Here is a 72,089-nt window from a genome sequence, read left to right on the forward strand (position 1 = left end):
AACCAATACGCCACCAGGGTTTCCAATTTTACATATGAGAGTTGTTTAATTGGTGCATATTTTGCTGTCCATATTCAAATGAATGAATGAATTAATCAATTAATTTCAGTCCACCATGGCTGACCCTGCTTGTATTTGAAATGCTGGTGGCATAGCTTCCAGCCTCGCAGCAACATTCAAGCCTCCGCAGTAAGACAAACTGACACATAGGTGACACATTATTAAAACAAACAAACAAACCTGTTGCCTTAGAGTCAATTCCAACTCATAGTGACCCTATAGGACACAGTAGAACTAACCCATAGGATTTCCAAGGAGTGGCTGGTAGATTTGAACTGCCAGGCTTTGGTTAGCAGCTGAGCTCTTAACCACTGTGCCACTATGGTTAAGCTAATATCTTTTGAAACAGTAGGGTATTTGTATGTGTGAAGTGTTTCATGTGGTACAGCTCAAACACAAAGCATGGGAACTAGAAATGGCATGAAGAAGAAAGTGGGGGTAAAGAAGGCTAAGGCATATATATGCTGGTTGATAAAATTATATGGTGAGAAGTCAGAAACAGAGACTTTATCCTAAGAGCTAATGAAGTAGAAGGAAGTGGAGAAATGAATGGTGGTATAAATAAGGAAGCATTTAAAAATTTAGTTTAGGAAATAGTGTGATACATTATATTGTTTTCAGCCATTTGTACTTCACCTCAGATGGGCTAATACAGAAATTATGCCTTACTTTGAAACATGGAGAGCATTATCTTGTAGGGATAGGCCAATGGGCATGTAATTTTGACAGGGAGATGAGAAGTAAAGAAGAATTTCCTAAAATTTGAAATGGTAATCTTGTAATTTGCTGTTGGATACCTAGAGGCATGTGGGAGCCCTGGTGGCATAGTGGTTAAAAGCTCGGTTTCTAACCAAAAGATCGGCAGTTCAAATCTAACAGCTGCTCCTTGGAAACCCTATGGGGCAGTTTTACTCTGTCCTACTGGGGGTTTTTATAGGGTCATCAAGCGTCAGAACCAACTCAACGGCACCTAACAATAACAGTGGAAGGAGAGAGTCAAGGGAAGGTTCATAGCATAGCTGAATGACCAACAATATGGACAGTGGAGTAGGAGAATTTTAGCCCCACCACTTACCAGCTGGTTGGCTTCGAGCAAGCCGTTTACCTTCCTATCCATCAGAGCACCAGTTACCTCTTCTATAAAGTGGATATATACATAAATACACACACATGCTTCCAAGTTTATTTATAATATATATATTTAAATAAATTATATATATATATATATACATATATCTCAGAAACCCTGGTGGCATAGTTGTTAAGAGCTACAGCTGCTAACCAAAAGGTCAGCAGTTTGAATCCACCAGGCGCTCCTTGGAAACCCTCTACAGGGTTGCTATGAGTCGGAATTGACTCAACGGCAATGGGTTTGGTTTTGGTATATATATATATATGTTTATATATATGTGTGTATATATCTTTCTATCTATCATCTATCTATCTATCTATCTATCTATCTATCTATCTATCTATCTATCTATCTATCTATCTATCTATCTATCTATCATCTATCTATCTATCTATCATCTGTCTATCTATCATCTATCCATCTATCTACATAAACTTAAGCATGTTAACGGTCACATATTATGGTAGGAAAAATTACCTACTAGTTTTAAGTTTTTGCTCTGCAAACATGGGCAGTAGTCATGGTAATTTCTCCAGCAATACTGTAACTTCCAAAGGGACTAAGTTTGTCCCAGATCTTGAACTTTTTTGGCTACATCCTCTACTGGGAAAGCAACAGAAAGAAAAACTGGGCTTTGTTGTTAAGTGACATCTTGTCCACTTGTAGGATGACTAGCATTCTGGGAATTTAGGGTGTGTTTCTGGAGTTTCTCACCTGCAAGAACAACAATGGGTATTATACTGCAGCATATCCCTTCAAGATATCTGACTGTGAAACAACAGCATGTCCAGGAAGAGGTTTCCGATTCTGTGCTTCCTGAACATTTGAGCCTACTAAAATAAAAGGTTGGGCACCGGTCTTCTTGGTGTCATTCATCATCACATAAGTTGGAGAAGTAACTTATGCTGCAGAAGTTGGATGCTGCAGAAACTGTGGATTCCTAGAATTAGATAAATACAAGTTTGCTTGAGGAAAAGGACCAGCTGCAGGTGGTGGTGACGGGTTACTTTGTTGATTCATATCAGCTAGACAATAAAAGGTCTGCATGTTAGAATACGGTGGTGGTTGTCCTGCTTCACTTGCTGCTATTGCTAACATCTGGGCAGCAAACAGAGCTGGGTCAGCTGGGACATAGGCAAACTCTGGTGGGACAGCTGCTGGAGATGTTAATGAGGGTGAGGTGGTAACCTTAGGAATGGATGATTTGGAAGAACCACAAACTGTTTTAGGTATGTTCACGTGCTCTGGGAGTTCAGCAAGAACTGATGGAAACTAGCTGGTTTTGTTGCAAAATAGTGGTCAAGATATATTGTCCTCCTCTGAGTCTGTAGATTTTTCCTTCCATGTAAGTTCTGGAGAAATTACAGATGCTCTTTCTCATTCTTTTACACATTCTGGTTTCTTCTCTTGTGTTGTTCTTTCTGACCACTTCTCAACTTTAATCTGATGAAATTGTTTAACCAGTTCTTTTATATCCATGGAAGTGTTTCCTTCTTGAAACAAAATAAGTTCTTTAAAATAAATAACAGTGAACTGGGTGACCTTTTTTTTTTTTTTTTTAAGTAGGAATGTTGTTTTTAGTTACCATCGAGTCACCTCTGGTTCATAGTGACTTTGTGAATAACAGAAAAACATTGTCCTGTCCTGTGCCTTCTTCATGATCATTGGTATTTTTGAATTCATTGTTGCAGCCACTGTGTCTATCCATCTCACTGAGGGTTTCCCGTGTTTTTATTGATCCTCTACTTTACAGACATTTAGCAGGGATATTCTGAGATAATACACAGACCCAGAGGCTTGACAGACAAATTCTCCAATGATTCACTTATTGTGTTCCTCCCTTGTCAATACTTTGCATTAGAGAGTAAAAAAGAGGTAAGAATGACTAAGTATTGTATTTTCAGTGTCTATGTACTCAGTCAAAGGTTACCATTTTTTTATGTACTCAGCCAAAGGTTACCATTAAAAGCAGATACAGCTTCAGCTTTGTTTCAGTGATTAAACATAATTCTTACATACAACAAATTTGCCAGATTGCATTCATCACCTTGGCTTTCCACTCCCAGACAAAGTGATTTGTTTTGATTCTTCAGTTAGTCTGGTAAACATTCTATTTTTTAAGACAGACAGAGCCTATTTTTGAAGTATGCCTCTAAAAATGTATTTTTCATTGTATTTCTGAAATGATTTTTTAAATAGGCATTGGAATAGCATACAAAACTGTGCCCAATGAGAACATGGACCACATACTTTTTAAGAAAATATTTCTGTGGCACAGTCAGAACGGCTCATGTGGAGGCAGCGCCAAGACAGCAGAATAGGCAGATGCTTCCAGTAAGCCCTCTTACAACAAAGACCCAAAAAAAAAAAAACAAGTGAAATGAGTATATTTATGACAAGCTAGGAGCCCTAAACATCAAAGGCAAGGTTAGAAAATGAACTGAGGGGGAGGGGGAGGAAGAGGCGGTTCTAAAGCAGAAAGGAGTTACCAGATCTGAATCACCAGAAGCCCTCAGGCATCGTTCCCAGGAGCAGCTGTGGTGGGCTGGTAGTAGCGTTAGGCCGTAGTTTCCACAGGGAGAGGCAGCCAGGCACACAGCCTACTCACACTTCCAGAACCAGAGAAGAACAGCGCTCGTGGCAAAAGCTAACTACTTGCGTATATTTTACCATGGCCCCCACCCCCAAGCTGGCTTCAGAGGCTGTTGATTTCCCTGGGCCTGAGACAGGCCCTGTTGAGCACCTACAGCCATCCTCCAGGCTCTGGAGAAGGAATAAATTTGCAATTGGGGGAAAAGATAATTTGCCAGGTCCACTAACCAGGGAAGCTCAGGACAGAAGTGGCTCCCATCCAGGCATAAACAGTCTGTGGACTTTGAGTACCTTTCCCCTCTGCATGAACCTATGTGGGTCTATTTCAGGAGAATAGACCCTTGTTTGCAGACTACAACTGTTTGTGCAGTGGTGAAGTGGGAGTTTGATGTTTGACACCACTTTGCCTATTAAACAGGGTCCTTAGCTACCCACATCAGGGGCCTAAGGACTGATGGCTCCACTCAGATCACCCAGTCATCCACGACAGGGGTCCAAGGATAACTGGTACCTCCCAGTCCTTATAACCAAAAACATTAGATGACCATGGTCCATCTGCAGAACACACCCGCCTGTACGCTGTAGAGAACAGGAACACGCTTTCCTCAGAGACATGTAGGGGACAAATCTCAGCCCCCTGCCTTGTTCAGAGCTTGACTCTCTGCTGCAACCAGATACTGGTACCTACACCAATCACCCCTGCCCACCTAAGACTGTAGGACTGTAGGTCATACAAAGAACAAGCCAAGGAACACACAGATAAAGGAGGAGAAGAAATTGAAAACGTTATTCAGGGGCATAATGAAAAATTTTATAAGCTGGAAAAATCCATAGACAGAGAGAAATCAGAAATTCAGAAGATAAACAATAAAAATACAGAATTAGACAACTCAATAGAAAGTCAGAGGAGCAGAATTGAGCAAGTGGAAGGCAGAATCTGTGAACTTGAAGACAAAACACTTGGCACCAACAACAAATAAGAGGGAAAGACAATATATAAAGATAAACTAAGCACAAAAAATTAAGTCGGAAAAAGAAACTGTGAACAACATACAAAAAAAGACATCAAAATGATAGCACTAATTCATACCTATCCATAATTATGGTGAATGTTAATGGACTCAATGCACCAATAAAGAGACAGAGAGTGCCAGAATGGATTAAAAACACACTCCGTCTATATGCTGCCTACAAGAGACACACCTTAGACTTAGAGGCACAGACAAACTAAAAATCAAAGGATAGAAAAAAACATATCAAGCAAACAACAATCAAAAAAGAGCAGGAGTGGCAATATAAATTTCTGACAAAATAGACTTTAGAGTTAAATCCATCATAAAGGATAAGGAAGGACACGATATAATGATTGATGGGACAATATTCCAAGAGGATATAACCCTATTGAATATTTATGCACCTAATGACAGGACTGCAGGATACATAAGACAAACTTTATCAGCAATGAAAAGTGAGATAGGCAGCTCCACAATAACAGTACAGGACTTCAACAGAACACTTTTGGTGAAGGATAGGACATCCAGAAAGAAGCTCAATAAAGACACAGAAGATCTAAATGCCACAATCAACCAACTTGACCTCATAGACATATACAGAACACACCACCCAACAGCAGTCAAGTACGCTTTCTTTTTCTAGTGCACATGGAACAGTCCCTAGAATAAACCACATATTAGGTCATAAAGCAACGCTTAGCAGAATCCAAAACATTGAAATATTACAAAGCATCTTCTCTGACCATAAGACCATAAAAGTGGAAATCAATAACAGAAAAAGCAGGGAAAAGAAATCAAACACTTGGAAACTGAACAACACCCTGCTCAAAAAAGACTGAATTATAGAAGACATTAAGGATGGAATAAAAAAATTCATAGAATCTAATGAGAATGAAAACACTTCCTATCAGAACCTTTGGGATACAGTCAAAGCAGTGCTCAGAGGTCAATTTATATCAATAAATGCACACATACAAAAAGGAGAAAGGGCCAAAATCAAAGAACTATTCCTACAACTTGAATAAATAGAAATGGAGCATCAAAAGAAACCATTAGGCACCAGAAGAAAACAATAAAAATTAGAGCTGAACTAAATGAAATAGAAAACAGAAAAATAATTGAAAGAATTAACAAGACCAAAAGCTTATTCTTTGAAAAAATGAACAAAATTGATAAACCATTGGCCAAACCGACAAAAGAAAAACAGGAGAGGAAGCAAATAACCCAAATAAGAAATGAGATGGGCAATATTACAACAGACCCAACTGAAATTAAAAGAATCATATCAGATTACCCAAAAACCCAATGCCACCGAGTCCATTCCGACTCATAGTGACCCTATAGGACAGAGTAGAACTGGCCCATAGAGTTGCTAAGGAGCACCTGGCGGATTTGAACTGCCAATCCTTTGGTTAGCAGCTGTAGCACTTAACCACTACTCTACCAGTATGAAAAATTGTACTCTAACAAATTTGAAAACCTAGAAGAAATGGATGAATTCCTAGAAACACACTACCTACCTAAACTAACACAGAGGTAGAACAACTAAATAGACCCATAACAAAAGAGAAGATTGAAAAGACAATCAAAAAACTCACAACCACAACAACAACAACAACAAAACACTGCCCAGAGGGCTTCGCTGCAGAATTCTACCAAACTTTCAGAGAGGAGTTAACACCACTTCTACTAAAGGTATTTCAAAGCATAGAAAAGGACAGAATACTCCCAAACTCATTCTATGAAGCCAGCATACCCCTGATACCAAAACCAGGTAAAGACACCACACAAAAAAGAAAATTACAGGCATATATCCTTCATGAACTTAGATGCAAAAATGCTCGACAAAATTCTAGCCAATAGAATTCAACAACATATCAAAAAAAATAATTCACCATGACTAAGTGGGATTCATACAAGGTATGCAGGGATGGTTCAGCATTAGAAAAACAGTTAATGTAATCCACCACATAAATAAGACAGAAGACAAGAATCACATGATTTTATCAGTTGATGCAGAAAAGGCATTTGACAAAGTCCAACACCCATTCATGATAAAAACTCTCAGCAAAATAGGAATAGAAGGAAAATTCCTCAACATAATAAAGGGCATTTATTCAAAGCCAATAGCCAACATCATCCTAAATGGAGAGAGCCTGAAAGCATTCCCCTTGAGATCGGGAACCAGACAAGGATGCCCTTTATCACCACTATTATTCAACATTGTGCTGGAGGTCCTAGCCAGAGCAATTAGTTTAGATAAAGAAATAAAAGTGCATCCAGATTGGCAAGGAAGAAGCAAAGTATCTCTATTTGCAGGTGACATGATCTTATACACAGAAAACCCTAAGGAATCCTCAAGAAGCTACTTAAACTAATAGAAGAGTTCAGCAGAGCAACGGGACACAAGATAAACATACAAAAATCCGTTGGATTCCTCTACACCAACAAAAAGAACATCAAAGAGGAAATCTCCAGACCAATACAATTTACAGTAGCCCCCAAGAAGATAAAATACTTAGGAATAAATCTTACCAGAGATGTAAAAGACTTCTACAAAGAAAACTACAATACACTTCTGCAAGAAACAAAAAGAGAACTACATAAGTGGAAAAACATACTGTGTTCATGGATAGGAAGACAACAGCATAAAAAGGTCTGTTCTACCAAAAGCAATCTATACCTTTAATGCAATTCCAATCCAAATCCCAATGGCATTCTTCAGTGAGATGGAGAAACAAATCACCAACTTCATATGGAAGGGAAAGAGGCCCCGGATAAATAAGGCATTACTGAAAAAGAAGAACAAAGTGGCAGGCCTTACTTTACCTGATTTTAGAACCTGTTATACTGCCACAGTAGTCAAAACAGCCTGGTACTGGTACAACAGATACATAGACCAATGGAACAGAATTGAATCCAGACATAAATCCATCCACACATGAGCAGTTGATATTTGACAAAGTCCCCAAAACAGTTAAATGGAGAAAAGAGTCTATTAACAAATGGTGCTGGCATAACTGGATATCCATCTGCAAAAAAATCAAATAAGACCCATACCTCACTCCACACACAAAAACGAGCTCAAAATGGATCAAAGACCTAAATATAAAATCTAAAATGATAAAGATCATGGAAGAAAAAATAGGGACAACATTAGAAGCCCCAATTTCTTGGCATAAACTGTGTACAAAACATTATTAAGAATGCAGAAGAGAAACTAGATACCTGGGAGCTCCCAAAAATCAAACACCTATGCTCATCCAAAGACTTCACCAAAAGAGTAAAAAGACTACCTACTGACTGGGAAAAAGTTTTTAGCTATGACATTTCTGATCAGTGCTTGATCTCTAAAATCTGCATGATACTGGAAAAACTCAACTGTGAAAAAACAAATAACCCAATTAAAAAATGGGCAAAAGATTTGAATAGACACTTCACTAAAGAAGGCATTCAGGTAGCTAACAGATACATGAGGAAGTGTTCACGATCATTAGCTATTAGAGAAATGCAGATCAAAACTAAAATGAGATTTCATCTCACTCCAACAAGGCTGCCATTAATCCAAAAAACACAAAATGATAAATTTTGGAGAGGCTGTGGAGAGATTGGAACACTTATACACTGCCGGTGGGAACGTCGAATGGTACAACCACTTTGGAAATCGATTTGGCGCTTCCTTAAAAAGCTAGAAATAGAACTACCATATGATCCAGCAATCCCACTCCTTGGAAATAAGAGCCTTTGCACGAACAGATATATGCACACCCATGTTCATTGCAGCACTGTTTACAATAGCAAAAAGATGGAAGCAACCAAGGTGCCCATCAACGGATGAATGGATAAATAAATTATAGTATATTTACACAATGGAATACTGCGCATCAATAAAGAGCAGTGAAGAATCTGTGAAACATTTCATAACATGGAGGAACCTGGAAGGCATTATGATGAGTGAAATTAGTTGCGAAAGGACAAATATTGTATAAGACCACTATTATAAGAACTTGGGAAATAGTTTAAGCTGTGAAGAAAACATTCTTTTGTTATGAGAGGGAGGGAGGATAGGAGCGGGTATTCACTAATTAGATAGTGGATAAGAACTACTTTAGGTGAAGGGAAAGACAACACACAATACAGGGGAGTTCAGCACAACTGGACTAACCCAAAAGCAGTTTCCTGAATAAACTGCATTATTCGAAGGCCAGTGTAGCAGTGGCAGGGGTTTGGGGACCATGGTTTCAGGGGACATCTAAGTCAATTGGTATAATAAAATCTGTTAAGAAAACATTCTGCATCCCACTTTGAAGAGTGGCACCTGGAGTCTTAAATGTTAGCAAGCAGCCAACTAAGATGCGTCAATTGGTCTCAACCCACTGGGTCAAAGGAGAATGAAGAACACCAAGACACAAGGTAATTACGAGCCCAAGAGACAGAAAGGGCCGCATGAACCAGAGACTACATCATCCTGAGACCAGAAGAGCTAGATGGTGCCTGGCTGCAATTGATGACTGCCCTGACAAGGAACACAACGGAGAACCCCTGAGGGAGCAGGACAGCAGTGGGATGCAAACCCCAAATTCTCATAAAAAGACCAGACTTAATGGTCTGACTGAGACTGGAAGGACCCCAGTGGTCATGGCCCCTAGACCTTCTGTTAGCCCAGGACAGGAACAATTCCCAAAGCCAACTCTTCAGACATGGATTGGACTGGACAATTGGCTGGAGAGGGATCCTAGTGAAGAGTGAGCTTCTAGGATCAGGTGGACACTTGAGACTATGTCGGCATCTTCTCCCTGGAGGAGAGATGAGAGGGTAGAGGGGGTTAGAAGCTGAGAAAATGGACACAAAAAGAGAGAGTAGAGGGAGAGAGTGGGCTGTCTCATTAGGGGAAGAGTAATTGGTAGTATGTAGCAAAGTGTGTATAAGTTTTTGTGTGAGAGACTGACTTGATTTATAAACTTTCTCCTAAAGTACAATAAAAAGTATTAACAAAATAAATATGACCAAAGGAAAAAATATATATATATAATGTTCCTTCCAACTTAGTTAAGGAAATTGAAGCGCAGGCAGCTTGGTAGATATATGTGAGTTAAGGCATCAAGTTCGCATTCTGAAAAGTCAAACCTCCTCTCAAAGGCATGCCTATTTTTTACTTTTTCCATCATTCATTTTTCCCCTATTCCGTAGTGGAAACCATTGTTAGACTTCCTTTTGAAATCAGCTGGTAGGCTGCTGCTCTTTTTGTTCATGGCTAATTTTTATCATTATCCTTGGGCTTCTGTTGGTAGCTTTTTAATTTAGGTCTTATACTACACCTGGCTGATCACTCCATGTGGTTTCTCAGGGGTTGATTTGTCAATAACATATCTAGAACATAAAGTTGGCAAATCTACTCCTGTTCTGTAACCAGGAATAAAGAAATCATAACAAGTCTACCCCATACAATATTTACAACTTTCTTAATTATCTCAGCCTTCCAACTTCTTCTGAAAAATTTCTGTACATCTCAAATATTCAGGACTCTGAGAACACAGAGTTTAGATCATGCACAAACCTTTTAAGTTTTAAAAAATGTATTTAAAAGAAACACAAGAGGAAGCCAAATTTTCCACGCTTTAGCTCGTGGAGTTTGTTTATAGGAAAGTTCTTTAGGCCTTCACTCATAAAACTCATTTATTTTTTCTTACTCTTCCAATGTACTTGATGTGACCTCCTAGCTCATAGCTCATACTCATTTCAAAATAGCAAGTTAGAAGAAATAGTAATCTTAGGATATTGTCCTCTAACAGCAAGAAAAGACAGCTGATAGAAAGGTAGAAGATAAAATAACCGTAATACAAGAGTGCAGAACCCATAGCTGCGACACCATGTGTATTCAGAAGCTTTTATAAGAGATGCTCTTTCCTCTTCAAACTCACTGCAGTTCTCTCCAATCTTCATTTTCTTGCTACGCCTTCATTGTCAGCTAAACTCTACTGACTATGCTGCTCGACTCTTCCTCCACTCTAGCAGATTCTCTCCAGTGTAATTAAGAGTACATCTTACTGTGAAAGAAATCATGAGCTATGCTCCTGTTTTAATGGCTATATGGCACCACCTCTGCCTTCAGGTCTGAGGCCATTCATGCTCTGCCTCCATATGTGTTTCTCATCACTAGCCACTCAAGAGCACACACACCCCAGGTTCCAGACACACAGCTCTTCTCCTCCTGCTGCAAGTCACTCACTCCTGTGGCTTCTCACCGACTGTTCTGTATGTCAAGAATTCTTTTCCTCACATTCTTTACTAGCAGACCTATCTGGGCCTTCAAAAAACCTTCTTAAATCTTCTAAGCCCCTTTGGCGCACATGTTTTTTCCTCTGACCTCCCATTCAACTTGGTTTATATTTCTATTCTGTTGTTAGCTATTGTTGAGTTGACTCCAACTCATGATGATCTTATGTACAGCAAAATAAAACATTGCCTGTTCCTGTGCCATCTTTGCAATCACTAGCAAATTTGAGTCCATCACTGTAGCTACTGCACCTATCCAGCTCACCAAGAGTGTCCCATACCCTCACTGGCCCTCTATTTCACCACACATGGTGTCCATTTCCAGTGATTGATTCTTCCTGGTGATGTTTCAAAGCAAGTGAGTCAGAAAATGTTCTGTTGTGATTCATGAGGTTTTCATTGGTTAATATTTGGAAGTAGATCGCCAGGCCTTTCTTTCTAGTCTATTTTAGTCTGGAACCTCCACTGAAACCTGTCCAACATGGGTGACCTTGCTGGTATTTGAAATACAGATGGCATGAGTACTGCCATCACAGCAATGTGCAAGTTGCTACAGTGCAACAAAGTGATTGATGGGTGGTAGATTTTTATTCTAGTTGGTACTAATAAGTTGCACGCGATATATCAGTTAATGTGTATCTCTACCACCAAAATGAGAGCCCCTATAAGTAGAGACTATCCTATCTGTCTTTGATTCCTTATCGAATAGCACACGTATTTGACATCACGGGCACACACCTAATATCGGTTCAGTGCAAGGCAGCCTTAAACTATTTCACACAGAGGTACGCAGCCATAGGAACTTAAATAGCTTCCAAGGGTATTATTATGTTAAGGCAAGCCACTTGGTTTCACATTAGGATTTAAAAGACCGCAGAGATAAGTAATCTATTAAAATAGGATTTATTAGTAAAGCCAAAATTATTCTTAATTTTAGGAGTTTACTTTATGTGGATTTTGGGAAGCTGATTTTTTTTGGAACAGAGCCCTAGTTCCCTTCTCATCTCAGAATTCAACTAAGCTGTGCATGCCTGGCTTGAAAAAGGAAGTGGGGAGTGTTACTTTAAGTGTATGCTAAATCCACCCATCAGAGCAAGCCCTGTGCTTCTTTCAAATTAGTGAGAGAAGTTCAACTTTTTATTGGATAAAGAACTTTAGAGATCAGCCTGCGATGGAGAGACAGGGATTGGGGATGGCCTTTCTCATCACTACTGAAATTATACCATTTATGCATAGTCTAATTTTTTAGCTTCTATATTACTGTAACATAAAGCAACCACTTTTTTTTAACCTCTTAGCTGTTTCTGAAGTCTGTTGATGGTTGGTGGGTGGAAGTGAGAGATATCAAATGAAATATCAAATGAGACAGGAAGGTCATCCTTGGTTTTGCTCAAATGGAGGATCCATTTTCAGCCCAGTTTGTAAGATTCTCCCCCAAGGCAGTTTTCAAACCTTTCTTCACCTAAGAAGCAATTATTGACTCTGTTGGACCAGAGGGCTCATTTATATAAGCATGTTAAAGAACTTTACACACACACAAACACACATATATTTGAATTTGTGTTTACATGCATGTATGCATACACATATGTAAATATACATATATACATATACATTCATATACGTATATAAATGTGGAGAGAGAGAGGATGTAATGACATCTCTTAACTTGTATATCAATTATCTGTTCAAAATTATTTAAAACATTTTTAAACAAACTTGCTTTTCTGTTCTGTATTAGTCCAAATTGTTTTGAGTTGTTTAAAATAAAATATAAAAAATATGTTGTACAAGTGAAAAAAGTTGAATTGGCAAAAGTCATGTAACAGATATCTTTACAAAAATAACACAAAGAATACCTGCTCAGGCTGCTTACGTACAACCGAACACCTGATGGAATTTTGTTATTTGGAGGTTCAGGGTCCTGGTTTCATGGAACATCCCAGTTAACAGGCCTAATATAATGTTCAGTGCTTCTATTCTACCTCCTAGTTTATTGCATAGTACCTTGGGTCTTAAAAGCTTGCAAGCACTCATCCAAGGTACAACAATTGATCTCTATTCACCCAGCACAGTAGAAAAAGAAAAAGAGTCAGGAATAGAAGGGGTAAATAGAATGCATGGTTAATTGCCCCTGTGAGACCAGAAGAACTGGATGATGCCTGGCTACCATTACTGAATGTTTACACCACAGATTCCATAGAAGAATTTTGATCAAGTGGGGGAAAATGCAGAACAGAATTTCAAATTCTCAGAGAATCCAGACATTCTGAGCCATGGAGGCTGGATGAAACCCCAAAACTATTGCCTTGAGACACTCTGTAAACCTTGAACTAAAAATATCCCCTGAAGCCTTCTTAAAACCAAACAATAAAAAAAAAAACAATAGTTTAGCTTAATTAGTAAATTATGTCTGTCTTGAGCATTGTGCTGTCTTAAGAACTAGCTGTATGGGATCAAATTGACAACAGCAATTCAAAAGATCAGTTAGAAAACTTAGGGGACAGTGAGTTTATGTAAGTGGGGGAGGAACAATTTAGAAAAGAAGGGTGAGAGTGTTTGCCCAGCTTGAAGGATGGAATCAATATCACTGAATTGTACATGTAGGAATTATTGAATCAGTATATGTTCTGCTGTGTATATTCCCAACAACAACAAAAATAAAATTAACAACAACAACAAAGTTCAAAGCATATAGCCTATAGAGTTTTCCTGTCGATGTGATCCTCATATGTAGAGTGAAGAGAACGTCGTGGGTATGGAGGATGATGTATAGACAGAATGGCCTTGACTGAAAAAAGATGACTCAGCTTGACCTCCTGGAGCTATCTCTGGAAACTGTTGCATTTGTCCCCTCAGTTTCAGCTTCCTCCAATGCCACACTCTTCCCAACTTGTAAAATCTCTATTTGGACTGACACCATGCTGAAGTCAAGAACAAATGGCAGTTTTTGTTGTCACTCTTCTTCTAAAATATTCCCAAGCACAAGCGATCCGTGAAAACAAAAAGTGATAATTAGGTGCTAGAATAGATTTGATTTATTGATTATGGGATTATTCCTGACATTTATATTATGACTCAAAGAGAGTCCGGAGCTGAAAAAATACGTACTCATTACTTTGCATGAGGTTTATATAAGAGCAAGGGACATGGCCGGGGGCAAAATGTGTAGAGCTAGAAGTTTGTCTTCAGTTCCCTCTCCCTCTCCTTGTCAGCTCCTTCCTACATCACCTTGAGCTGTTCACAAGAGCACAGCACCCTCATTTGCATTCTCCTCACAGGTATCTCTCAGCCCAATTAAAAAAAAAAAAAACTGTTTTACTTTTATTCAAAAAAATATTCAAATTTACAGAATAATACAATAAAATACCCATATACCATTCACCCAGACTGACATTTTATTAACATTTTACCCCAGTTGCTTTATCATTTGCTCTATCCATCTATTGTCTATCTATGTAATCTGAGAGTAAGATATATACACAATGGCCCTTTCCCTTTCAACCCTTCCATGTGCATTTCCTAAGAATAGGAATATACTGTTATGCAACTGTAGCATGATTAGCAACTTTAGTAAATTTAACCTTTACCTAATCTACCAAAAACTCGAAAACCAGGCTCACAGCTGTAGAGTCGATTCCTACTCATAGCAACCATATAGGACAGAGTAGAACTTCTCCATAGGGTTTCCAAGGCTGTAAATCTTTACCAAAGTAGACTGCCACATCATTCCCCTGCTAGTGGTTTCCAACCACAGAACTTTCTGTTAGCAGCTGGGCGCTATAACCACTGTGCCACTAGGGCTACCCATCTAATCTACTGTTCTGTTCTAATCTTGTCATTTCATGCAGTAATATCCCTTATTGCATTGTCCCCTTCCAACATAGGGTTCAGTTTAGGATCAGGTATTGCATTTATCTGTCATACCTCTTCGCAATCCTTTAATCTGGACCATTTCAGTGGTAGGCTGAATAATGTTTCCCAGAAATATCCACATCCTAATCCTTGGAACCTTTGAATACTATTTATCTGGCAAAAGGGGATGGCAAAAGGAACTTTGTAGATGTGATTAAATTAAGGGTTTGAGATGGGGACATCATTCTGGATTATCCAGGTGAACCCTCAATCTAGAAGCTGAAAGAGTCAAGGAATGGATTTGCCCCTAGAGCCTCCAGAAGGATCCAGCCTTGTTCACACTTTGGCTTTAGCCCAGGAAACTGATTTTAGACGTGTGGCCTCCAGAACTATAAGAGAATAAATCTGTGCTGTTGTATGGCACCAAGTTTGTAGTAGTTTGTTATAAAAGCTGTAGGGAACCGATACAGTTTCCATCATGATATTGTCATTTTTGAAGAATACAATCTGCTCTTTCTTGGAATACTGCATTGTGGGTATTCTGTAATCTCAGGGTATCATGGCTAAATGCTCTTCTGTCTTTCATAGGCTATGTTAATTTTGATCACCTAATCAAAGAGTTTGCCAGTTTTCTACTGTACACAGTATTTTTACACTCGCCTTCTATATTTACTGGTCAACCTAGCCCTCGCCCAGTAAGGTATTTTATAAAGCATGCTATACTAACTTTTTTTTTTACGTAAAGTGTTAAAAAATTGGCATAGTGGCACATATGAAAATACTTCAAAGGAGGAGGGCACAGCTGGCAAGCAGACGGCAGTATTATTTGTGTAAAATACGGTAATTACTTTTTTCCTCTTTGAAACAGATACGAAGTCGACAGGGAAATTCTTCAAGATTTTGCAAATATCCTGCTCATCAAAATTTTTCTAGATTTATCCTTCATTGATGATTCTTACCTGATGCAGTTTTTGCCATGATAGATGCAAAATGATAATTTTTTTTTTTTCAATTCCACCTTTCCTTCCACTTTTAACAGTCAGCTCTTGGCATTCTGCTGTAGCCAAGAGATCTTCCTCTCCACCATTTATGTATGTATGTATATATGTACATGTCTATCTATACATTATCATTATGAACTCATGAATTCCAAATTTTTAAAATAGTTTATAATTCATCACTATACTTCATTATTTGATGCTCAGATACCCCAAATTTGGCCTGTAGAAGATCCTTCAAGTTAGCTCCTGTGTCCTTGTAATATGTCCCCAACATTTTTTTTGTAATAGTATTTTTTTATATTTTTGGTGAAAGTTTATACAAGTTAGGCTGCCATTTGAAATTACCACACACACTGATCAATGACATTAGTTACATTTTTCGTAATTTGTCACCATTCTCTTCAATAGCATTCTTGTTGGTCTTTCCACACTCTAGTCTCACTGCCCCCCTTACCTTCTCATTTTTGTTTTAGATTGGACCTTTTAGTCTCATACTAGTAGTGCATCTATCTACTGGGTAATATCCTTTATTTTGTGTGTCACTCTGTTTTTCTGCTAAAGGGCCATCTAAGGGGATAGTTTTGGTTCAAAGTTAAAAGAGTGTCTCAGGGCTATAGTCTCAGGGAGTCCTCTGGTTGCAGGAGGTCGTTAGTCTGGTCTTAAGATTTTGATTTTTATTCTACATTTTGCTTCCATTCTCTTCAATATCATTTATTGTGACCCTGGTCAGATTGGTCAGTGGGGGTAGCTGGGCACCATCTAGTTCTTCTGGTCTCAGGGTAGTTGAGGTCATGGCTTGTGTAGGCTATCAGCCTTGTAGACTTGTTTTTTTCTCTGAGATTTTGGTTACCTTCTTATTCTTTTGCTCCTGATGAGCAGATATCAATAGTTAAGATCCCAGATGCTACGCATTTCACTAGGATGCAGAACATGAATTTTGTGAACTCTATAAGGCCAATTGACTGAGTTGTCCCATGAGACTAAGGTCCTAAGCCTTCAGATCTAGAAAGCCAATCTCAGAAAGCATATAGTTATGTCTACGGAGTATCTATAGTCCTGTCAAATGACTATATGTGCCTGCCCACACATACCTGTATTTACAGGTACATTACACTTACATATAGGTACTTCTATCTGTTCTCATGTATGTATACACCTGTACCTGTCTTAGGGTGGGTTCTCTAGAGATGCAAAATAAGCGAAGAGTATAAATATATATACATATATACACACACACGCACAGATTTACATCAGAAAATGGCTCAAGCAGTCACAAAGGCTAGAAAGTCCCAAGTCCATGGGTCAGGCCAGAGGCTTCTTCTGACTCATGTAGCTCCAGGGGCTGATGAACCCAAGATCAGCAGGTAAGATAGTAGGCCACTGGCTCACAGATTGAGGAGGCTGACAGATCCCAAGACTGACAGATAAGCTGCTAGCTAGCTGAAATCCCAAGAACCAGAGGCCAGATGATGAGCCAGATGTAGGATCCAGAGCAAGCAAAAACCAATGAGCTTTGCCAGAAAGTCTACATACATTGGGTGCAGACCACACCTCCAAGAAAACTTCCTTTCAACTGATTGGCTGCTTACAGCAGATCTTATCATGGAAGTGATTTCATTATATCAGATCTCATTATGGAAGCGATTATGCCATTACATAGCTGCTAAACTACATCATAACTGCCAAACCACTGAGAATCATAGCCCAGTCATTGACACACAACCTTAACCACCACACTACCCATATATGTATATGTCTATACCCATCCAAAATGATCCTAGGCTCATTTTTTGGTCTTTGTTGGAGTTGATGCCATTTTATACATGTCAAATTCTATAGGGCATCCTTTTATCATGAGTGCCTCTCAGCGACATCATTTACTTTAGTCATGTTGTGTTCACTACACCCACATTCAGTGCCACTTTTTCCATCACCAAAGTAACAAATATCTATGACCTAAAGCTTGCTTCCGCCAGCCCCCTCACATATCCCTGGTAACCATCTGTCCATCAGTGAACATTAAGCTCTTTATACATGTCTATTCTTGTCTTCTTATAAAACAGGGATCATACAATATTTGTCCTTATATGCTTGAGTTATTTCATTTAGCATTATGTCCCCAGGTCCATCCATGTTATAATGTTTAGTGGACTCATCATTCTTCTTTATGGTGGTGTAGTATTCCATTTTATGTATGTAGAATATTTTGATTATCCATTCATCCATCGATGGAAACTTCAGTTGCTTCTTTTTTTTTTTTTTTTTTTTTGCTGTTTTGAATTAAGCTGCAAAGAGCTTAGGTGTGCATATGTCTGTTCCTGCCACTACTTTTAGGTCTCTAGAGAAAATACCTGTGTGATTGCTGGATCTTAAGGTAGTTCTATTTCTAGTTTTTTGAGGAAGCGCTGTACTGTTTTCCATAGTGGTTGTACCATTTTACAGTTCTACCAGCAATGAATAAGTATTCTAATCTCCTCACATTCTCATCAGCATTTGTTATCCATTTTTTGTTTGTTTGCTTGCTTGTTTATTTGTTTGTTTGTTTTTATCAGTGCCATTTTAGTAGGAGTGAGATGGTATCTCATTGTGATTTTGATGTGCATCTCTCTAATGACTGATGGGAAACCCTGGCAGAACCCAGTTCTACTCTGTCACATAAGGTCACTATGAGTTGGAATTGATTCAAAAACAATGGGTTTGTTTTTTGTTTTTCAATGGCTAAAGATCATGGGCATCTTTTCATGTGTTTGTTGCCTTCTTGGATGTTCTCTTTGGTGAAGGCTCTTGTCCTTTACCCATTTTATAATTGGGTTCTTCGTGTTTTTGTTGTTGAGTTGGTGAAGTTTTGTACAATTTTAGAGATTAGACTGTCGTGGGGTATGTCGTTTCCAAAGATTTTTTTTCCCACTCTCTATGTTCTCTTTTTACTCTTTTAATAAAGTCTTTTAATGAGCATAAAAAAACCAAAACCAAACCCAGTGCCATTGAGTCGATTTCGACTCATAGTGACCCTATAGGACAGAGTAGAACTGCCCCATAGAGTTTCCAAGGAGCGCCTGGTGGGTTCGAACTGCCGACCCTTTGGTTAGCAGCTGTAGCACTTAACCACTATGTCACCAGGGTTTCCTTAATGAGCATAAGTTTTTAATTTTTATGAGATCTCATTTATCCCTTTTGTCTGTCTTCTTCAATCCACACATTTGTTGTTGTTTGTTATCCCATTTTTACAAAAGTTTGGGTCCCGTAGTTTTCTCCTTATGTTTTCTTCCAGGAATTTTAAAGTTTTGGGTTTAACATTTAGGTCTTTGATCCATTTTGATTTGGTTTTTTATTTGGTGTGAAGTATAGGTCTTGCTTAATTTTTCTGCAAGTGGTTATCCAGTTTTTCCAGTACCTTTTATTCAAGAGACTTTATTGAAGGGACTTTCTCTCCTTGTTGAAAATCAGTTTTCCTTGGACGGTTGGATTTATTTCTGGGTTTTCAATTCTATTCCATTAGTTTATGTGCCTATCATTGAGCCAATACCAGTCTTGTTTGATTACAGGGACTGTATAATATATTTTGATATCGGGGAGTGTGAGGCCACCTGCTTTGTTCTTTTCCTTCATTATTGTTTTGGCTGTTAGGGGTTTCTTTCCTTTCCATATGAAATTGGTCATTAGTTTTTCCATTTCGGTGAAGAATGTTGTTGGGATTTGTATCAGGGTTGCGTTATATCCGTAGGAGGCGTTACGTAGAATTGACATTTCCACTGTATTAAGTCTTCCAATCCATGAGCACAGAATGTCCTTCCATTTATTTAGGTCTCTTTTAGTCTCGTGTAGCTTTGTTTTATGATTTTCATTGTATAAGTCTTTTATAGTCCTGGTTACATTAATTCCTAGGTATTTTATCATTTGGAAGGCTTTTGCAAATGGTGGTGTTGATTTCTTTTTCGGAATGCTCCTTGTTAGTGTAAAGGAACCCAACTGATTTTTGTGTGTTGATCATGTACCTGCTGAATTCTTCTATTCCAGCAATTTTCTTTTGGAATCTTTAGGGTAATGTAATCTGAAAAAAAGAGACAGTTTTACTTCTTCCTTTCCAATTAGGATACATTTTATTTCTCTTTCTTGCCTTATTGCTGTGGTTACAATATTGAATAAGAGTACAATATTGAATAAGAGAGGTGGTAAAGGTCACCCTTGCCTCATTCCCATTCTAAAGAGAAAGGCTCTCAGTCTTTCTTCTCTGAATATAATGTTGGTTGTTGGTTTTGAACACTTGCCCTTGATTATGTTGAGAAGTTTTCCCTTCTATTCATATTTTGCTGAGGGTTTTTATCAGGAAAGGCTGTTGAATTTTATCAACTCTCTTTTCTACATCAATTGATATGATCATATGGTTCTTTTTCTGTTTTATTTATGTGGTTAATTACTTTGATAGATTTTTTTTTTAATTTTGAACCACACTTCTAGCCTTGATGTGAATCCCACTTGATCCTTGTGCATGACTTTTTTTTTTTTTTTTAATATATATATATTGCTGAATTCTGTTGGCTAGAATTTTGTTGAAATTTTTTGCTTCTATGTTCATGAGGGATATTGGTCTGTAATTTTCTTTTTGTTATGTCTTTGCCTGGTTTACGTAGCAGGGTTACGATGGCTTCATAGAGTTAGGAAGTGTTCCTTCCTCTTAAATGATTTTGAAAAGTTTGAGTAGAATTGATATCAACTCTTCTCTGAATGTTTGGTAGAATTCCCTAGTGTAGTGTTGGCACTTTTTTGATGACATCTTCAATCTCTTGGTTTGTAGAGGGCCTATTTAGATTTTCTACCCGTGTTTGTTTTAGTTTGGGTAGGCAGTGTGTTTCTAGGAATTTTTCCATTTCATCTAGGTTTCCAAGTTTGTGGACATACAGATTTTCATAATAATCTGTTATGATCCTCTTTATCTCATTTGGATCTGTAGTAATGTCTCCAGTTTCATTTCTTATTTTGATTATTTGCCTCTTCTCTTTTTTGTCAGACTAGCCAGTGGTTTGTCTATTTAATTTACCCTTTCAAAGAACCAACTTGGGGATTTGTTGATTCTGTTGTTTTTCCATTTGCCACTTTGTTTGTTTCTTCCTTGATCTTTATTATTTCCTTTTTTTTCTGGTAGCTTTAGGCATCTTTTGCTCTCTTTTTCTATTTGACTAAGTTGTTGGTTTAAGTTATTGATTTTGGATCTTTCTTATTTTTTAATCTAGGCATTTTTTGCTATGAATTTCCTTCTGACAACTGCTTTTGCTGTGTCTCAGAGGTTTTGATATGTTGTGTTTTCATTTTCGTTTGATTCTAGGAACTTTTTAAATTTCACTTTTGATTTTTTCTATGACCCTAATTTTTTTTTTTTTAGTAGTGTATTATTTACTTTCCATGTATTTATTTATTTTTCCTAATTTTTCCTGTTATTGATTTCTAGTTCCATTCTCTTGTGGCCCAAGAAGATTATTTGTATGATTTTAATCTTTTTAAATTTGTTGACTATTTTGTGTCATAGCATAGGGGCTATTCTGGAAACCGATCCATGTGTGGTGGAGGAAAATGTTTGCTGTTTTGAGAGTGGAATATTCTATATACGTCTGTTAGGTCAATTTGGTTTATGGTTTTATTTTAGATCTCAATGTCCTTAATGATCTTTGTCAGTTATTCTATCTAGAATGAAAGTTGTGTGTTGAATCCCCAGCTATTATTGTAGAACTGTTTGTTCCTTCTTTCATATTAGCTAGTATTTTTCTCATGTGTTTGGGGGGGCTGTTGTCAAGTGCATATATTGTAACTGTTACATCTTCTTGCTGGATTCATAAGGTTTTCACTGGCTAATACTTTTCAGAAGTAGACTGCTGGGTCCTTATTCCTAGTCTGTCTTAGCCTGGAAGCTCAGATGAAACCTGTCCTCCATGGGTGACCCTGCTGGTATCTGAATACAGGTGGCATAGCTTCCAGCATCACAGCAACACTCAGGACCCCACAGTACAGCAAACTGACATGAAACACATAAACATTGATATCCTAGGTATTAGTGAACTGAAACGGACTGGTATTGGACATTTTGAATCGGACAATCATAATATAGTCTACTATGCTGGGAATGACAACTTGAAGAGGAATGGTATTGCGTTTATCGTCAAAAAGATCATTTTAAATCTATCCCGAAGTACAGTGCTGTCAGTGATAGGGTAATATCCATAAGCCTGCAAGGAAAACCAGTTAATGTGACTATTATTCAAATATATGCACCAACCACTGGGGCCAAAGATGAAGAAATAGAATATTTTTATCAGCTGCTGCAGTCTAAAATTGATCAAACATGCAATCAAGATGCACTGATAATTACTGGTGATTTTAGTGCAAAAGTTGGAGACAAAGAAGAAGGATCAGTAGTTGGAAAATATGGCCTTGGTGATAGAAACGATTCTGGAGGTCAAATGATAGAATTTTGCAAGACCAATGATTTCTTCATTGCAAATATCTTCTTTCACCAACGTAAATGGTGACTATACACATCGACCTCGCCAGATGGAGCACACAGAAATCAAAATGACTACATCTGTGGAAAGAGACGATGGAAAAACTCAATATCATCAGTCAGAACAAGGCCAGGGGCCGACTGTGGAACAGACCATCAATTGCTCATATGCAAGTTCAAGCTGAAACTGAAGAAAATCAGAGCAAGTTCACAAGAGCCAAAATACGACCTTCAGTATATCCCATGTGAATTTAGAGACCATCTGAAGAATACATTTGATGCATTGAACACTGGTGACCTAAGACCAGATGAGTTGTAGAATGACATCAAGGACATCATCCATGAAGAAAGCAAGAGGTCATTGAAAAGACAGGAAAGAAAGAAAAAACCAAGACTGATGTCAGAGGAGACTCTGAAACTTGCTCTTGAACACCAAGCAGCTAAATAAAGGAAAAGGAAGAATTAATGAATAAAAGAACTGAACAGAAGATTTCAAAGGGTGACTCGAGAAGACAAAGTAAAGTGTTATAATGACATGTGCAAAGAGCTGGAAAACGGAAAACCAAAAGGAAAGAACACACTCGGTATCTCTCAAGCTGAAAGAACTGAAGAAAAAATTCAAGCCTCGAGTTGCAATAGTGAAGGATTCCATGGGGAAAGTGTTAAATAATGCAGAAAGCATCAAAAGAAGATGGAAGGAATACACAGAGTCATTACACCAAAAAGAATTAGTCGATGTTCAACCATTTCAAGAGGTAGCATATGATCAGGAACCGATGGTACTGAAGGAAGAAGTCCAAGCTGCTCTGAAGGCATTGGTGAAAAATAAGGCTCCAGGAATTGGTGGAATATCAATTGAGATGTTTAAACAAATGGATACAGCACCAGAGGTACTCACTTATCTATGCCAAGAAATATGGAAGACAGCTTCCTGGCCAACTGACTGGAAAAGATCCATATTTATGCCTATCCCCAAGAAAGGTGATCCAACTGAATGTGGAAATTATAGAACAATATCACTAATATCACAGGCAAGCAAAATTTTGCTGAAGATCATTCAAAAAGGGCTGCAGCAGTATATCGACAGGGAACTGCCAGAAATTCAGGCCAGTTTCAGAAGAGGACGTGGAACCAGGGATATCATTGCTGATGTCAGATGGATCCTGGCTGAAAGCAGAGAATACCAGAAGGATGTTTACCTGTGTTTTATCGACTATGCAAAGGCATTCGACTGTGTGGATCATAACAAATTATGGATAACATTGCGAAGAATGGGAATTCCAGAACACTTAATTGTGCTCATGAGGAACCTTTACATAGATCAAGAGGCAGTTGTTCGGACAAAACAAGGGGATAGTGACTGGTTTAATGTCAGGAAAGGTGTGCATCAAGGTTGTATTCTTTCACCATACCTATTCAATCTGTATCCTGAGCAAATAATCCGAGAGGCTGGACTATATGAAGAAGAATGGGACATCAGGATCAGAGGAAGACTCATTAACAACTGGCGTTATGCAGATGACACAACCTTGCTTGCTGAAAGTGAAGAGGACTTGAAGCACTTAATAATGAATGAAGATCAAAGACCACAGCCTTCAGTAAGGATTGCGCCTCAACATAAAGAAAACAAAAATCCTCACAACTGGACCAATGAGCAACATCATGATAAACGGAGAAAAGATTGAAGTTGTCAAGGATTTCATTTTACTTGGATCCACAATCAACAGCCATGGAAGCAGCAGTCCAGAAATCAAAAGACGCATTACATTGGGTAAATCTGCTGCAAAGCATCTCTTTAAAATGCTGAGGAGCAAAGATGTCACCCTGAATACTAAGGTGCTCCTGACCAGAGCCATGCTATTTTCAATCGCATCATGTGCATGTGAAAGCTGGACAATGAATAAGGAAGACCGAAGGAGAATTGATGCCTTTGAATTGTGGTAGGACTGCCAGAAGAACGAATAAATCTGTTTTGGAAGAAGTACAACGAGAATGCTCTTTGGAAGCAAGGATGGCAAGACTGTGTCTTACATACTTTGGACATGTTGTCAGGAGGGATCAGTCTCCGGAGAAGTACATCATGCTTGGCAGAGTACGGGGTCAGAGGAAAAGAGGAAGACCCTCAACAAGGTAGATTGACACAGTGGCTGCAACAATGGGCTCAAGCATAACAAGAATTATAAGAATGGCACCGGACTGGGCAGTGTTTCCTTCTGCTGTGCATGAGGTCGCTATGAGTCGGGACCGACTCGATGGCACCTAAAAACAACAACAACAACTTGCTGGATTGACCCTTTTATTGTTATGTAGACATTCATTATCTCCTGTAATAGATTTTGATCTAAAGCCTATCTTATCTGATATTAGTATGGCCAATCCAGCTATTATTTTTTTATCTGCTGCATGGAATATTTTTTCCATTCTTACATATTCAGTCTTTTTGTGTCTTTATGTCAAAGGTGTGTTTCATCATTTTTTTTTTTTTTTAACACTTATAGCTTTCTGCAAATACAAGATGCTCCAAACTAATCTCTTACCTACTCTGTCAAGCCTTGGGATTAGTCAATTGTCCTTGCAGTCTTGACTCCTTTTAGTGGGAATGGTATTGGAGACCAAGATGAGTGTCAGGTGTGCTTATTGCTATGGGGGTGGCTTTGCTCCTTGACTCTTTCGGCAGAGCTAAAAAAACATATGCATGTATTTGCATATATACATAAATACAAATATGCATACATGAAAATTGCATGCACATCTGTTCATGTTTATGTGCATACATGCAAAAGTGCATACACCCATGCAAATACTTTAGAAGTCATGAGTTCCCACAGATGCCTTGAATTCTAATCTGTCTCCCATTTTATATTTTTATGTTTGTTCTTCCACAGGGAAGACTCTGGCTCTGAAAAGCCTCAAAACATTTGCTTATTTGTTCAATTCTATGTCACATTTAAAATGTCACATTTAAAATAGGTTCAGAATTGTTTAGTCCTTAAAATTGAAATAAACCTGTTGCCGTCAAGTAGATTCCGACTCATAGCAAGCCTATAGGATGGAGTAGAACTGCTCCATAGGGTTTCCAAGGAGCTCCTGGTAGATTCAAACTGCCAACCTTTTGATTAGTAACCGTAGCTCTTAACCACTATACCACCAGGATTTCCTCTTGAAATAAAAAAAAAAAACCTACTCAAAAGTTTGTAATTTGTGTGCACTTTTCTCAGCATGCAAATACATATATCCCACCTTGCCCCAGACTGAGTTTATATAGTTAAATACTATGACAATTACTTATTCGAATTAGTTCTTTGCTTGTCTTCTTTCTTTCTCCTTTGTGCATTTGTGATATTCATTCAAAATACAGTTAGGTCCATTTGTTTCAGTTTGCATTTAGTTTTTAGTTTTCTTTTCATTTGTGTTGACTTGATTTTTTTAATATGTACACATCAGTAAGCTTTAAAAAGTCAAAATTGTGTCCTGGGTGTCTTTGGACTAGACATCCTTTTGACCCAGCCACTCTGGGACCATGGGCTGTAGGAAAACAACCATGGGCAAAAGCAAAAATTCAGAAAGCTGGGCCACTAAGAGCAGCAAATTCAAACCCATGGTCAAAGGTGGGGTCCTTTCTGCTGAATACCCTGACACTGTTGGAAAGAGTCTCCCTGTAGACCCACTCCCAGCTCCAATGACAACTTAGACCACTAGGACTTTCTTGTAGAGGATGAGAATGGCACCTGGCTACCTGAGCACCAGGCCTCAGGGGAGATCCAGCAGGGAAGAACCAGATGGCATGAGCACCCAGAGCACCTGGGTTATAACAAGGACATTGTGTGGTCATCACGTCAGTGGGTGAAAATAACTGAGGATGGCCTGCTAACCACATTTCCCCCAGAGGTGAGTCCTTGGGCAAAGTAAGCTTGCCTGTATGTCTTGAAGTTATCCCAACAGGAAGAACCACAAGGGAGAGAAAACCATTCTCAAATAGACTGGGAGTGGAACTCTGAATCACCTGAGTATTTCAAAGAAACTGATTTCATCTTGTACTAAAGCTAGTAAATGTTATCCCAATTTTATAGATGAGAAAACTGACTCAGGAATATTAAGCAACTTGGTGAGCATCACACAATTAGTACATGGAAAAAACTAGACTTAGGACCTTGAATTTTCTGAGTCCAGAGTCTATGTTCTGAGAACAATGCAGAGGAAGTCTGTATGTGCCTAGGCAACTCCCATGTCCCTGTGGCACTCACTCTACCCACTGGTCTAATGAGAGGGATGGATAAAGCTATCTCTAATATAACTTCTAGTTCCCAAATGAAAATTTGACCTCTCCCTATGTGTGTGGGGGAGAGGGGACGGGGTGTTGCACAGGCCTTGAGCAAAAATTGAAAAATGAAAGCATCAGATGATGAAAGTTTTGGGCAGGTGAGGTGAAGACACTGGGATGTTTCTGGTCCTTAATGTCTTGATAAGAATAGGTAGAAAATGAGGGATAGGGAGCAGGAGAGCATTCAGAATGGAAGATACAAGCATGGCATGATGGAGGCTGAGAGATAATTGCTAAACATCTGGCATCTGTCTCCTCCTAGCTTGGAGATTTTTACATATTTCATTTTGTTTCGTTCTTAAACCAACCTTACAAGGCAGGTAATAATGTCCACATATATTATGTAGGAACAAATGGAGCTTCACAGAAGTGAGGCCATGCCATGGTGTGCAGTTAGGTGAGGAGGGAGGAGAAAGCCATTCTGGCCAGCCCGCCTGACTGCAAAGATCTGCCTTCCCTGCTCCAGACTCAGCTCTGGGAGAGCTAGAGTAGGAGAGTCAGCAGCTGTGAAGGGGCTTCAGAGTAGGCTGTTCTCTCTCAACTCTGAGACGCTGCCATGTAGAAAGGGCTCCTGGCTCTAGCGTTAATGTTACCTTCCTTTCTCTCTCCAATTTTGTAGGGAGTAAAATATGGCATTTGGTAATTAATTTCTCAGATGCACAAGACTAATGTAGGAAAGGCAGTAAATTAAACAATTCTGATTTCCATAACATCACAACCCGAAGGACACCATGCTAGGATGCATTCCTGAAGCTATGGTGCATAGATTTTATTAACAAAAACATGGGGCCCAAAAGCCTCTTGTCCCTGCTTAGCAATAAAGTTAGGCATACAGACAGGAACAAAAATTGGGTGTGTTTATCTCTCCTTCCCTTTTTAAATCCTGAATCTACTCAAAAGGGCTGTCAGGGGCTGTTCCCTGAGACAGGTCTACTGTGTGAAAAATGTAAAAGATAAAACAGCATTTATTGTGTTATCTCTACTTCATTTCAAGAAGGATCTGAAGGACTTCTCACAATGCATGCAGCAGAATATGATGGAAATAAATGAAAATATCAGAGGGAGGGAAAAGTCATAGAGTATGGTGAAATAAGGCTGTGAAGGCAGCACATTATAGGCTGGGGGCTCCTTCAGTGGCCAGGCAGATAGAAGTTTGAAGAGTGGTTTGGTGGAAGTCCAAAGAAAGTGGGGACATGTGAGAGTCATGGACCAGAGAGTAAAGTAAGGGCTGCAGGATCCATAAGGACGCTAGCTTCCAGGCAGTTCTGTGTTTGAGACGTTTGAGTCACAGCAGCCTTGGGGTGGGGTGACGATGAGACAGAGTGTGTGAAGTGTGAATGTGTGTCATGACAGCAAGGAACAGAGGTGTGGCAGAGGTAAGCTCAGGTAAGTAGACTGCAAGCCCAGACAGATCGCAAGGGTCAAAGCAAGGCATGGACCTGAAACCTTTATAATTCCTCACCAGGATCAGCAACACCAGCAGGTGCCAGAGCTCCACAAGTCAGGAGTAAACCACAGCTTCTTATAAGAGTTGAAAATCAAGTGAGGAGGCTGATGTTAGGGGCAGGGACTGGCGGGCAGTCTTACAGCTACAGCTACCAAAATGCTGAAGGTTCTTCTCTCTACTGCCAGAGTCAGGGCTCCCTGTGTCCTCCAGTGCCTGTGGTGAGGTCTGAGTAGAATAGGGCGTGGAAGGGCAAGGTGCAAGCAAGTCCCTCACTGAGATATGTGTATATCCCTGGGATATGTGTGTGTGTGTGTATCTCCCTATCCCATGTGTATATCCCTGGCATATGTGTGTGTGTATGTGTGTGTGTGCATCTCCATATCCCGTATGTATATCCCTGGGATATGTGTGTGTGCATGTGTACATCTGTGTGTATGTGTGTATATTTCCATATCCCACAAGTGTATCCCTGGGGTATACAACAAATTTAGAAAATGCCTAGTATATGCCTGGATCTGTTCTACATTCTGGAGATACAGAAATAATTAAGACAGGATTCCACCCTGTACTAAGAAAGTTTAACTTGTACTCAGGTTCCTTATAGTAACTGTTTTGAGTACACAGCAGAGAGAGCCATTACTATTGCCTTAAAAAAAAAAACAAACCACCAAACTTGTCATTCTTGTCGATTCTGACTCATAGTGACCTTATTTTTTTATTTAGGGGTTAGGGAAATCTTCTGAAGATACATGGTATTTAGTCTGGATTTTAAGAAATTTTATATGAGCAGAGGGGGGAGCAAGGAAGGACATTTCAGACAGAGGGAAATGTGTTCTAGGCATATCTGGAAGGATAAGTGTGCTTACTATGCTGAACCAGGGCAAGAAAACCAATCCAGACATTTTAGGGAAAAAAAAAATATTGATCAGAGTTAGAATCTCAATTATCCAAAGAATTCTATTAAATAGAGTCCACATTCTTTAAGTAGAATTTTCCCAAAGGGTTTCTCATAGTTATTTACAACTAATAAAAACTATGTGGATGTAGTTTAATTGCCAATAACATTTTGAGGAAACATTAGGTTAAACAAACTGAAAGTTATGTATTTTCTGCAAGACTTCTCAGAGCCTTTGATACATTAGCATGCACTTTGAATTTCAGAGAAAGGGGTAGCATAAAGCATTCTCATGTTTATCAGAAAAGGGAATAATTAATTTTTTTTTTCACCCTAGACATAAATGAGATGCTCTAGGAAAGTGTGATTTAAATATTCTGGTTAATCCAAGAGTTTAACCTTGGGTAGACATATACATTCCAAGGCACTTGTCTGCATTTGTTGTACCTTGTAAAATATTTTTTTGTTGCAGTTTTTATATCGTATGGTAATTGCATTCACCCCTGTCTCTCCCAGACTTGCTCTGTCCAATACAGCAGCCACTAGCAAAGAATATTGAATATACCTTGGACTGCCAAAAGAATGAACAAATCTGTCTTGGAAGAAGTACAGCCAGAATGCTCCTTAGAAGCAAGGATGAAAGGCTGCGTCTTACATATTTTGGACGTGTTGTCAGGAGGGACCAGTCCTGGGAGGACATCATGCTTGGTAAAGTACAGGGTCAACGAAAAAGAGGAAGACCCTCAATGAGATGGATTGACATAGTGGCTGCAACAATGGGCTCAAGCAAAGCAATGATTGTGAGCGTGGTGCAAGAACCAGGCAGTATTTGTTCTTTGGTACCTAGGGTCACTATGAATCAGAACCAATTCAAGAGCACCTAACAATAATAACAGACACATATGGTTGTGTTGGTTTTAGTTGCCAAGTCGACTCCAGCTCATAGCAACCGCATTTATACCAGAATAACATGTTGCCCAGTCCTGCTCCATCTTCACCCTTGTTGATATGTTTGATTCCATTGTCGTGGCTGCTGTGTATTTTGACTGCCCTCCAACTTAGGGGGCTCATCTTCCAGTACTTTATAAGACAATATTCTCTTGTGAGCCACAAGGTTTTCATTGGCTGATTTTCAGAAATAGATCTCCAGGTCTTTCTTCCAAGTCTACCTTAGTCTGGAAGGTCCACTGAAACCTATCCACCGTGGCTAACCCTTCTGGTATTTGAAATATGGGTGACATAGCTTCCAGCATCATAACAATACACAAGCCACGATAGTATGAAAAACTGACAGGTGATGGACATATGGCTACTGAGCACTTGAAATGTGGCTAGCTAGAGTTGTGATGTACTGTGAGTTATTAGAAAGTTTAAAAATTCACATGTGGCTTACATTAATATCCACTGGACAGACCTGGCCCTGGCCATGAGAACCTTGAGTGTGGAGATCTTATTCATCTCCATATTCTTGATGTCTAATAAAGTTCTTTTCATATAATAGGCACTCAATAAATATTTGCTAAATGGATAAATTAATAAGTGAAAACTTATACCTAAAATATTTGCTGCATGTAAAATCTGATGCAACATTTATCAGTTTTGATTTTCAAAGGCTGTTTCTGCTTATATGTACTGTATTTTTATACAAATAACACTCACCTTCTGTGTTTGTTTTCCCACCAACCCCGCCCCCCATGCCAATCCTCTTCCACATGTTGCTGTAAAAAAAAAAAAAAAAATTATTATAGTGCACTTATGAAAGTACCTCACGTGGGGAGGGCATGGCCAGCTAATGAATGAAGAAGGTGTACCTTCTTTGTGTAAATCTACAGTAAATGATCTCCTCATTGTGGTAAATTTACATTATGAAGTATATCTCCTGGAAAGCTTTAACATATCTGAAATCTAGCGTGCCAAGCAATAACAATCTCTTATAAAATAATCTGGAATTCTGGTCTATGAAACAGGGAAGCCCACACATTAGCACCCAACAGCCATGTAGCCAAATGACCTTCACTTCCTGCATTCTCACTTTAGCCCCATCTCTCATTTTCTTATTGTCCCCAAGGAAACTGCTGTCTGAAAATGATTAATAACTTCCTGACTTCCAACCCAAGAGTCTTTTCTTGTATTCACAGTTCTATACTTCCCGAAGCATTAAGTTTTCTCATGCAAGCTCCTGGTTTTTGGAATTTCCCACCCACCCTCCAAATAATGCTCTTATTTCAGTCTGTTTTACCTCTCCTGACACCCTCCTTCAAGGTTCTTTCTTTTTTCTATTTTCTACCTGCCCTGACACTGATTGTCTAGATAGCTGGGCAAGTCTCAGTAGTCTTTGAAATGGATATAATAGCAAGTGCTATTCCTACCTCGGGGTGCTGTGAAAGTTAAGTGAGTAATGAAATTAAGGAACTGTGTAAACTACTATGTGTGAAGTGCTTATTAAACTGGAATGCAATGAAGCAAGACACCTTGCTATGTATTTCCTGAATTCTTGAGCCTCTACACCGCTTTAAAGGACACTTAAACCCATAGCAATATACCTGGAGATAAACCACCCAGACTTTTTGTATATTTACCCAGAAAACTAATACTTTAATTCACCATCCCAATTATACCTCCTCCTTTTTTTTTTTTTTTGGTAGATTTTGTTTATTTTGTTTTTATTGTGGTTATATATGTGTTATGGAAACCCTGGTGGTAAAGTGGTTAAGTGCTATGGTTGCTAACCAAAAGGTTGGCAGTTCGAATCCGCCAGGCGCTCCTTGGAGACTCTATGGGGCAGCAGTTCTACTTTGTCCTATAGGGTCGCTATGAGTCGAAATCGACTCGTCGGCAGTAGGTATATGTGTTATATACATTTGCGACTTCAATCATTTTCACAGTGATGTTAATTATGCTCACCACACTGTGCAATGATTATCACTATTCATTTCCAAATTTTTCTATCACCATTAACAGGAACTCACTATTCATTTCCAAATTTTTCTATCACCATTAACAGGAACTCAGTGTCTCTTAAGCAATAACTCACCCTTTCCCTTTCCATCCTTCCCTGCTAATCACTAATTAACTTTGATCTCTATGCATCTGTGTATCTTACATATTTCCTACACTATTTGCTTTTTTGTATCTGATTAATTTCACTCAGCATCTCCTTTTCTTCTTGACATCTGACTTGGAGAAGAAGACAGAAGAATTCTACAGTACTGAGAGAACTTTCTTCCCGTATTGTCTAAAATATCTCATTATCCTCATTGTTATACAGTTTTGTTTTACTTTTAATTGGCTATAAAAGTATTTGATAATTTAATATTTTTTTTTTCCTGTAGATTCACTGGTTATGTGGATTTCAGTCAGATGTTTAACTTGAGGCCATGGAGAACAATATTTAAATGCAAGGCTGTTGGATCAGATTGACTGCATTTTGGTTGTAGATATCAAAATGTCATATTTCTTCCCATCCCATCAAGAAGTAAAGTCTATTTCATCACCCTTAGAATGTGGGTTGACCAAGTGACTTTCTTTGGCCAACAAAGAATTACCCATAATTATTTAAGCAGAGGCTTGAGAAATGATTACTCAGAAGACATTCTTGCTATTTTGGGAATGCCTTGACTACCACCAACTGAAGAAGCCTGAGAAAGCATGCTAAAATATGATAGCTATATTGGCGTATCGTGCTTATTATGTCAAAAAATGCCACACCTGTGAACCCATTCTATACCATCCAGTCACCGGCCAACCCGCCAGCTGACCACAGACATATGAGAGAACTCAACATAGATCAACCAAACCAGCCCAGGCCAGAAAAACTGTCCAAGAAACCCAAAGGATTTGTGAGCTAAATAAATAATTATTGCTTTAAGCCACTACGTTTTAGGGTAGTTTGTAATGCAGTGAGAGGTAACTAGCACAGAATCACTTACATAGAATTGGAGTGTTGTTGCTATTGCTGTTAGTTGCCATTGAATCATCCCTGACTCATGCTAGCAGCCACATGCACAACAGAACAAAACACTGTCCAGTCCTGTGCCATCCCCACAATCAAATGTGGATTTCATTGGCTAATTTTTGGAAGTAGATTACCAGGCCTTTCTTCCTACTTTTTCTTAGTCTGGAAACTCCACTGAATCTTGCCCAACATCATAACAACATGCAAGCATCCAATGAGGACTGGTGGTGGCTGTGCATGAGGCATGTTACCCAACTAATTGAACCCTGGTCTCCTGCATGGAAGGCAAGATCTCTACCACTGAACCACCATGCCTCAGAAGTGGGTAACTACCGTAAAAAAAAAAAAAAAAAATCAAACACATGGCACTAACTTTGCCCCTGGAAAGTGGGTGAAGGCTGGAAAAGCAGTGAGAGAACAGTTAGCAAGGATGGGAAAAATGGCAAGCAAACTTGTAGTGGAGGCCAAAAAACTGATGAGGAAACTGCTATATCGGGCTAGAAGAATGGTGACACTTTTTATGTAGTCATAAAGCAGTTTGCAATACAATTTCGTGTAGTAAACTGAGAAATAGCACATGCATCTAATAACTTGTTTATCTAGCTATGGAAAGCTCCACACAGTGTTGGCTGTGTGCAATGGGTGCTCCTAGATGTGTGTGATAAAGCATTGCAAGAGAGAGGAGCTAAAGAAGGAACAGTTTAGTTTGCCTACTTAAGTGAGAGGATATATAGAGGGACCAGCATTTGTTGGTTTGGAAAATAAAATTGTTTCCATTCCTAATCCACCAGGTGATAAACATTTTCAAAGTGAACTGAGGTCTTGAGCCAAAGATCAGACCAAAATGTGGCTAAGACTTCTGAAAGATTTTAGAGTGTGATTAGTAGATTTTTTCAACTAGACAGAAAGGCTCTTATGAATCTTAAAGGTAAGCCTCAAGTTTCCTGATAGTTGTTCAATCTAAGAGGGTGAGTTTGTTTTAGCTGTGACAAATGAACCCAAGGTTTAAGTCCTTCTAATTTAGTTACTCAGGTGTTGATAAGAAGGACCTGATAAAGTCTCCCATCGAGGCTCAAGAGAGTTCTTTTGCTTATGCCTTTCTCAATATACATAGTCTCCTGGGACTATGGCAGGAGGATTCTGGACAGATCACTCTCGACTGTTAAAAGCCTCTTTAAACTGAGAGTGATATTCTTTAGAATAAGCCATCAAGGATTTGCAGTATTTTAGTAAATCTTCTTGAGCAATATTTGGATCACTGTAAGAAAAATAGGGGAGAGCCATAGGTCTCCCAGTTATTATCTCATGAGGGGTTAGTTTGTGAGAACCAAATGGAGTGGATCTTAAAATTAATAGGACCAAAGGAAGGATTTTGGTCTGAGACAGGTTCAAAGATTCACAGAGTCTGGGTAATTGAGTTTTTATTATTTCATTCATTCTTTCTGCAACACCATAGGATTGAAGATGGTATGGGAAATGCGATCTCTGGCATATAGGAAAAACATAGGAAAAAAAAAAAGAGCTTTGCTCTTGAATTATCTGGCCTGTAAAATGGGTGCCCTGATCATTACAAAGAATGTTTGGATCTCCCCAGGTAGGTATAACATTCTCAAGAATTTCTTAGCAATAAATGCTGTGGTGATATGGTGGTGAGGAAAAATCTCTATGCAATGTGAAAATCTACAAATGATTATAATACATATTTATAACCACTAGTCAGTGGGAGCTGAATAAAATCTAATTACTCTTCAAGCATAGGTCCAGAAGGCAAAGGGTACCGCCCAGAAGACACCTTAAGATGTTTTCCAGGGTTGTGGTGGGAACAAAAGCAACAATAGTTAGCAAAATGTTCAACTACTTCAAAAGAATTTCCTCACCAATATTTCTTCAAAATTTCAAACATCTTTTCCCATATGAGCGTTCAAATGTAATGCCTGCACATGAGAATATGGAATGATTTGGGAAGGATGGTCTTTTAACTTGTTCCAGTCTATTGCTTGGTATAAGGTTCTTGAAAGCAACCTGCTTTTCCCCACATTTTGATTTCATTATCTTGGGCTAATTGTTGATGTTTAAAAAGGCTTTCTGAAGTCATCTCTTGAAGGCTGAGATCCTCCATGACTAACTCTGAAGGGTCAGGACTTTCATTTTCAAGAGAATACATAGGAGCACCTTTAGAAATTACGTTTGTCATGATAATTTTGGATGTTGCCTGTTTTGCTGCTTTATCAATCAAATTATTTCCTCTGACTTCCTCAGTCTGAGGTATTCTCTATGGCTGGTGAGCAGATATTTTTATGACTGCAATTTCAGGTGAAAGCAACAATGCTTCTAAAAAGTTTGCTACTAAAACTCTATTTTTAACAGCATTTCCAGATGAGGCTAAAAATTGTTTCCATAACCATGTTAAAATCATGGACTACTCCACTATCATATATAGGATCCATATAAATATTTACAGATTTTCTTGAAGCAAATTTACATGCCCTTGAAATTTTTTTTTTTGAAAGAACAAACGGACCCCTGGTGGTGCAGTGGTTAAGAGTTTGGCTGATAACCAAAAGGTTGGTGGTTCAAACCCACCAGCTACTCCTTTAAACCCTGTGGGGCAGTTCTACTCTATACTACAGGGGTGCTATGAGTTGGAATCGACTTGAGAGCAATGGGTTTGGTTTGGTTTTGGTTCGTAAGAGCAATCAGCTCAGCTTGTTGAGCAGAGGTAGCATTGGGAAGTGTTTGACTTTATAAAATCTCATTTGAAATGGTCACTGCATACACAGCCTGATAGCAAGAGCTGGTAGGGTCAGCTCTTAATTATGAGCCATCCACAAATAGGACAAGGTCAGGATTCATTGAAGGAGTTCCTCTTAAATCCTTTCGAGAGGTTAAAAGTTGTTCTGTTAAATCTAAACAATCATAAGTCAAATGTTTCTCTTCATCAATAATGAGGAGAAGAGCAACCGGGTTTAATTAAGCCACGGTGTGTAATATGACATTAGCAGTGGCCGAAAGATGGATCTCATAAGAAGTGAACAGGCTGTCTAAAAGATGTTGAGTTAAAGTAGAATTAAGTAAAGCTGCAACTATATGTGGCACTTAAACGTATAAAAATATTTCCGATACTATTCCTGCTGTAGACTCAACTAATTTAGCAGCCACAGCTACAACTCTTAGACAAGGTGGGTAAGCTCTGGCTACTGGCTCAAGCTGTAAGCTGTAAAATCCTACAGGTCTCTGTTATCCACCACACTTTTGACTTAATATGCCCAGAGGAAGTGCTTTCATTTCATGAACAAACAATGAAAAGTCTAAGCTATAGTTGAGGAAGCCCAAAGCAGGTGCACTCATTAAGGCCTTTTAAAGGGATGTCATCACCTCTTGGTCCTCTGGTTTAATCTGAAATGTGTCTGGCTGAGAGGACTTCAAATATTTTTATAAAGGTGGGTCTATCAGTAAAAAATTGGGAATCTAAGTCCTACAGTACCCACAAAGCCCCAAGAACCCTCTAAGTTGTTTGTAGTTGTTGTTCTAAAAAAAAAGGTTTGGAAAAATAAATAAATAAATAAATAATTGCTTCTTTGCACTTGGAGTGTATAGAGCTTCCTTAGGCAGAAACAAAATGATCTAAATACTTAACTGAAGGCTTAGGCAGTTGCAATTTGCCCTTAGGTACTTTATGTCCTCCAGCTGCTAGATGTTTTAGCAAGGCAAACCTATTGGAAAGCTGAGTAGATTAACAGACCATCAACATATTGGAGCAGTGTGGACCCATTGGCAAACTGCAAGGGCTACAAATATCCACGCAAAATATGAAAAAAAGGAGATTCAGTGAAACCCTTGGGCATCACAGTATAGGTAAGTTGTTGGTTTTTCCAGGTTAAGGCAGACAAATATTGACTTTCAGTATGTACAGATATGCTGAAGAAAGCACTGCAAACATCCGTAACTGTAAAGTGAATGTTGTCTGAGGGAATATTAGAAAGTAATAAAAAGGGCTGGGAACTATTGGGAATCTAGGTGTAATGATGTGGCTCCTTGCCCACCAGTCTTGAACAGATCTCCAGCTTCTATTATTTGTCTTTTTCACAGCAAGAAAAGGGGAATTGTAAAGGCTAGTGCAAAGGACAATCAGGCCTTTGGAAAGAAAATCTTTAATTATTGAAGTTAATCCTCCTTTGGCTTCACATTTAAGTGGGTACTGGGGAATCTTTGCCAAAGTCTCTGAGGTATCTCTCTGAACGTTGATTTGTTCTGCAAACAGAACATGTCCTACATCTGTAGATGTGTTGGGCCATAAGGTTTCAGGAATCAGGAAAAAACAAAAAAAAATCAAGGGGAAGAGGGCTAACTTGGGTTAGGTTATCTTTATGTAAGACCAGAGCTTGCAAGCAAAAAGCAATTTCTTCCTTTTGGAATTGTTCTATTTCTGAACCTGCACATGGAAATATTGTGGTATCAGGTAAAGTCAGCAATATTTCCTCCTTTTCAGTAAACTGTAATTGACAGTTCTATACAGTTAAAAGATCTCAGCCTAACAAATTGGGTGGAGTATCAGAGCTAAGCAAAAAAAAAAAAAAAAAAAAAAAAATGGTGCAACACTTCAGTGTGGCTGAGAGACATAGGAATAGGTTGAGAATGATTCAGGGGCTCTTGGTTTGTAACCCCCGCTATTTTAGAGGTTTTTGTGCTCCAGGGCAAGGGCTTTTGTAAACTATTGGGATTGATTGCAGACTAGAGAGATCCTGTGTCAGTTAAAAATTTACATGGTTCTCCATCAATCAACAAAATAGTTTCTCTTTGTGAGTTTAATACCACCGTAGTAAAAGTCCCTGTATTTTCTCCAGAGACTCTTCATTCTAAGTTAGTTTGAGAAAAATCTTGAGGGAACTACTTCTGCCTATTCTTTAATTTGTAAAAATGCTTTTCCCAATGTCCAGGCTTTTTGCAATAATTGCAAGTGTCATGCTTAGTGCCCTCTAAAGGCTTAGGGTATTTCTTCTGATTAAAGGCTTTTAGTTGTTGTAATCACAGAGCCATTAATTTGCTCCGTTTAGCTTGCTTCTTTCATTCTAAGGTATAAGCCAATTTGAAAGTAATATTAGTAAGTTCAGTAATAGGCACATTTTACCAGCCTAATTGGTGGTATTTAACTAATTCAGATAATTCTGGCTTTACTCCATTCAGATTTATGGGATTAAAGGCTATCCTGCACCCACTTTTAAAAGCACTAAGCCAGAGTGCTCTGCAAAAATTTTAGCTGAACAGTCTCTATAATTATAAACATTTTCATTCTTTTCTTGTTTACAGCTTTGAACTTTTGCCCAATCTATTTTTCTGGGGAATACTTTAGGGATTGAATTTAAGAGCTGTTTGGCTTGGATTGGTTCAGTAATTCTATGTCTGAAGCATTAGCTTTTATGGCTAGAAATCTTCCTGGTGTTTCTAATTAGCTTCTTGCATTTATAATTGGACCTCTGCAGGTCCTACTAACATAGTTATTAATTGAAATAAATCTGATGATCCAGATTCATAAGTTTCTATTAAAATTCTAAATTCATTAGCAAATTTCTGGGGGTGTTTGCAAGGGTTAGGAAACGCCTTCATTATTGTGCAAAGTTTCATTTTGGACCATGGAGAAAAGGTAACTTGTGGAGGTTTATTTTCCTCCTCTGGGTACCTTATTTTAAAAGGCATTTCAGAAAAGACAATATCAACTGATTTAGACAGCTCACCCTTAGTTGGTTCTTTAGGAAAAAAAGGTAATTCAGAAAGGGTATTTTCTGAAGAAGATGGGGAAGATAAATCAAGATATAAAGGAAGAATGATCAGCAATGGAGCAGAGGACTTAGAGGTAAGGATTTGGCATTGGGGTTATTTGTTTTATTTAGTTAATTTAGATACAGTGTCCTGTAGGGAGGCAATTTTGTTATCCTGCTTCCTTTTAGAAGCTACTATAAACCAATCAAAATATGAATTCTGTTTTTTTTTGCTTAATTAACCAAAAAAAAGAAAAAAAAAAAACCCATTGTTGTGGAGTCAATTCTGACTCATAGCGACCCTATAGGACAGAGTCTAGCTGCCCCACAGGGTTTCCAAGGAGTGCCTGGTACATTCAAACTGCTGACCTTTTATTTATCAGGTGTAGCACTTAACCACTACGCCACCAGGGTTTCCATTGCTTAATTAGGGCACCTATTTTTCTAATCTATGTCACAAAAAAACTAGCTTAGAGAGTTCAAAATATCCCCACAGTGGCCATTGGTTTTCCAAACTGTCCCTTGTTAACTGATGCCGACAGAGTAAGAATGAGTATGTTACTGGACCAAAGTGCTTCTTCATGTAGTGAGCAGGAATCCCCCAGAAGGAAGTCTGAGTCACTCTTACTTTTGGCATTACCCATTTTCTAACATCTCTTGGTAGGTTTCTGGTGATCAAGATCTCAATTTACCCCCTTGGGGTCCTTAATGAACACACAGGTACAAAAAGACAAGAGGAGAACATTACTTTTGGCTTCTCAGAATCCAAGTGAGAGTCTATCAGGGATTTCCACGCGTATTGCTTTAACCAATGTGTGCCTCATTACAATGGAGTTGTCTTGAGACCAGAGGGCAGTCTAATGTTTCTGGTCCTTCCCTTGAATTGGCTTATCCTGTCATGGGGCTATTTATTAAGCTAAAGCTGGCAGAGGTCACCCTAACAGCATCTAACAGCTTGACCCATGCCTGCATTATTGGTGCAGCTGATAGGATTCTGAGATTATGTGCAACGATCAAGACGAACAAGAAATAAAACAAAAGTAAGACAAACAGAAAGGAACAAATTCTCAAAATAAAACTCTTGAAGAGCTTCAGTGCAACGAAGGTGGAGCTCGAATCCAAGAGGCTATTTATCTTAGGCAACTCCTGAGAGGTCTGTGGAAATGGAGAGCCTAAAAAGGCTCATGCTGGTACTGGAAGCTGAAGTCCTTGCTACCCTGGGTGTCACTGCAGATAATGCACCTTCAGATCCCACATATCTGACACCAAGAATTGTCAAAAAGTAAAATCTCTGAGTCTCTTGAAGTAAAAGCAAAGAGTTTTATTGAGAGAAGTAGGATTGTGAATTGGGCAGCACTCGGTTCAGAGAACAAAACATAATCTGAAAGGAGAGGGGGATTTTATATATGAGGGCAGGGGTTTAGATATGAGTTACAAGTACCTTCCATAGTATTAGTTAATCTATTTTTCATCACAAACTTTCTGGAGGCAATTTTTGTAAGCATTCTTCTGTTTGTAAGCACATAAACATTTTCTTCTTAAAATAGAACTTTTTCTTGTTCATGCTTTTCTAGGAACATTCTTAACCAAAAGGAAAAACATTTCTTTAGCTATTAAAGTCTGTGAAAGGTCAGCTGTTGCTGAGTAAAAAAGAGAAGTGCATTCTTTAAATAAAATGGAGTAGATGTCAGAGCTAAGCTCAGCAATTTTATACATGCCACTCGCCTGAGAGTTTTAGGATGCTCTTACAGTATGTAGCATGTAGTAGGTTCCCCACAAAGAAATGTTGAATGAATTAATACATTAGTGGACAACCTAATGAATGGATACAGAACGTAAGTAATGCACTTTTTAATTTTTTATGCACCTTGAACCAAAATAACTGCTTTGAAAAAAATGTTATTTTACATCAATTCTGAGTTTTGCTATTTGAATGTGCCAGCTATTCCTATTAATAGAAATAGTATATATGCTACCTGTATAAATTTCTTCAAATTTTAAAAGAATAAAAGGACAAAACTAGATTACTGATGTCTTAGTCTTCTAGTGTTGCTGTAACAGAAATACCACAAGTGGATGGCTTTAACAAAGAGAAATTTATTTCTTTGCAGTAAAGTAGGTTAAAAGTCCAAATTCAGAGAGTCAGCTCCAGGGGAAAGCTTTCTTTCCATGTCAGCCTTCTCATCAATCTTCCCCCAGACTAGGATCTTCTCTGGGCAGGAACCCCGATCCAAATGACAAGCTCTGCTCCCAGCACTGCTTTCTTGGTGGTACGAGGTCCTCCTTCTCTGCTTACTTCACTTTCCGTTATATCTCTTGAGAGATAAAAGATGGCACAGGCCACATCCCAGGGAAACTCCCTTTACCTTGGATAAGGGATGTGATCTGGGTAAGGGTGTTACACTCCCACCCTAACCCTCTTTAAAATAAAATTATAATCACAAAATGGAGGACAACCACACAATACTGGGAATCATGGCCTGACCAAGTTGACACATATTTTTGGTGGACACAATTCAATCCATGACAGTTGGGTTCAATTGTAAACAAAACATTTGGTTAGCTTACAGAAGAACCTCTGTCCAAGAGTAGTGGGACCAAAGAAAATGTTTAGTGAAAAAATGTTATCTGAATACTCTGTATCATCAAATTTATTTTATTCTAGTCATCTTGTCTCCTCATTAGAGACATTCATTTGTACAGTCAAACATTGCATAAATAAAGATCAGTAAGACTCCTTGTCCACAGCATCCCCAGGTAGAGTTTATCAGTCAGGGTCGATTTAAAAAAAAAACAAAAAAGAAAGAAAGAAAAAACATAGAAAATGTTAAAAAATTAAGCTGATTTTTAAAATCAATATACAATTTACATATGATTTACATACAAAATACAGTTAAGTTTTGATAACTTATACATCCATGGAACCGATAAATCAAAATATAGAACATTTCCATAAACCAAGAAGGTTTCCCCATACCTCCTTTGTATAAATCCTCACTTCCCTTTTGTCATTGTTGTTAGGTGCCCTCAACTCAGTTCTGACTCATAGTGACACGCTGTACAATGGAACGAAAGCCTGCCCAGTCCTGCACCATCCTCACAATCATTGCTATGTTTGATCCTATTGTTGCAGCCACTGTGTCAATCCATCTCATTGAGAGTCTTCATCTTTTCACTGACCCTCCACTTTACCAAGCATGGTGTCCCTCTCCAGGGTCCAGTCCCTCCTGATAACACGTCCAAAGAACTTGCCACCCTCTCTTCTAAGGAGCATTCTGGCTGTACTTCATCCAAGACAGATTTGTTTGTTCTTCTGGCAGTCTGTCTTAGTCAATTAGTGCTGCTATAATAGAAATACCACAAGTGGACGGCTTTAACAAAGAGAAATTCATTCTCACAGTCTAGTAGGTTACAAGTCCAAATTCAGGGTGTCAGCTCCAGGAGAAGGCTTTCTCTCTTTGTCGACTCTGGAGGAAGGTCCTTGTCCTCAATCTTCCCCTGGTTGAGGAGCTTCTCAGGAGCAGGTATTCCAGGGCCAAAGGATGTGCTCTGTTCCTCGTGCTGCTTTATCGGTGGCATGAGGTTCCCAACTCTCTGCTTGCTTCCCTTTCCTTTTATCTCTTGAGAGATAAAAGGTGGTGCAGACTACACCCCAGGGAAACACTCTTTACATTGGATCTGAGTAAGGGTGGTGTTACAATCCCACCCTAATCTTCTCAACATAAAGTTAGAATCACAAAATGGAGGAAAACCACAGAATACTGGTAATCATGGCCTAACCAAGTTAATACACATTTTGGAAGGGGACATAATTCAATCCAGGACACAGTCCATGGTATATTCAGTATTCTTTTCAGCACCGTAATTCAAATGCATCAATTCTTCAATCTTCCTTATGCATTGTTCAGCTTTCACATACATACAAGGCAATTGAAAATACCAAGTTTTTTTTTTAGATCAGGCACATCTTACTCCTCAAGGTATCATCTTTGCTTTTTAACACTTTAAAGAGGTCTTTTGAAGCAGATTAGTCCAATGCAATACGTAGTTTTGTTTCTTGACTGCTGCTTCCATGGGCATTAATTGTGAATCCAAGTAAAATGAAATCCTTGACAACTTCAATATTTTCTCCTTGAGGTTATCCAGTTGTTCTAGCATCATTTGTTTGGGACATGACCTTTTCACAATTGAATGACTTTTCCAAGGGGGGGAAGAAAGAAAGGAAGTCTCATCTACGTTCAGAAATGTTGTTGTTGTTAGGTGTTGTGATGGTTAAGATTGTGTGTCAACTTGGCTGGGCCATGATTCTCAGTGTTTTGGCAGTTGTATAATGTGGTCACTTTCCTGCTGAAATTTGATATGTGATCACCCCCATGATGGAATCTGCTGAGTGGTACCGGCAGGGGTGGGGCTTGTGGTGGCTCACTGCCCCCTCAGCCTTCATCTCTCCACCTTCCACCACCTACTTTCTTCCTGCTTGATTTGCAAAGGTTGTTGGCGTTGGCTTGTTCTGTATCCAGCAGCTGTCTTTTGTCTAACCTCTGGTTCTTGGGACTTGAGCTAGCAGCTTACCTGTCCATCTTGGGATTCACCAATCTTCATGGCCTGTGAGCAAAAGTCCTGCTCCCCGACCTACCTATCTTGGGTTTGCCAGCCCCTGTAGCTAAGTGACTCAGGAGAAACGCTGCAGCCTTACCTGCCAACCTTGAGGATTCCTCTACCATCACAACCTGTGAGAGGCATCCCTGCTCCCCAACCTGCTCATCTTGGACTCACCAGCTTCTGCAGCTCTGCGAATTGGGAAAGGAGTCTATTCTGATCCAAGGACTTGGGACGTTCCAACCCCTACAATCATGTGAGCTGTTTCCTTAATATAAATCCCTCTCTATATATTTATACGTATTACCGGTTTTGCTTCTTTAGAGAACCCAGCCTGAGACAATTGGTACTGAGAGTGGTTCTAGAGAAACAAAATTGTAAGGATGAATATTCTAAATTGGTTCTCAAGTCTGGATAGTTTTAAAGATGTTGATGACTCTGCTTCCAATAGTAAACAGGGCACTGCTAATCCATGGGCTGAGGTGGCAATACAAATAAGCAAAATATCACCGTCAGTAGATCAGGCATTGGTGAAAGGTGAGGCTCTGGGTGGATACATGTGTGATATCTTTCTAGAGTTTTGTCAGAGTGAGAAGTATAAGGAAGCTGGTTGGTAGGTCCTACTTTCGCAAGACAAAGTGGTGAAAGAAAGAGATGCGCTCAGGATTTCAGAGTCAAACCTCAAGTGCCACATAAATGACCTCAAAGCTTCCAATTGTGCTTTGAAAGAAAGCCTTATTTCTTGTAGTAACAGAACTGTTATTGCCAAAACCCAGACCCAGACTCTTATTGTAAGAGTGGCTGAATTACAATGCCAGCTCAATTGCCAACCTAGAAAGGTGTCTGAAGTTAATGTGAGGGCATTGATTGGGAAGCAATGGGATCCTGAAACTTGGAATGGGGACATATGGGCAGATAATCAGGAAGCTGAAGATACCAAGCCCCTAAATTCCATTGAAGTTAAATCACTCTTGCCAACAGAGCCACTCCCATCTGAAGAGATTACTTCATGTTTGTCCGCTACACTGCCCTACCCAGAAAAACCATTAGCCCTGCACTCCTAGCTAAAGAGATTAGCACTAGCCCAGCTGCCTGTAAAGAGCCCTGGCTGGAGTCACTGCCTGAGGCAACTCCTGAGGTAGATGCTTTACAAGAGAATGCTGAATGTTCCCCAAACCATTCCACACTACCTATTCTGGCTTCTAGACCTATAACTAGACTTAAGTCCCAGAAAGCCCCAAAAGGTGAAGTACAAACTGAGACCTGGGAAGAGGTATGCTATACTCCAAAAGAACTACTTAATTTTTCTAATATGTGCAACCAGAAACCTGGGGGATATGTGTGGGAATGGCTATTAAGGGTGTGGGATAATGGTGCAAGGAACATAAAGATGGATCAGTCTGAGTTTGTTGATATGCGTCCACTAAGCACAGACCCTTCCTTCAATGTTTCAGCTCGAGAAGTTAGGAAAGGATCTAACTGTTTGGCTGGGTTGCTGAAGCATGGATTACATGGTGGCCTACACTAAACCAATTTGAAGTACCAGACATGCCTTGGTGTACTGTAGATGAAGGTATCGAAAGGCTTAGGGAAATTGGCATGCTAGAGTGTATTTATTAGGTTAGACCCACAGACCCACACATGGACTGCCCAGAGGACACATGTTTTACCACAACTGTGAGGAACAAATTTGTGAAGGGATATCCAGCATTCTTGAAGACTGCTGTGATTGTTATTTTATGTAAATCACTTTGACAGTGGGAACGGCCCTAAGTTAATTAAGACACCTAGCTACAATGAGGCTGATTGGACCTCCTAGTAGTAGGGGCCAAGTGGCTGCACTCAATTGACAAAGACAAGGTAGGCATGGTTATAGTAATGGACAGTGGAGTCAAAACAGTAGTCAGAATAGTCTGACTTGTATGGACTTATGGCTTTGGCTACTTAGCCATGGTATCCCTAGGAGTGAAATAGATGGGAAACCTACTAAATATTTACTTGATCTGTACAAACGGATGAATTCTAGGTCAGGTGAACAGCAGTCTAACTCGAATTGCCAGAACAGAGGGTCACGGTCTCTCAATCAATTCCCAGGCTTGAGAGAGTTTAAAGACCCACAACACTTTGAATGAAGGGCAGGCTGGGTCCCCTTGAGGAAGGATTCCAATACACTGCCTAAAATTTATACAGTTAAGCTCTCTCCAAGCCTTCCCCAAAGGGATCTATCACCATTTACGAGAATGACTGTTCATTAGGGCAAGGGAAATAATCAGACTTTTCGGGGATTACTGGATACTGACTCTGAACTGACATTAATTCCAGGAGACACAAAACATCACTATGACCCACCAGTCAGAGTGGGGGTTTATGGAGGTCAGGTTATTAATGGAGTCTTGGCTCATGTCCATCTCACAGTAGGTCCACTGCTCTCCCAAACCCATCCTGTAGTGATTTCTCCAGTTCCAGAATGCTTAATTGGAATGGATATACTCAGCAACTGGCAGGACCCCCATACTGGATTTCTGACACACGGAGTAAGGGCTATTATGATAGGAAAAGCTAAGTGGAAGCCATTAGAACTGCCCTTACCTAGGAAAATAGTAAACCAAAAGCAATACCACATTCCTGGAGGGATTACGGAGATTACTGCCACCATCAAGGACTTGAAGGATACAGGGGTGGTGATTCCCACCATATCCCGGTTCTACTCTCCTATTTGGCCTGTGCAAAAAACAGATCTTGGAAAACGACAGTAGATTATTGAAAACTTAACCAGGTGGTGACTCTGATTGCAGCTGCTGTTCCAGATGCTGTTTTATTGCTTGAGCATATTAATACATCACTTGGTACCTTGGTATTGGGTCACTATGAGTTGGAATTGACTCGACGGCACTGGGTTACTGGGTGGTACCTGGTATGCAGCTATTGATCTGGTGAATGCCTTTTTCTCCATACGTATTTAAAAGGACCACCAGAAGCTGTTTGCGTTCAGCTGGTGAGTCGGAATCGACTCGATGGCAGTGGGTTTGGTTTTTTTGGTTTGGCAAGGCAAGCAGTACACCTTCACTTGCCTACCTCAGAGCTATATCAATTCTCCAGCCCTATGTCATAATTTAGTCTGCAAGGAACTTCATTATCTTTCCCTTCCACAAGATGTCACACTGGTCCATTACATTGATGACGTTATGCAGATAAGACCTAGTCAGGAAGAAGTGTCAACGATTCTGGACTTATTGGTAAAACATTTGCATGCTAGAGGGTGGGAAATTAATCCCACAAAAATTCAGGCACCTTATACCTCAGGGGAATTTCTAGGGGTCCAGTGGTGCATGTCAAGATATTCCTTCTAAAATGAAGGATAAGTTATTGCATCTGGCTGCTCCCACAACTAAAAAGGAGGCACAGCCACTAGTGGGCCTCTTTGGATTTTGGAGGCAACATATTCCTCATTTGGGTGTGCTCCTTTGGCCTGTTTATCAAGTGACTTGAAAAGCTGCTAGTTTTGAGTGGGGCCCAGAACAAGAGAAGGCTCTACAACAGGTTGAGGATGCTGTGCAAGCCACTCTGCCACTTGGGCCAGCTGACCCAATGGTTCCTGAAGTGTCTGTGGCAGATAGAGATGCTGTTTGGAGTCTTTGTCAGGACCTATTGGTGAGTCACAGCGTAGGCCCTTAGGATTTTGGAGCAAAGCCCTGCCATCCTCTGCAGATATATACTCCTTTTAAGAAACTGCTTTTATCTTGTTATTGGGCCTTAGTTGAGACTGAACACTTAACTGTGGGCCACCAAGTCAGCGTGCAGCCTCAGCTGCCCATCATGAACTGCGTGTTGTCTGACCCACAGTGTCATAAAGTTGGACATGGACAGCAGCACTCCATCGTTAAATAGAAGTGGCATATACGAGATTGATTTTGAGCAGGATCTAAAGGCACAATAAGTTACATGAAGAAGTAGCCTTAATTGCCCAGGGTCCCTACTCCCATCACATTACCTTCCCTCTCCAAGTCTGTACCTATGGCCTCATGGGGAGTTCCTATTGATACATTGACTGAGGAAGAGAAAACTCATGCCTGGTTTACAGATGGTTCTGAGCAATAAGGAGACACCACTCAAAAGTGGACAATAGCAGCACTACAGACTCTTTCTGGGACCTCTCGAAAGGACAGTGGTTAAGGGAAGCCCCCCAGTGTGCAGAACTTCAAAAAGTACACCAGTTTGTTTATTTTGTTTGGAAGGAGAAAAGGATAGATGTGCGATTGTATACTAATTCATGGGCTCTGACCAATGGTTTGGCTGGATGGTCAGGGACTTAGAACGAACATGATTGGAAAATTGGTGACAAGGAGATATAGGGAGAAGCATGTGAATCAACTTTTCCGAATGGGCCGAAGGAGTGAAGATTTTTGTGTCTAATGTGACTCCTTACCAAAGGGTGACCTTGACATGGAGAAATATAACATCAGGTGGATAGAATTATGTGTTGTGTGGATACTAGTCACCTTCTTTCCCCAGCCTCTCCTGTCATTGACCAATGTGCTCACGAAGAAAGTGGCCATAGTAGACAGGTAAGGGTGTTATGCACGGACTCAGCAACATGAACTTCCACTCATCAAGGCCAACTTGGCTACAAACACTGCTGAGTGCCCAATCTGCCAGCAGCAGAGACCAACAATGAGTCCCTGATATGGCACTTTTTTTAAAGATGCTCAGCTGCAATTTCATTGCAGGTTGTTTACATTGGACCACTTCCATGATGGAAAGGGCATCATTTTGTTCTTCCCGGGGTAGACACTTACCCTGGGTATGGATTCTGCCTTCCTTGCATGCAATGCTTCTGCCAAAACCACCATCTGTAGACTCACGGAATGTCTTATGCAAAATCATGGTATCCCACATGGAACTGGCTCAGATGAAGGAATGCAAATGAAGTGCAGCAATGATTCCATGCTCATGGAATTCACTGGTCATACCATATTACCCATCATATTGAAGCAGCTGGCTTGATAGAATGATGGAATGGCCTTCTGAAGACATAGTTACAAGGCCAGCTACGTGGCATTACCTTGCAGTGTTGGGGAAATGTTCTTTAGGAGGCTGCATATGCTCTGAACCAGCATCCAATATATGGTGCTGTTTCTTCCATAGCCAGAATTCATGGGCTCAGGAATCAAAAGATGGAAATGGGAATGGCATCACTCATTATCACCCCTAGTGACCCACCCATAAAATTTTTGCTTCTGGTTCCCACAATCATATGTTCTGCAGACCTAGAGGTCTTAATCCCAAAGGGAGGAATGCTCCCACCAGCACCAACACACAGATTCAATTGAACTACAAAGATGCTGCCTGGCTACTTAGGGTTTGTCATGCCTGTAGGTCAACAGTCAAAGAAGGGAGTTACCATATTCACTGGTGTGATTGACACTGATTACCAAGAATAAATCAGATTTATATTACATAATGGAGGTGAAGAAGGGTATGTCTGGAATACAGGAGACCCTTTAGGGTGTTTCTCAGTGCTACCATACCCTGTAATTAAAGTCAATGGAAAACTACAGCAACCTAATTCTGACATGACTTCTAAGGGCTCAGATCCTTCAGAGATGGAGGTTTGAGTTGCTCCACCAGGCAAAAAACCACAACCAGCTGAGGTGCTTGGTAAGGGCAAAGGGAACATGGAATGGGTTGTGGAATAAGGTAGTTCTAAATACCAGCTACGACCACATGACCAGTTGCAGAAATGAGGACTGTAACTCTTATGAGTATTCTTTCCTTGTTTTGTTATGCATGTGTGTTCATAGATATATATATAGCAATTTTTTAAATTTGTTTTCTTCCCTCCTTTATCCCATTACTCATTATAAAACATAAGATGTAAACAGGGCTAGTAAGATTTCAGTTTTAGGTATGTTAGTTATGTTATGTTAGGTGCGGGTATGACTTTATAATTGTCTTTATTTAGAGATTATGTATTGTCATAGGAAATGTGTAGAGGTGCCGAGTTGACAAGGGGTGGACTATGATGGTTAATATTGTATGTCAACTTGGCTAGGCCACGATTCTCCGTGGCTTGGCAAATGTTATATTATCATCCTCCAACCAGCCAATCAGGTAGAAAGGGAGTTTCTTTGGGAGGTTGGCCTGTATCTAATATGCAAGGATATTCTGGCAAACTCACAGTCTCTCTCTGTCCTGCATTCATCTTGTCATCCTCTGGTTGGTTTCTCAGATGTGGGAAACCCTCAGCCTGCTGCCTGACTAGCAGATTTTGGATTTGCCATCTCCTGCAACCCCAAGAGCCAGCAGCCTGCCTCCTGACCTTCATATTTTGGATTTGTCAGCCTCCACAACCCTATGAGCCAACGGCCTGCTGCCTAACCTGCAAATTTTGGGTTGCTCTGTCTCTGTAACTTTGCTGGTTAAGGAGAAGCCTCTAGCTTGCTGCCTGACTCACAGATTTGGGGTTTGCTGGCCTCTACAACTGTGTGAGCCATTTCCTTGAAATAAATCGTCCTCTATATATTTATTTATATGCTTCATTGGTTTTGTTCCTCTAGAGAATGCAGCCAAAATCAAATGTTTTATAAATGTTATATATGTCAATTTGAATAACAATGTTGTTATGATCTCCTATAGTCTTACTTTTTCTTTTTCTTCTAATTATTTTATTGATTACTGAGGTATGGATGTTAAAATAATCAAATATATAGACTATGCTTATGAATTTATTTTTCCGTTTAGCTCAGTCAGTTTTTACTTCATTTATTTTTACCTGTTACTATATTTGCACAAATTTGCCATGTTACTTTTCCTAATAGATTGATTTTTTCTTCATTACAAAATGTCCCTCTTATCTCTGATACCGATCTTTGTTTGATATCCATATTATCATACTAGATTTTTTATGCTTAAGGTTTAAATATTATGTGTTTCTGGCCTTTTCACTTTCAACATATCTGTGTCTTTGTATTTCAAGTTTATCTCTTATGATCAGAATATAGATAGACCTTATTTAAAAAAAAAAAATCTGTCTATCCAATTACTGCCTTTTAGTTGAAGTGTTTAGGCCAGTTATATTTAATGTAATTATTGGTATGATAGGTTTAAGTCTACAATTTTGGTGGGTTTTTTTTTCTCAATTTTTTATATATCTATATTTATTCCAATGACTTCTTTAAATTAATTGAATATTTCTTACCATTCCACTTAAATTTATTTATTGGCTTTTTAGAGTCCTTGAATGGTGTAAACAGTTAACATACTCAGTTGCTAGATAAAATGCTGGCAGTTTGAGTTCACTCAGAGGTGCCTCAGAAGAAAAACCTGGTGATCTACTTAAAAAAAAACTGTCATTGAAAATCTTATGGGGCACAGTTCTACTCTGACAAACATGGTGTCACTACAAGCAGAGCCAATTTAACCACAACTGTGTGTGTTTTTTGTTTATTGGCTTTTTAGCTTTATTTCTTTTTTATTTATTTGCATTATTATTATTTTTTTGTGGTTGCAATGAATTGACTAGACAGCACTAGGTGATGGGTTTAATAGGGATTACAATATGAATCTATAACTTACCGCAGTGTACTTAGAGATAATGTAGTTATTTACAAACACTATTTCCAGCAGCTTTATTCTTTTCTGTAGATCTCATTTTCTATCTGATGTTATTTCCAAATAGTCTGAATAACTTCTTTTAGCATTTTTTTCAGTTCATGTCTGCATGGGATAAGTTATTTAAACATGTATTTATCACAAAATATCTTTTTATCAAAGCTCGTTTTCCAAGGCAAGTGTTACAGATTGAATTGTGCCCACCCAAAATGTGTGTTGTAAATCCTGGCCCCTATACCTGTGGGTTTGGAACCAGGGATATCATTGCTGATGTCAGGTGGATCCTGGTTGAAAGCAGAGAATATCAGAAAGATGTTTACCTATGTTTTATTGACTATGCAAAGGTGTTCAACTGTGTGGATCATAACAAATTATGGATAACATTGCTAAGAACACTTAATCGGGCTCATAAGGAATCTGTACATAGATCAAGAGGCAGTCATTCAAATAGAACAAGGGGCTACCATGTGGTTTAAAGTCAGTAAAGGTGTGTGTCAAGTTGTATCCTTTTACCATATTTATTCAAACTGTATGCTGAGCAAATAATCCAAGAAGCTGGGCTATATAAAGAAGAATGAGGCATCAGGGTTGGAGGAAGACTGATTAACAACCACCATTATGCAGATGACACCTTGATTGCTGAAAGTGAAGACTGCAGCCTTTGGTATGAATTACACCTCAACATAAAGAAAACAAAAATCCTCACAACAGGACCAATAAGCAACATCATAATACATAGAGAAAAGATTGAAGTCCTCAAGAATTTCATTTTACTTGAAGCCACACTCAACACCCATGAAGCCAGCAGTCAAGAAATCAAACAGTGTATTGCATTGGGCAAATCTGCCACAAAAGACCTCTTTAATGTGTTAAAAAGCAAAGATGTCACCTTGAGAACTAAGGTGTGCCTGACCCAAGCCATGGCGTTTTCAATACCTCCCATGCATGTGAAAGTTGGATAAGGAAGAAGGAAAACCTAAGAATTGACGCCTTGGAGTTCCAGTGTTGGCAAAGAATGTTGAATATACTGTGGACTGCCAAAAGAATAAACAAATCTGTCTTGGAAGAAGTACAGTGAGATTACTCCTTGGAAACGAGGATTGCAAGACTTTGTCTCCAATACTTTGGACATGTTCTTAGGAGGGACCAGTCATTAGAGAAGGACATCATGCTTGGTAACGTGGAGGGTCAATGAAAAAGAGGAAGATGGATTGACACAGTGGTTGCAACAATGTGTTCAAGCATAACAGCTATCATGAGGATGGCACAGGACTGGGCAGTGTCTCGTTCTGTTGTACATAGGGTTGCTATGAGTTGGAACCAACTTAATGTCACCTAACAACAACGTATCTGTGGATGTAATCCTGCAATGTGAAAGTTAAATCACCTCTACTTGATGTAAGAGGGAGTAAAGGAAAATGAGTCTGAAAAAAATCAGTCCAAGTGCACACCCACAAGATTACCCAAAGGCTCATGAGGTCAGCTTGTAGGTTGCCAATGAAGTGAATGATAAGAACAGGCAGTGCTTTATTTTAAGCAAATTTGCTTGTTTATTACTTATACAACACAAAGCAGACCAGTTCAGAGATTCCAGAACAGCACGGCCAATCCCACAGGAAAGGCCATCTGGGTTGTGAAGGGAGATGATGTAGGTGTGTATGCCCATATTGTGCTGGACAGGAAGGACCATGACCCAAGCCCTGACCCAGACACTCTCTTTATAGCCAGTCTCTAGTTTCTATTTTTAATGTGAGCAGAGTTACTGTGTGCACATAGAGGAGGTCATGATGGATAGTTTTGACCCCAGCTTGTGCCACCAGGGTTCCTTTCTCTGGGAGATATCAAGAAAAAACATAATCAATAGAAACTTATCCTGAGATGACCTGCTTATTGACTATAGCAGACAATGTTTTAAATCAACATATACAAATATGATCAAGGACTTAAAAGAACAAATAGTCTTAATGAGTCAAGCTATGGCCCTTCCTATGCCAACCACTTGCAAGAAGATGCAGGGTTGCAATAGGCATCCTATCACTGAAATATTAAGCCACATTTCCCCCAGAGAAATGAGCAAAAACACCTACATCATCCATTAATAATTGTGACCTGAAAAGTATGAAGCATGAATCTAGGCATTAGTGAGCTAGGTCTTTGCACATGTCATCATAAGACTTTACTCTGTCTTCTTGAGAAGCCCTTTGAAATCTTCTGTTCAGCTCATTTACTTCATATTTTCCTTTTACTTTAGTTACTTAGTGTTCAAGAATAAGTTTCAGTCTCTTCTGACATCCATTTTGGTCTTTTCTTTCTTTCCTGTCTTTTTAATGACCTTTTGCTTTCTTTCATGTATGATATCCTTGATGTTATTCCACAACTCATCTGGTCTTCAGTCATTAATGTTCAATGCTTCAAATCTATTCTTGAGATGGTCTCTAAATTCAGGTGGGGTATACTCAGGTTGTACTTTGGCTCTTGTAGGCTTGTTCTAATTTTCTTCAGTTTCAACTCGTACTTCCATATGAGTAATTGATGGTCTTATCTGCAGTTGGCCCCTGGCCTTGTTCTGACTGATGATACTAAGCTTTTCTATCATCTCTTTCCACAGATGTAGTCGATTTGATTACTGTGTACTCCATCTAGTGAGGCCCACATGTATAGTCACCATTTATGTTGGTGAAAAAAAGTATTTGCAATGAAGAAGTCATTGGTCTTGCAAAATTCTATCATGAGATCTCCGAGGCCATATTTCCCAACTACCGATCCTTCTTCTTTGTTTCCAACTTTAACATTCCAATCACCATTAATTATCAGTGCATCCTGATTGCAAGATTGATCAATTTCAGATTGCAGAAGTTGGTAAAAATCTACAATTTCTTCATCTTTGACCTTAGTGATTGGTGCATAAATTTGAATAATAGTCTTAATAACTGGTTTTCCTTGTCAGTGTATGGATATTACCCTATCACTGACAGCACTGTACTTCAGGATAGACGTTGAATTTTTTTTTAAATTAATTTTTATTAAGCTTCAAGTGAACATTTACCATTCCAATCAGTCTGTCACATGTAGGTTTACATACATCTTACTCCCTTCTCCCACTTGCTCTCCCCCTATTGAGTCAGCCATTTCAGTCTCTCGTTTCGTGCCAATTTTGCCATCTTCCCTCTCTCTCTATCTTCCCATCCCCCCTCCAGTCAAGAGTTGCCAACACACTCTCCAGTGTCCACCTGATTTAATTAGCTCACTCTTCATCAGCATCTCTCTCCCCACCACTGACCAGTCCTTTTCATGCCTGATGAGTTGTCTTCGGGGATGGTTCCTGTCCTGTGCCATCAGAAGTTCTGGGGAGCATTGTCTCTCGGATTCCTCTAGTCGCAGTCATACCATTAGGTATGGTCTTTTTATGAGAATTTGGGGTCTGTATCCCATTGGTCTCCTGCTCCCTCAGGAGTTGTCTGTTGTGCTCCCTGACAGGGCAGACATCGATTGTGGCCGGGCACCAACTAGTTCTTCTGGTCTCAGGATAATGTAGGTCTCTGGTTCATGTGGCCCTTTCTGTCTCTTGGGTTCTTAGTTGTCGTGTGACCTTGGTGTTCTTCCTTTGCCTTTGTTCCAGGTGGGTTGAGACCAATTGATGTATCTAAGATGGCCGCTTGCTGGCGTTTAGGACCCCAGGCGCCACAATTCAAAGTGGGATGCAGAATGTTTTCATAATAGAATTATTTTGCCCATTAACTTAGAAGTCCCCTCAAACCAAGTTCCCCAGATTCCAGCCCCTGCTCCGCTGACCTTTGAAGCTTTCATTGTATCCCAGAAACCTCTTTGCTTTTAGTCCAGTCCAATTAGGCTGACCTTCCTTGTATTGAGTGTTGTCTTTCCCTTCACCCAAAGCAGTTCTTATCTACTGATTGATCAATAACAAGCCCTCTCCCACCCTCCCTCCCTCCCCCCTTTGTAACCACATAAGTATGTGTTCTTCTCCGTTTTTTCTATTTCTCAAGATCTTATAATAGTGGTCTTATACAATATTTGTCCTTTTGCCTCTGACTCATTTCACTCAGCATAATGCCTTCCACATTCCTCCATGTTATGAAATGTTTCAGAGATTCATCACTGTTCTTTATCGATGCGTAGTATTCCATTGTGTGAATATACCACAATTTATTTACCCATTCATCCGTTGACGGACATCTTGGTTGCTTCCAGCTTTTTGCTATTTTAAACAGAGCTGCAGTAAACATGGGTGTGCATACATCTGTTTGTGTGAAGGCTCTTGTATCTCTAGGGTATATTCCGAGGAGTGGGATTTCTGGGTTGTATGGTAGTTCTATTTCTAACTGTTTAAGATAACGCCAGATGGATTTCCAAAGTGGTTGTACCATTTTACAATCCCACCAGCAGTGTATGAGAGTTCCAATCTCTCTGCAGCCTCTCTAACATTTAGTATGTTGTGCTTTTTGGATTAATGCCAGTCTAGTTGGTGTGAGATGGAATCTCATCGTAGTTTTAATTTGCATTTCTCTAATGGCTAATGATCGGGAGCATTTTCTCATGTATCTGTTGGCTGCCTGAATATCTTCTTTAGTGAAATGTGTGTTCATATCCTTTGCCCACTTCTTGATTGGGTTGTTTGTCTTTTTGTGGTTGAGTTTTGACAGAATCATGTAGATTTTAGAGGTCAGGCGCTGGTCTGAGATGTCATAGCTGAATATTCTTTCCCAGTCTGTAGGTGGTCTTTTTACTCTTTTGGTGAAGTCTTTAGATGAGCATAGGTGTTTGATTTTTAGGAGCTCCCAGTTATCTGGTTTCTCTTCATCATTTTTGGTAATGTTTTGTATTCTGTTTATGCCCTGTATTAGGGCTCCTAGTGTTGTCCCTATTTTTTCTTCCATGATCTTTATCGTTTTAGTCTTTATGTTTAGGTCTTTGATCCACTTGGAGTTAGTTTTTGTGCATGGTGTGAGGTATGGGTCCTGTTTCATTTTTTTGCAAATGGATATCCAGTTATGCCAGCACCATTTGTTAAAAAGCCTATCATTTCCCCAATTGACTGACACTGTTCCTTTGTCAAATATCAGCTGCTCATATGTGGATGGATTTATATCTGGGTTCTCAATTCTGTTCCATTGGTCTATGTGCCTGTTGTTGTACCAGTACCAGGCTGTTTTGACTACTGTGGCTGTATAATAGGTTCTGAAATCAGGTAGAGTGAGGCCTCCCACTTTCTTCTTCTTTTTCAGTAATGCTTTGCTTATCCTGGGGCTCTTTCCCTTCCATATGAAATTAGTGATTTGTTTCTCTATCCCCTTAAAATATGACGTTGGTATTTGGATTGGAAGTGCATTATATGTATAGATGGCTCTTGGTAGAATAGACATTTTTACTATGTTAAGTCTTCCTATCCATGAGCAGGGTATGTTTTTCCACTTAAGTATGTCCTTTTGAATTTCTTGTAGCAGAGTTTTATAGTTTTCTTTGTATAGGTCTTTTACATCCTTGGTAAGATTTATTCCTAAGTATTTTATCTTCTTGGGGGCTACTGTGAATGGTATTGATTTGGTTATTTCCTCTTCGGTGTTCTTTTTGTTGATGCAGAGGAATCCAAGTGATTTTTCTATGTTTATTTTATAACCTGAGACTCTGCCAAACTCTTCTATTAGTTTCAGTAGTTTTCTGGAGGATTCCTTAGGGTTTTCCATGTATATGATCATGTCATCTGCAAATAGTGATAGCTTTACTTCCTCCTTGCCAATCTGGATACTCTTTATTTCTTTGTCTAGCCTAATTGCCCTGGCTGGGACTTCAAGTACGATGTTGAATAAGAGCGGTGATAAAGGGCATCCTTGTCTGGTTCCCGTTCTCAAGGGAAATGCTTTCAGGTTCTCTCCATTTAGAGTGATAATGGCTGTTGGCTTTGCATAGATGCCCTTTATTATGTTGAGGAATTTTCCTTCAATTCCTATTTTGGTAAGAGTTTTTATCATAAATGGGTCTTGGACTTTGTCAAATGCCTTTTCTGCATCTATTGATAAGATCATGTGGTTTTTATCTTTTGTTTTATTTATGTGATGGATTACATTAATGGTTTTTCTGATATTAAACCAGCCTTGCATACCTGGTATAAATCCCACTTGATCAGGGTGAATTATTTTTTTGATGTGTTGTTGGATTCTATTGGCTAGAATTTTGTTGAGGATTTTTGCATCTATGTTCATGAGGGATATAGGTCTAAAATTTTCTTTTTTTGTAATGTCTTTACCTGGTTTTGGTATCAGGGAGATGGTAGCTTCATAGAATGAGTTGGGTAGTATTCCATCTTTTTCTATGCTTTGAAATACCTTCAGTAGTAATGGTGTTAAGTCTTCTCTGAAGGTTTGGTAGAACTCTGCAGTGAAGCCGTCTGGGCCAGGACTTTTTTTTGTTGGGAGTTTTTTGATTACCGTTTCAATCTCTTTTTTTGTTGTTGGTCTATTTAGTTGTTCTACTTCTGAATGTGTTAGTTTAGGTAGGTAGTATTTTTCCAAGAATTTATCCATTTCTTCTAGGTTTTCAAATTTGTTAGAGTACAATTTTTCATAGTAATCTGAAATGATTCTTTTAATTTCATTTGGTTCTGTTGTGATGCGGTCCTTCTCGTTTCTTATTCGGGTTATTTGTTTCCTTTCCTGTTTTTCTTTAGTCAGTCTAGCCAATGGTTTATCAATTTTGTTAATTTTTTCAAAGAACCAGCTTTTGGCTTTGTTAATTCTTTCAATTGTTTTTCTGTTCTCTAATTCATTTAGTTCAGCTCTAATTTTTATTATTTGTTTTCTTCTGGTGCCTGATGGACTCTTTTGTTACTCACTTTCTATTTGTTCAAGTTGTCGGGACAGTTCTCTGATTTTGGCTCTTTCTTCTTTTTGTATGTGTGCATTTATTGATATAAATTGGCCTCTGAGCACTGCTTTTGCTGTGTCCCAGAGGTTTTGATAGGAAGTATTTTCATTCTTGTTGCTTTCTAAGAATTTCCTTATTCCCTCCTTGATGTCTTCTATAACCCAGTCTTTTTTCAGGAGGGTATTGTTCATTTTCCAAGTATTTGATTTCTTTTCCCTAGTTTTTCTGTTATTGATTTCTAGCTTCATTGCCTTGTGGTCTGAGAAGATGCTTTGTAGTATTTCGATGTTTTGGACTCTGCAAAGATTTGTTTTATTACCTAATATGTGGTCTAATCTAGAGAATGTTCCATGTGCACTAGAAAAAAAAGTATATTTTGCAGCAGTTGGGTGGAGAGTTCTGTATAAGTCAATGAGGTCAAGTTGGTTGATTGTTGTAAGTAGGTCTTCCGTGTCTCTATTGAGCTTCTTACTGGATGTCCTGTCCTTCTCCGAAAGTGGTGTGTTGAAGTCTCCTACTATAAATGTGGAGGTGTCTATCTCACTTTTCAATTCTGTTAAAATTTGATTTATGTATCTTGCAGCCCTGTCATTGGGTGCATAAATATTTAATATGGTTATGTCTTCCTGATCAATTGTCCCTTTTATCATTATATAGTGTCCTTCTTTATCTTTTGTGGCAGATTTAAGTCTAAAGTCTATTTTGTCAGAAATTAATATTGCTACTCCTCTTCTTTTTTGCTTATTATTTGCTTGATATATTTTTTTCCATCCTTTGAGTTTTAGTTTGTTTGTGTCTCTAAGTCTAAGATGTGTCTCTTGTAGGCAACATATAGATGGCTCGTGTTTCTTTATCCAGTCCGTGACTCTCTGTCTCTTTATTGGTGCATTTAGTCCATTTACATTCAGCGTAATTATAGATAAATAAGTTTTTAGTGCTGTCATTTTGATGCCTTTTCATGTGTGTTGTTGGTCATTTCATTTTTCCACATGCTTTTTTGTGCTGAGACGTTTTTCTTAGCAGCTTGTGAGATCATTTTCATAATGGTTAACTTTATGTTTGTTGAGTCGTTATGTTTTTCTTGGCTTTTTTCTTGAGTTATGGAATTGATATTCCTTTTTGTGATTACCTTATTATTTACCCCTATTTTTCTAAGTAAAAACCTAACTTGTATCGTTCTATATCGCCTTGTATCACTCTCCATCTGGCAGTTCAATGCCTCTTTTTGATTATTGTGATCGTTTATCTATTGATTTCCATGATTTCCTGTTATGTGTATTATTTTGTTTATTTATTTGTTTTTTAGAATTAATCTCTGTTTGTTTTTGTGCTTTCCCTATTTGAGTTGCGTTGATATCAGGACGTTCTGTTTTGTGTCCTTGTATTGTGCTGGTACCTGATATTATTGGTCATCAGGCCAAACAATCTCGTTTAGCATTTCTTGCAGTCTTGGTTTAGTTTTTGCAAATTCTCTAAACTTGTGTTTATCTGTAAATATCTTAATTTCTCCTTCATATTTCAGAGAGAGTTTTGCTGGATATATGATCCTTGGCTGGCAGTTTTTTCTCCTTCAGTGCTCTGTATGTGTCGTCGCATTCCCTTCTTGCCTGCATGGTTTCTGCTGAGTAGTCTGAACTTATTCTTATTGATTCTCCCTTGAAGGAAACCTTTCTTTTCTCCCTGGCTGCTTTGAAAATTTTCTGTTTGTCTTTGGTTTTGGCGAGTTTGATGATAATATGTCTTGGTGTTTTTCTTTTTGGATCAATCTTAAATGGGGTTTGATGAGCATCTTGGATAGATATCCTTTCGTCTTTCCTGATGTCAGGGAAGTTTTGTGTCAGGAGTTCTTCAACTATTTTCTCTGTGTTTTCTGTCCCCCCTTCCTGTTCTGGGACTCCAATCACTCACAAGCTATCCTTCTTGATAGAGTCCCACATGATTCTTAGGGTTTCTTCATTTTTTTAAATTCTTTTATCTGATTTTTTTTCAGCTATGTTGGTGTTGATTCCTTGGTCCTCCAGATGTCCCAGTCTACATTCTAATTGCTCGAGTCTGCTCCTCTGACTTTCTAGTGCATTGTCTAATTCTGTAATTTTATTGTTAATCTTTTGGATTTCTACATGCTGTCTCTCTATGGATTCTTGCAACTTATTAATTTTTCCACTATGTTCTTGAATAATCTTTTTGAGTTCTTCAACAGTTTTCTCAGTTTGTTCCTTGGCTTTTTCTGCAGTTATCCTAATTTCATTTGTGATATCTTTAAGCATTGTGTAAATTAGTTTTTTATATTCTGTATCTTATAATTCCAGGATTGTGTCTTCATTTGGGAAAGATTTTGATTCTTTTGTTTGGGGGGTTGGAGAAACTGTCATGGTCTGTTTCTTTATGTGGTTTGATATGGACTGCTGTCTCCGAGCCGTTACTGGGAAACTAGATTTTCCAGGTAATCAGCTATAAAAAAATGCAGTCAGATCCCTGTCTGAATTCTCCCTCAGGCTCAGGGTATTCGGATGTTAATGGAGCCGCCTGGGGAGGGTTGGGGAGGGACCAGAGAGCTAGGAGTGTAGCACCACAGAATATAGAGCTGATCCCCGCATTCACGCTCCGCCCCCGTCCCGCCAAAATCCCAGCGGGACGGCTCCCTGGCTGGTACGCTACTCTCCCCGCTCCGAGACCGGTCACTTCCTCCCGGGGACTTCTCCCTCCGGTGCGCCGCACCGCTCACGCGAACTGGGTGGGCATCTCCCGCCCGAACGGGTGGGCCCGCCCCCGGGGTCTATTCAGGGGAATATAATTGGACCCCGTGCTCACGCCCCACCCGCGTGCTCCCAAATCCCAGTGGGATGGCTCCCCGGCTAGGACGCTGCTCTCCCAGCTCCAAGACCAGTCACTTCCTCCCGGGGACTTCTCCCTCTGGTGCGCCCCACTGCATGCGCAAACTGGGTGGGCGTCCCCCCGCACGAATGTGTGGGCCCCGCCCTGGGGTCGCTTTAGGGAAATATAGCTGATTCCCCCGCTCGCGCCACACTCGCTTCCTGCCAAACTCCCGGCGGGACGGCTCCCCGCCTGGGACGCTGCTCTCCCTGCTCCAAGATCAGTCACTGCCTCCCGGGTGCTTCTCCCTCTGGCTGCACCGCTACGCCGCCCACACCAACCAGCTAGACTCCCTCCCGTAATGGGTTTGGGGGGGTAGGGCTGGGCCCCTTGTCTGTGCCATCTGCCCCCCTGGGCTCGGCCCCAGATTGGGCTCCGAAGGTCACCTGCCTGGTACGCTGGTTCCTAGTTCTGAAAACGGTCACTGTCTGCCCATATTTGTTCATTTTCCATCTCTAAGTCTGTGTTTGTTGTTCAGAGTTCGTAGATTGTTATGTATGTGATCGATTCACTTGTTTTTCCGAGTCTTTGTTGCAAGAGGGATCCGCGGTAGCGTCCACCTAGTCCGCCATCTTGGCCCCACCTCGAAATGTTGTTTTTGATGATGAATGCATGCCATTCCTCTTCAAGTTGACATTCCCAGCTTAGTAGACTATATGATTGTTTGATTCAAAATGGCCAATACCAGTCCATTTCAGCTCACTGATGCCTAGGATATTGATTTTTGTGTGTTCCATTTCATTTTTGACCATTTCCAATTATCCTAGATTCATATTTTCTGCATTTCAGGTTCCAATTATTAATGGATGTTTGCAGCTGTTTCTTTTCATTTTGAGTCATGCCACATCAGCAGATGAAGGTCTCAAGAGCTTAACTCCATCCACATCATTAAGGTCGATGCTACTTTGAGGAGATAGCTCTTCCCCAGACGTATTTTCAGTGCCTTCCAACCGGAGGGGCTCATCTTTCAGCACTATATCAGACAGTGTTCCACTGCTATTCATAAGGTTTTCACTGGCTAATTCTGTTCAGGAATAGACTGCCGGGTCCTTCTTCCTAGTCTGTCTTAGTCTGGAAATTCAGCTGAAACCTGACCGCCATGGGTGACCCTGCTGGTATTTGAATACCAGTGGCATAACTCCCAGTATCACAGAAACACAGTACGACAAACTGACAGACGAGTGGGGGAATAATTATAGGAGACAGATAAAATTATAGTCATCATTTACCAATTGTAATAAAGACACCTGTATACCAAACCCATTGCCATTGAGTCAATTCAGATTCATAGCAACCTTATAGGACAGGGTAGAACTTCCCTATAGAGTTTCCAAGGAGTACCTGGTAGTTTCAAACTGCTGACCTTTTGGTTAACAGCCATAGCTTTTAACTATTATGCCACCAGGGTTTCCAGTAGAGGCACAGAAAGATTAAACAAATTTAATTCAGTCGTAGAGCTAGTGAATGACAGAGCCAGGATAGGAGCCGAGGTACTCACAGTCCACAGTATGCATGCACAGTCATTATGCTCTGTAACTTCTTTGTTCATGTCTCAATAAAGCAAGGGAAGCTCAATATATATCATAAACAAAGTCCCACTCAACAGTATAATAACTTCTCCAATCTCTTCCCAGTTCCAATCTTTCCAATGACCATTTCAATCTGCACCCAATAATGAGAATTTTGAGGGTCTTTTTGTTGTTCTTTCTAAATATTTGTTTTATTGCTTCACTAGTTCAGTGCATTCTTTATACTTTTCTACCATCCAAAATATGTAGTGTCCAAAATAATTTAAATCCAGTATTGTAATTTGAAGATAAGTGTGTTACCTAAATTGTACATATTATATGAGGGAAATTAAGTTCTACCAAAAAGCCACTTATCACTGTTCACAGTGGCCATTAGATGACAGGCATGCGAGAGTGTCCTAAAAATAACTGGAGACATAAGAACAACTATCCAAGATAACCTTAAAGACTTTAAATTTTCAGAGACAAATATCCAGAAGAGTGTATTTATACATAAAGTAGAATTTATATGGAAACAAAAAGAACCATAAACATAACTCTAACTACCATTCATAGGGGGCTGTGTAGTTACTATGAAGAGGGAAATCCAACCACTTAAATATTTTACAATTTGTCTTGAAGACATAAAAGCTTTCCTGATTCAACACAGAATAAAGAGCTGAGGAAATTCTGTCAATTCAAGCCCTCTAGAAATATTTGTTTGTCAGAAGCGATGTTATATGGGATCCCATATCAGTGAGTAAAGCAGTCCCTGAGTCCATAGATGGTGATATAGCCTATAGACTCAAAATTTATAATGTTGGAAAAGTATTTAATTTTTTTGCAAGTTTGTTTCTGTAGCTACAAAATGGGGATAATGATGAATGTTTCAAAATAGTTACTCTGAAGATTATATATAATGCATGTAAAACACCTTGTTTATAACCCAAAACACTTTGACATCAAGTCAATTCTGACTGATAGTGGCACTATAGGACAGAGTAGAACCATAGGGTTACCAAGGCCGTAATCTTTATAGAAGCAGGTTGTCACATCTTTCTCCCTTGGACTGACTGGTGGATTTGAACCATGGATATTTTGGTTAGCAGCCAAACACTTAACCATTGCACTATTAGGACTCCTTACCTTGTTTATAGTAAACACCATGTTACAATAGGTGTTTAATAAGTGACAGTTTTTTTGTTTTGTTTTGATTTATAATTATGTAGAAGGCCACAGAGACTTAGCCAAGAAATCTGAACATCTGTATCTGGGTAATTATGAGTCCAGAGGTGATTACCATGAATTTAAAGACAGTGTGTTTCAGATGCGCCTCTCACATGACATGATGGTACAAGGCAATTTGGAATTATTAGCATAAACATTTATTCCAAACAAAAAATGTAAATATATTCTTCCTAGAGCAGTATTTTTCAACTCAAATACACATTAGAATCACCTAAGCAGTTTAAATATATATATATATATATAAATAAAACCTAGAGGCCAGAGCACTACTCTAGACCAATAAAAGCAGAATAACTGGGGATAGGACCCCAAGTCATTTTAATGTGAAGGCAAGGTTGAGAATTGCTGTTCTAGGGAAAAAACAAAATTCTTATTGGCTTGATTTATTGACAGAAATCATTTCTATAATTATGTTGCTTAAATATGCACAAAAGATAGGTATTTGAACTTAGCTTTTAGTTTAATTACAGTCCTTACAGAACCATAAAACCAAAGCAAATATATTACCTGCAGAACCACAAATCTAATATGATTTGTATCAACATTATTCATTTAATGTCTTATGGATTACATTTCATTAAAAAAAATTACTAGTTTTGGTTTTAATGGTGGAAAGATGTAGCCTAAAGTCTGTTTTATATTTAATTTTTTTTTGTATTTTGAATTCAATAATACTTATGCTGAGATCTCTTTCCATAAGTAAGTTATAACAAAATGTATTAATATCAGCATTGTTAGTTAATACCAAAAAAAACAAACCCAGTGCCTTCAAGTCGATTCCGACTCATAGCGAACCTATAGGACAGAGTAGAACTGCTCCGTAGAGTTTTCAAGGAGCGTCTGGCAGATTCGAACTGCAGACCCTTTGGTTAGCAGCTGTTAGTTAGTAAAGACTAATTATTCCCCATCTTTAACCAAAATTCTGCTAGCAAGAAATTCTTGACTGTTAATTTTAATTAATGCTAAATTCAAGTCTTATTATGTTCAATTACCTCCTCTTCAGATTACAGTGGGTTCTTTCTTTCTTTCTTCTTATTGGTTTCTAGGGGAAATACTTGTTCTTAAGTAAAAGAAAGAACATCATATATGCTGGCAGGAATGTTGTTCACTTGTGTTGGATTCACCTCCCCTTAGTCCCCAACTATTTCCTTTGCCATTTTTGGTATAATCATCTGTGGAATCTGCCTGAAACTTACAGAATACTGTCAAAAGGAGGAATCTGAGGCTAGTGTTTTGATGGTGAGATTAATATTCGCATCCGCAGTTATTGACCTTGGCCACTGCAAAATATCATTGTTTGAGTTCAATTTATAATTTCTGCATAACCGGAAGTCTGTTGCTTGAAATGGTCTCTGACTGCACCATCACTGGCCAGTCAAGGAAGGGATAAATTTTCTTCTTCAATAGCTTGGAAGTAAGGATGCTGACCTTGCTGAACTTCAGGCAACAAAGAAACTGAGCTTCACCTACAGATGATACACTCTGCTTGTGTAGGTATATGTGTGCTGAGCATCTGAACATACATTGCAGGTACTATGTGCGTTATGTAATAATTCTATAAGATGGTTTTGTCTACTTAAAGACAAGGTTAGTATTATAGTATTATAGAAAGTGCCTTCGTGGAATTATTTATAGAATCAAGAACATAAAACTCACTGCTTAGTCACTACTACATTTGCTATTAGTAAAACTGTGGCACAAGTAAAACAGTTGTAAGAGCAAGGTGTGGCCTCAAAGCCCATATCAGTCAGAATCAACCAGAGAGACAGAATCCCTAGGAGATGTAAAAGGATTTACTTTGATGAATTTGTATACACAATTGTGGAGCTGGCCGAGCAGTCTCTATAAGGCTTTGTCTTTGTGTCTGACACTAAAGCTTGACATGCATGTTCAGGCACTCAGGAGGAAAGATGGATGTAAATTGGAGATAGGCATGAGCTGAAACCCCACAAGTGCAGACTGACCTTTGGGGTGGGGGTGTCCTTCAGAAGCCTAAACCCTTCAACACAGAGCTAAACACACACACCTGGCCCAAGAGTTGAGGAAACTGAAAGAGAATCCAGGTGAAGGTCTCGCCATTGCCCCATACCAGCAAGGTGAGGCAGCTGACCCATCACAAGTGTGTGAACTATACACATACTCCACATCTTGCAAGAAACTCCTGTGGTGCACCCTGACTGGAAACAAACAAAGCAAACTCTTGAAATTGCAATTCAGCCTAGCCAAGATGACACATTACAAAGTTACCCCAGCTCTCCAGGTCAATAGGTCAATATGGTACTACCAAGATACAGCTTCATTTATTAATTAAGTTTATTAATTTTGCCATTAAATCTTGATGCAACACATATTATATGCCAGGCATTGTAGTAAATAGTGGGTAAGGAGAATGCTGTTGTAGAACTTGCATTGCCATATCCAAAAAAACAAAACTCATTGCTGTGGAGTTGATTTTGACTCATAGCGACCCTGCAGGAAAGAGTAGAACTGTCCCATACAGCTTCCAAGAAACACCTGGTGGATTCAAACTGCTGACCTTTTGATTAGCAAACGTAGCTCTTAACCACTACGCCACTAGGGTTTCCTGCATTACCATAGAAGTCTTTGAATTTCAGCCAGTTTATACCACAGTGATATGCATCATACTTAACTTGGTGAAAATATGATCTTAAGAATTAACACAAATTCTGAAATCTTGAGTCAGAATTCATCATAAGTGGGTAATCTAATGGTCCTGAACATTGCATTAGACTTTTAGATTACTATTAAAACAAAAATCAAGAAATCAAAACTATTGTGTTTTCATTTAAAGATGTTGTAGAAATCGCAGAGAATAAGTCTACATAACCCCTGTTTGAAAATCAATTGTTTCACATCATAAATACAGCATTAATTCAAACAATAAGTCCAATAAGCAATTACAGAGCCTTGCCCTGTGCTGGGTTAAATGCTAAGTTGCTGGAGCTTCAGAATTAAATCATAGGTTCTTCCCACAAGGAACACCATAATCACAGATAAACAATTACACGTTACCAGAAAATTCTGTGACCAAGCAACAGTGCAGCACCCTGGGTTTCTGAGAAGCATTATAATTTCTGTGGATACACTGAAGAAAACTAGAATGTCCGTCCACCTCCTTTTGCTGAATTATCACTAAAGCCTGAAGAGAGAGCTACTTGAATTCACAGCCACTGTTGGTTGTTTGTGTGATGAATACCCACTCTGAGGTTCTCTTTATGTTTCATCAGCTGTTGTCAGAGGCTGTTTTTGCACCCTTTGCTTGAAACTGAAAAATGGAACATGGAATTCCAACAGCATCTGGTAGGTTATGCACAGAGAATGTTGCAATGGAAAATAGCTCTATAACAAAAGTTTTTTGTATAGTCATGGTCTTGCCTCCATTCTGCATTGATAATTTCTGACTTCTGTACCATTTTTCCAGGAGTCATTAAGCACCAGTGGACTTGCTAAAGTAGATTTTAATGTGAATTTACCCTCCTTAGAAACTTTCCACCAAGCCATAAATATGTCAGAAGGACTGTAAGTTCCTCGGTGTCTGAGCAGGTTTACAGGGTTGGGACACTATAGAACAGACTAAATGGGATTCCTCTGTTTCTCCTCTTATTGTACTTATCACTCTGCGGTGTACTCGTCTTCAGGACTGAGTGCAGAACTCAGCACTTGGGTGGTTATAAAATAACAACAACAGTAACCTCAAAACCAAATAAAAATCCCACAATGTATGAAGAATGAATCCATACGACTAGGTACTGGACCATGATAGAAAACATGCCAGAATGAGGCAAGCTGGGAGGGTGGGGTTGAGGAAGGACAAAGTTCACATTAAAAAGAGAGCTAATGAGGCATGGTTGATGTTAAGAGTGAACTTAATATTCTCAGCTGAGCTGCCAGGCCCGAGAGGTTAAGACAAGAGAGCCAATTGCAATGGCATTGCTAAGGATCTTTATGGAACCTAAAGCACTTAAAAAGACACATTGCCCAATTTGATGTTTACCTCTGTGCTAGGTAGGGTGAGTGTAAATAATGTTCCTATACTGGAGATGAATGAACAGATCTGTCTTAGAAGAAGTACATCCAGAATATTCCTTAGAAGCAAGGATGGTGAGACTTCACCTCACATATTTTGAGACAAAAGAGGGACCAGTCCCTGGAGAAGGACATCATGCTCGATAAAGAAGAAGGTCAGTGAAAAAGAGGAAGACATTCAATGAGATGTATTGACACAGTGGCTGCAACAATGGGCTCAAGCATGACAATTATGACCATGGCGCAGGACCAGGCACTGTTTTATTCTCTTGTACATAGGGTAGCTATGAATCAGAACCAACTCGACAGCACCTAACAACAACAAAAGCTGGAGATGAAGAAACATCAGCATGTAAGTGACTGACTGTCTACTCAGGCCAAAAGCAGCACACATTTTCAATGCTAAGGCCTGAGTTCACTTTGCTTCATGACACTGGGACAGGGATGACTGACAGTCTGCTTTGGGAACAAGGTCTGGTAGCTTTTCTTAGAGACTCAGAGGCATGAAACAGTGGCAGGTAGCTTTAAGTTGAAATGGCTCCTTTGACTCTTAGATTAAAAACAAAACAAGCAAACAAAAGAAAAACAAAAACAGTGTCTTGGAAAGAAGAATCTCTGAAAGGCTAGGCACTCAGTCCAAAGAGTCCAGCAGAAAGACTACCTGAATGTACACTTCTGACCCAGCCCATACCACCTCAAGGATGAAGCCATGGAGCCCCTCTGCCCGCACGGACCCAGCCAGTATTCGGTCACTTTAGGGACATCAGGTGACAGTAGGGACATGCGGGTCTGGGCAAGGGGAGTGGTGAGGTTGCGAGGACAGCAAGACTCACATGAAGTGGGTGGGATCCTGCATGGAGTCTCACTTCACAAGTGTACCTAACCAGGGTCTGGGCTGATGGGCTTGGGTACATCTAACCCACATCCTTGGAAGGTACCGTCTGTTGCTAACTACTCCTCAGCTGCAAAGTTCAGGTGAGCCACACCATCAGAGATTAGCCAGATGGGTCTTTTTCTGAGTATTTTTCTGCATAATTAGCAGGTGTCGCTCAGGTTCCCATCAGCTCCAGTTCTCTGGATGTGGTCTGATACACTCTGTAAACCCATATTCTCCTCTCCTCAGGGCAAATTCATGCCTGGGCATTCCAGGAACTCGTACCCACCCAGGTGCCATTTAACCTCATGCTTCCCTAGGCAGATGGCATGGAAAGGCTTAAATGACAACACCAACTGGGCAGGGGAATACTACAGAATCTGTTTTCCACATCAGGCAGCTTAGTCAGATAAAACCCCAATAGTCCCTGGTACACCAGTGTCCCAGCAGCTCATCTGTCACTTCTCCCTCTCCTCCCACTGACCAGTATAGAGATTCAGGTTTCTTGTATTCAAGTCTAGCTCAAACATGAGTGCATTTTCCTGAGTTCTCAGGAAAACTGTGCCCTAAATCAGACTGCAGTTCCATGCTAAAGCTGGGCTCTGAGCACCCGTTGCCTCTAGCTTTTACTCTGAATAAACAACCAAAAGAAGAGGAGTTGGTGGAGAGGGAACTAACACTTACTGAGTTCTTATTGCAAGCCAGACTCTGTGCTTAATGCATGCCCATTTTTTGTTCTCTTTTTCTTATCTATCATCTGTCATCTACCTAATCTAACTAGCCATCTATTACATTGAACAATTCGATTACTGCAGTGGAGTACGAGCAGAAAATAACTTTATTTTTTCTTTGCCACACGTTTGCTGTTAGTTGTCTCAAGTAGGCTTTGACTCATGGCAACTCCATGTAAAACAGAATGAAATGCTGCTGGGTCCTGCACCATCTTCACCATTGTTGGTATCCTTGAGTCCATTGTGGCACCCATTGTGTATTTTGAGTGCCTTGCAACCTAGAGGGCTCATCTTCCAACACTATCTTGGGCAATATTCTGTTGTATAGGGTTTTTATTGGCTAATATTTGGAATTAGATTGCTAGGAATTTATTCCTAGTCTGTCTTAGTCTGGAAGCTCCAAAAAATTCTGTCCACCATGGGTGACCCCACTGGTTTTTGAAATGCAGGTAGCATAGCAGTCAGTATCATAGTGACATACAAGCCACAGAGTACAACAAACTGACAGATGAGTGGTGGACCACACTTTTAAAGGTCTTAAATAGACTCTCTCTTTCCCATTTCTTATATGAAAGCCTTGACAATTCTCATAGCTTTTTTTCAATTAATCTTATATATAGAAGTAATTGTATGATGGTTTTATGACTAATTAAAATATTTGTAAAATGTAATTTATTTTGTGTCAAGTGCTGTCATGAAATGGATGTAGAATGATGGAGAATGTTAAAGGCTGGGACTACTTTAAAAGTTCAGAGACCAGGCACTCCTGGAGGTATGGATTTGAACTGAGAAGCAAGTGACATGTGATAATAGAATATATTTTAGATTTTAGGAAAGAGAATACAAAGCAGATTGAAGTACTTCTGACCACCTTTAAGTAGTGAATTATTTGTGGAGGGTAAGGCTGGATCTTGTTGTAAGTTCTGTTTTTTTTTAACTATTACAGTTCTTCCTGTTTTTGATGACTGAGTGTAACCTTTAATCTACAGCACTCTCCATTCTGTGGCACTCCCATCTCCTCATGAGGAAACTGGTCTCAGAGAGCAATCTACAAACCTGATTTCACTTACAGAGCCATTTTTTCCATACGTAAATGTTATTTTTCTCTTTTGTGATTAATCACGCATTTTTTATTTTAAAGTTCACTTTGCAAAATACAAATTCTGACTATTTGACCATTTTTATAATAACCTTTCATTTATTAAGTATCAAGAAATGCATCACCTCTTTCCTAATAGAAATCTACTCCTTCATTGCAATATATATATATATATATATTTCCATAAAATCCTTAAACTAGAAGAAATAGGGCTAGACACTAAAAGCCCTGGGTTCTTTACTGGTGCATCGTAATGGTTACCTCTAGTTTGAAGGAAAATGAACATTCTTTACAGAATAACTCCAGGATTTATTAGGAAAGAACTAGCCTGTCATAAGTGATACAACAGCCTGATTAGGCTATGCTTGCACAGTGGGAGATGGACCTCAGTTTTTCTAGGACTCAGCCCTCAAAGGATGGAGCAATAAGGTGGATGCCCTCCTCCCACCATCTTCTGAAAAATAACAGAAATCTGCTGGTGGTGGGTTCTTTCAAGGCTAAAAGCTCATAACTGAAAATGTGTTACTACATTAAAAGTTTGGGACTAGGATATTCCAGAGAGTAATAAAAACTATAAATTTGTCTTCAGCAGAAAAAATGTGTAGGGCTTTCTCCAGGGAAACAAAAACAGTACTATTTTCAGTATTCTGGAAACATGCTAATTATTGTTTCATTGCTCAATAAACTATGACTTAAGCAATTATCTTACACAGAACCAAGAGTTTCAACATTTCAGATAACTTTCCCAACCATTATCTCTGATCTTTATAACACTTTAAGGAAGGATTAAAATTTCTAATTGTTAGCTCTATTTAACAAACACAGAGACTCCAAGCTGTACCTTAGAGTACTTGAACTGAGACAAAAAGGTAGTTTTCCAGACTCCCAGGTGCCTCCCAGTTAAGGGAAATGTGATTGACATCAGAATTAAGTTAAAAACAAATACCTTAGGATTGTTGGCCATCTAGCAGAATTTTATGGTGTCCTGGGTGCTATTTCATGAGTGCAAAACAAGAGAAGGAACGATGGGAGAAGGGCAAAAAAGAAGCAGGTAAAAAAGCAAATTAACTCAGGGCAAGTGAGACAGCTATTCGGTCTGTCACAAGGGGAGGGTCTTACTTTGAACACATGCCGGTGCACCTGAAACTGACCATTTCCTTATCTTCTTAGAATTCTAAAGGGAGAAAAAAAAAAAAGATAAGGGAGGACAGAGGGCCAGATGGGGATTTTGTTGATGAGATTTTAGTTAGAATTGGAGTAGTCATTTGATACTAGCTTTTTAATTGATGGGGATTTGAACTCAAAGCTTGTTGGTGAATATTTTTTTCTTTCTGTTCTCTAGAATTGTAGTTGTTGTTTATAGCTGCTGTCGAGTTGGCCACCACCTCATCGTGACCCCATATCCAAAAGAACAAAACATTGTCTGGCCCTGTGCCATCCCCCAAGATTGGCTGTTCCTTGTGATCCATTGGCTAGTTTTTGGAAATAAATCACCAGGCCTTTCTTCCTAGATCTTCTTAGTCTGGAAGCTCTGCTGAAACCTGTTGAGCATCAGAGCAACACAAGCCTCCACTGACAGGTGGGTGGTGGGTGGTGGCTGCGCATAAAGTGCATTGGCCAGGCATCGGACTGGGTATCTCCCATGGAAGAAAGAATTATACTACTGAACCACCAATATCCCTTTCTAGAATTAGGTACAGTTATAACCATCTTTGTGCATTTACTTAAATTTTTAAAAAACCATCTAGTGATGTCCGAATTCCCTTTGTCCTGAAATGTTTGACCTTTCTTTTCACCCAAGTTATTTGCAGCAATTGTGTGAT

General features: G+C 39.3%; 1 pseudogene; it reads right to left on the bottom strand.

The window, feature by feature from the left end:
- Positions 1 to 1,583: 1,583 nt before the first annotated feature.
- Positions 1,584 to 30,933, bottom strand: LOC100666281 (uncharacterized; annotated as a pseudogene).
- Positions 30,934 to 72,089: the final 41,156 nt, after the last annotated feature.

This window comes from Loxodonta africana, chromosome 6 (assembly GCF_030014295.1).
Source record: "Loxodonta africana isolate mLoxAfr1 chromosome 6, mLoxAfr1.hap2, whole genome shotgun sequence".
NCBI classification, from domain to species: Eukaryota; Metazoa; Chordata; class Mammalia; order Proboscidea; family Elephantidae; genus Loxodonta; species Loxodonta africana.